We start from the raw sequence: 69545 nt of genomic DNA, 5'->3' as shown, positions 1-69545 counted from the left end.
TCCGCTGCCAAGAACTTTCAATTCCTCTCCAATGGACCTAAAAGGTAAATGCATCCTCCGGCATCAGCATCACTGGACAGTCTATCTATAGTACTCTCAGCTGAAGTATAAATAACAGGCCGAGGCAGGCTGATTAAGTCTTCCGGAGAATGGAAAAGTTTAGAATTAATCAGAAAGGCTAATTAGACGAAGCTTTCAGCCATGAAATGAGGCTGAAGACAATGTACAATCTGTGATTCAGTACATGCATGCATGCAAAACTGCTGTCGACATGTAATGAAGAGATTTCAGCGCAGAGGGTTCACTTCATATTGATGTTTGATCTAACCCTCTATAGTCTTCCATGAATTATTTCATCTCATTTAATTCAGGATTTATAAGAATCAGTGACACAAATATTGTAAAGAAATTTTGAAAAAAGTACTCTCACTTAAAACTCTCCAGATCAGATCGGAAGTGCATCAATGTCCAAGAATCAGAGAAAACAAATATAGAAGTGTGGAAAAAGATTAAAATGTGAGAAGCCAAAGATGGATGAAAAATCATTACTGAAGAACCTTGCGTTTTAATCTTTTGTTGTTAATTACTTCCTTCAATGAAAGACCTTTTTTTTTTTGTTTTTAATGAGGTTAATTTAAGGTTGCTTAATGCAATTTAATTGAAGCTTTGAAAAATTTAAACCTGAGGAACAGGTGATTAGATTCTGAGGCTTACCCGGAAGATTGTATTGAACCATGATTTGTCTGTTATTTAAAAAAAAAAAAACTCCCACTATGGCTCTGCCATGACAGAAAATTGCAGCCAGCCACTACGCCGCTGTAGTAGGATTCATAAATCTGGTGGGCAGGAGGACTGTATGCGCCCTCTAATTTACTGCGGCCCTTTGGCATTTAATCTGGCCTTCAAAAGGAAGACATGTGAGAGATAAATAGTCTCAGTGAAAAACAGAACTTGGAACGCCATCACTGCTTGACACAGACCAATGAGAAGCAATAATAATGAATAATAAGAATAAAAAAAGACAGAAAAAAGACAGAATCTCATCAATATCGTTGCCAACTGAGAACTTTCTGAATAAAGAAATGTTAGCACCACATCTTCTGAGAAACATTCTCTTTTAAACAACTTCCATCCATCTGCAGCCGCTTTTCCGCTTTGCGGGTCAAAGGTCTGCTGGAGAATATCCCAGCTTGGTACGGACAAGGGGCGGGGTACACCCCAAGAGTGTCGCCAGCGCATCGTGAGGCCACACAATGCAGACAATTTAGACTAAATTTTAGAGTAATCAATTCACCCAAATCGCATGGTTTTGGTGGTAGAAGGAAACCAGAGAAAACCCACGCAGACACGGGGAGAACATACAAACTCGACTCAGACCCTATACCAGGGGTGGGCAAACTTTTTGACTCTCGGGCCACAATGGGTTCTAAAATTAGCCAGAGGGGCCGGGCCAGGAACAGATGGATGGAGTATTTGTGTAAGCTAATATAAAAGATATTACATGCAAGGATTTGGCCTTTTACAGGTAGCATTACAGGGAAAAGGTCAAATATTGGGGTTTAATTATAATAAAACTTAATTTAATGATATAATTTGGACAAGTTCGGCGGGCCGGATTAAATAGCCCAACGGGCCGCATATGGCCCCCGGGCCTTAGTTTGCCCATGCCTGCCCTATACCTTATTGCTGTGAGGTGTCAGTTAACCGCTACGCCACCGCGTCGCCTCTTAAACAACTTTGAAAAATAAAAAATCATTAACAATGAAAGAGTTTAAAACAGTGTAAGAGTGCAGAATGTATATTTTCCCTAACTTGTTTTTCTTCAATCCTCATTGGGTGGTGTCTGGCAGACAGCAAGCCATATCTGGAGTTCTTCTAGCTGCCTGTGCCAAGGATCTGACAGATACCCTGAGTTGATTTTAGATTACACCCCCCAACTGCTATCAGTCACTTGCCAGTCCAAACCCCAGCATCCCTCTGCCTGGCATCCCTCCAAGGATGAATTTCTGAGTTTGCTTTAATAATGTCAATCGACTCCGAGTTGCCGGTTCCCGTCAGAGTCACGTGGAATCATCTCTGTGATTTTAAACCTTGTAAAGCTGACTATACATCATGTTCAAACAGCTGTGCGTGACATGAACTGGATTAGCAGGTAAGTAGGTGAGCATTAAATGACATTTGTGAGCTCTCATCCTCACAGAATGTGCATCTCCTTATTAACAACCCTCTCATGTATCCACACACACACACACACACACACCAATATGTAATTCAATTATCCTACTGCTATGGCAACGTGTAACATACACACTAATCATGCTCAACATGCCCAATTGTAGTAGGGCACTGTCTGTCCATTTGACCTTTCTGCAGGAATGTTTTTTTCTTTGATTTCATTGAAAAAAGTCTAATAGTTTTAAAATGTTTGACAGGTATTTTTATACTTTTAAAAAATATATATTTTTGGGTGGCTTGTAACATTTGTCCAGGGACAACAGATGAAAATGTACGGTTCTGATTTTTATTAATGTGCATTGTCCCTGTCAAATAAATGAATAAATAAAACTGATAAATACCACACCATTGCAGAGGCCATATTTGCCCTTTTCTCTTGAGGCAAGTAAAAGCAAATGAGAAAATCAGATGATGTCATTTGAATAATCAGTGACAGCTCTCAATGCCATTTACTGGATCTTTAGGGAATGCTTCTGTTTCCATTGACAGATGGGCAATTTGAAATTGAGGCCTATAGTAGCGCAGCATACTCCAGACATCATCGGCTTGAAAGTGCTCTCCTCCAGAGCGGGGAAAGTTTCTTCCTCCCTCAGGAACCTTTGGAAAATCAGTAGGAAGAAACCGAAACACATTTAAAGCCTTTAACATTTCCCACTTGGGTCAGACTCCATCGACCCATGATGGCCATACACAAGGGTTGGGCTCAATGCAGTAGATTTGCCTCCTGTGCTATTGGCCTAGGGTGACCATAAAACACAGATGACTTTCAATTATAACATAGTATTAATTGATCGGGATTACTGGCATAAACCTTCTATATTGAAGCAGTAACGATCAAATCTTCAGTCGTCATATTTAGCTGATCTGAACCTACTGGGTTTGCTCCATATTGTCTGTCCAATTCAAAACACTGGGAATGGAATGAAAATGACTTCCTCCCCGCTAACAGCAGGATAACATGGAGAAGTAAAGGTCAGGCTGAATGTCAGTAACCCTCCAGAGTACTCCGGTCCCATATTCCACACCGTCAACGAAGCGTATGGAACACAAGCAGTGAATTTTGCCTCAGATGGCACGTCAGTACCTCAAGAACGGACCGCTGGAGACATCTCTGCTCAACCCATCCCACGTAGCTAGATCCTGACAGGGGATCCCATGGAATCCAGGAAGAGCCACGCTCCCTACGAGAACAGTAGAAAACTAGATCGGCTCAGCTTTAGACATTTGAGACCTTATTTCAATCGTTTGTTCATGCTTTGCTGCCCTATGGCTTATTCATGACTACTTTCTGGACAGGTCATCCTCACAGTAAGGCCTCACGGAGAATCGATAAAAACCTCACAAGAAGATAACCTCTCTCCAGATTGGTTCTTCTCTCTACTTCGCGAGTGACTTATTCTTTGATGGCAGTTATCAGATTGTTTTGTTCTTCATCCCCCAACCTGTAAGAGATGCTTGGTTGGTTTTGTAAGAACTCATAATAAATTTCAACACAGCCAATAAAGCTGCGTACAGTACAGTGGCAGACGTGCGGCGTTAAGTGTAAAATGATCGAATTTGACATGTGGAACGACGAGCAGAAACCAACAGAATTGACAGAAAATAGAGAGCGACCTCGGCACCGCAAATATGGGGGGAGGTCATTTGAAACGCCAAGGGCTACAAAAGCCAGAGCTATCTCCATATTGTGTGAGGACACGCTGCCAGATAAGTTAAACCCATTTTATGCTTGCTTTGACCTTCTTAACAAAGGTTTGCAAGCTGCTCTGCCTCCAGAGGACTTTCCACTGCAACTATCCAGAGGGGCGGGGGGAAAAAACAGATGAAAGCAAACATGAGAAGCTGCCGGACCTGCTATCATTCCTGGCCACGGATGCAAACCATTCTCCAATCAACTTGTTAGACTTTCATTACATTAGTCATTTTAAATTGATCACTCACAAAAAATGGTGTTCCCAGCAAATCCATAGGCCACAGCCTCTTCACCATGTTATAATCTGAGACTCCAGAGGTGCTGTCAGACACTTCCCATACAAACCACCATGAAACTTATTCTTCATAAGTTACTCCAAAAAGTCTATGGTAGCTTCAGGCTAGTTCGCCACCAGAGCAACCACCAGCTACTGGACTGAGTAATATTTCCCGGTGCTATTTTTGGACGTAGTTATAGGGACTGTTAGCTCGGTTATCTGTAGAGCGATTGGCTCTGGAGTAAGCCTGGATTGATCTTACTGTTGCGTCTGGTATAAATAATCTTTCATGGTATCCCACATTTATTTATCCACCCAGTTGCACTCTTTGTGGAAACTTCACACTACGCAAACTGCATGGAAGCTGTATTTAATCCCAGCAGGGAGACTTTGTCAGAGTCCTCTATTTCCCAGCGCAGCACGACACCAGAGGAGGTTCTGTGAGGGTGTGTATGAACGCACCAACAATCGACAAGGGGGGGAAGGAATTAGTCACAAGTCCGGCATGCAAGCCGTTATTTTGAAGAAAAGGATGACACAGAGTAAAAGGTAAATTAGATTTAAATCTTTTCTTAACATAGCTTTGACAAAAACATCACAGTTTACTTCTGACCTCATATCACTTCGATAATGAGCGCTTCATCCGACACGCAAACATCTATGTTTGCTCAGTAAAACCACAAGGTCTTTTTTCTTTTGGACTTTTACCTTTCAATAACCTTCGATATTAAATAGTAGCGCCTTAAATGTTACTAAACTTTAACCACAGCACTCACATGGCAGGAAAAACACAGACAAAAATGATTTTGAAATCATTAAATGGGTTATTTTTGCCATTCCTTCACGTAATTTGGAAAACTTTTTTTCTTCAAGCAAGAAGTATCAGCAGTATACTGTGAGTAATGAAGATAAGGATAGATGCCCTTATCTACATTATAGAGTGGTCTGTGTGTGTGTGTGTGTGTGTGTGTGTGTGCATGGTTCTGTGTTGTCAAGCTGATCAACATCACCAGTTGATTTAAAAAAAAGATGAAATTGTAAAAAGCACTGTAACATTTAAACAAGAAGTGAATATATATTCTGGTCACGTTAAATTCCTCTCTCTCTCTCACACACACGCACACATTTCTACAACGGGCAACCCAGACTTCCCCAGGGCAAGGCGGAGTTGTCTCCTAGCAACTGATTCACCGCTAAAGCATTTGTTCAGGCCAGACAGCTTTTTTCCGCAAAAGGAGAACACTGGCACAGCACTGTGGTTGGTCTGATGTAGTGACACAAAGGCAGGAATGAAATCAACAAGCGTGAAGTCAATAATGCTATGAAGTGGGATAAAAGTGGGTTTGGGTTCTAGAAAAATAGACAACCTCAAAAAAAGGGTGTGCCCATTGTTTTGCTCGCACGCCACCTATTTATTATCCTTGGCACGGGTTGAAACGTTGCTGTCAACTTCGTCAGCCGCTCTGTGAAATTAACGCAGCTCGCAAAGCAAAGCTGAAGCACTTCATCATGCAAATTGCCTGGCTAGACAGATTTACATTGATTGAGGTTACTGAGATGAGCTGAACACAACTCTGCGTAATACCATTGAGTGCCACACTCAATCACAATATCAGGTAACCACATTATATGTGTTATATTGACTTATAATACCCTATAAACATGTTTAATATACAGTATATTTGCTGAGTGAAACCTTGTAACTTTGTTTTAAAAAAAGGTTTACAAAAAGTCTGTTTCTCAATAATATCCCAATAATGGTTGCTGAGATGAGTAGACGTGATAAGAGAACATAAATCATCTGCAGGGAAACACACATATTTGATTTCTGAAATGATACCATTCAGTGTACTAATACTGAAAAAACAGATGTACTTATCTCTTAGGGATATGTAGCGAGTGCAGATGTCGGTGCCAATGATGGGTTCCTGAAATGACTGATGAAACTGATACGGACTGTTATGATTCAAACTAACTCACACATTTGGCCATTGCAATTGAATCCATAATTCATCGTGCCATTGACGACAGTAAAGTAATTTGTGACAAATGACTAGTCAACCCCAGCCACTGGTGAAGGTGATTGAATATTAATTATGTTCATTGTTTTAGAATTGCACTTCATTTACACACCTGAATCACATTTTTCAGAGCGAATGTTGGATGTTTTGCAGTTTCCTCATGCAACTCTGCAACAAGAAAAGTGGTATTTCACAACTTGCAATCACAATGAAATCAAGACATGGAGCAATTAGTCGCATTATTAAACTTAAAAAGTTTATATATGTAAGGAAAAACAACTCGCTGTCTGAGTTTTTGCAGTATAAAAAAACAGGAATCAATCAATCAAACATGATACCAGTTCGAGGATCTTGCTGATGTCTTTATAAATATGCTCTCTTTGTGCATCTAGTTCTGTGCGGTGGCTGTTACGTCTACCTCTCCTTTTCCACAGAGGCTTCCCATCTTTAGCATTTCCTCAGCCTTTCCGGCCCAGTCTCAGCAGAGTGATCAGCCACCGCCACCACCAATGTCTGGACTCCTGGTATTTCATTTATGCACTTATATTTTCTTTTGTCTCTTCCAATTCCACCTGTAGCAATAACTTGGGGCTGGAAAACAGGTAACACACAACACATTAAAATCTGAATGAAAGAATGGCCAGCATTCAAGATAATTGCAAATTGCTGTTGTCTAGATTTCCAATCACTCGTGGTGTGTGTCTGTATTTATACCTGGTAAGAAAATTAAAGCACAAAGCCACAAAGAAGAGTGATCACAGCAGGAGGAGACATCCCCCCATGAGAGTACCGAGTCAGAAGAAGATGATGCATTGTTCTTCTTTCCGTATCTTTTCAAAACACGTTCTTGCATTTTTGCTTCTCGGACAGTGGGGTGGGTTTTATCAAGAAGAGCTACAAGTGCTTTTTTTGCAATTATGATGCTGGGAAGACCTCTAAATCTCAAAGACTTTGCCTAAATGCCAAAGAGCCCAGGGCAAACAGAAAGGTTCAAGATCAAACATTGTGGCTTATGTAACTTCAGACTGCCGTGTAAGCCACTTAATTAAAAAGCGCACTCTGTTGCCTTTACTTCTCAGTTGGTTTTATCTTTGTAGCATCACGTGTAATGGATGTCATCTACTTTAGTGCATGTACGTGCGCCAGAGTCCCAGGAACCACTAACGGGCTGCGAGGCAAGACCTGAATGCTGAAAGCGGCATCCAATACGGCATCAACTGTGACAATTCATATCACGCATGGACATTTTCTATGTATTTTTAACACTGGATTTTGATCAATGAAAGTAAATAATGTGATAGTGGTAGAAAAACACAAAAAAACAAGCAGTTTTACCTGAGTAATAATATCTGTGTTAGTATTTTTGTTCACCAAGGGGACTGTTGATAGCTGTTGACCAGTGAAAAGGAGACAAAATAAGTAATATTATTGCTGTCATCTGTTCATCTAACTCGAAGTCTGAGCTTCACAGTGTAGAATAATGCAGGTTTTCTCAGTCATTGCTGAAACTTCAACTTTCCTCTACATTCAATAATTCACATTTATTTGCCAAAAAAAAAAAAAGTGACTCACGACATCACGAAGTACTGAGTTCAACGAATGCCATGATGCAAATTCAAACAGGTTGCATTGCAATACATGTAAAGTGAACAAGAAAACAAATACAGTCACGGGTTTAGAAGTGTGCCATATTATCCTGCCGGTTTGTATAATCAATATCTGGAGGGGAATAGTGAGTTTGTCAAACTACATTATGACATGTTTGTAAAGTTAATTAAGCGACAGAAGAACAAGTTGTCAGTTTCAGGTGAAGAACTGGAACCTACAGTCACTGAGAAATGGACCGGACACAAAGAGAGAAAGGTGGAGAAAGGAAGCAGCCGGATGATGAGGCGGTGCATCTCCGGAGAGAGATCAACCTGCTGTCTGCGACTGCAATCGTCTTCGGCGGAGTGGTGGGCAGCGGGATCTTCATCGCACCTAAAGGAGTCCTAATGAACAGTGGCAGCGTGGGGCTCTCTCTGTTGGTGTGGGCACTGAGTGGGATCCTCTCCATGTTCGGTAAGACGCCTGATGGCATCACTGATCTCTTTAACTGAATTTTACATCAGATTATATTTTTGGTTATTGTGTATATAAATAAAATTGTTACATGTACATTTAACTACTCACCTTATTTTGTTTTGTTCTGAAACTTACCGCTGATAATTAATAATTAAACACAAGTACAAGAAACAAAAGAGTCGTTGGTGTTCCCAGTAAAAAATGACAAAGCTGGCGACCAGAGCAGGTCGAAGGCGACTAGAGCAGGTAGATGTAGCTCTGTAAATATGCAGTTTATGTCGGAACTTGCGGATCTTAAATCAGCTACGATTATCCTGTAAATAATTGTGACTCATCTAACTGTCAAGTAGGATCTGGGACAGTCTTTCACTCGCCATTACAAACCTTCAAAACTCACCTCAAGTAGTGGGTGAAAGCAACCCAGTCCTGTAACCATTGACTTTTAACTTCTTAATAATGTACTGTACAGTGATGTGTCTTTATTGTGACCTCTTGTTCTTTCTTATGTCTTGTGTCTTTTTGCTGACTCGGGACTGCGGCTGTAAATTGGCATTTTTGCTATAATCTGGCATTTTTATGTCTATTCGATGCAGGTGAACAGATGTTCATTAATGTGCACTGTCCCTATCAAATAAATAAATAAAAATAAGTAAACATGGACAAGTGGGTCATTCTCAAAATGAACTTTCAGCTGTGCTGAGATTTCCAGATTAATGCTCAACCATTTCACCACACTTTGCTAAAACACCTCACAATATTTTGTCTGTTTAACTGCACTGTTATAAAATGTGAAAATATAAATCTAAACCTTTGATCACAGAAGTTAAAATGTTAGTCAAGTAAAAAAAAAAAAAAAAAAGTAAATTCATCAACATGTGTTTCATTAGGGGCCCTGTGCTATGCTGAACTAGGGACCACTTTTACAAAGTCAGGAGGCCACTACACTTACCTACTGGAGACACTGGGGCCACTGCCGGCCTTCTTACGACTCTGGGCCGAATTCATATTTATCAGGTTGGTTAGTTTCATCTTGTGTATTTGATCTAATCAAAAGTCAAATCCCACCCCAGTTGTTCTGTTTCCAGGCCAGCCGTGACTTCCTACTTGTCTCTGGCTTTTGGTTGCTACGTGGTGGAGCCGTTCTTTGCACCATGCACCGCTCCCACGGTGCTGGTCAAACTTGTCAGTGTCTTTGCAGTGAGTAAGTGGTTTTATACATCCTCCTTCCATCCACAACATGTTTGCACTCAAACCTGTCTGTGCAGTACAAAGTATACTTCCATGAACCTCAGTTTTACCGGCTGTTTGTTTTTGACTGCTTGCAGCGTTGGTTGTGGCAGTCAACTGCTGGAGTGTGACCATGGCAACACGTACACAGGTCCTCCTGACCGTCATTAAGATGTTTGCTCTTGTCCTCATCATCATCCCTGGTGTCATTGCACTGGCTAAAGGTGGGAGAATGTACATTATTAAGAATTCATTTGTAGATAATGCTCAAATACTCTGAGTATGAATCTTCTCTCTTTTAGGAAAAACAGACAATTTCCAGAATGGTTTTGAGCTTGACTTAATAACATGGGATAAGTTGCCACTGGCCTTCTATAATGGCCTTTATGCTTATAGTGGATGGTAAGCAATCATTTATTTCATTGTGAACACTGTCTAGAATTCAAAAAGCATCACTTTCCTTTCCTTTTTCTTGTAGGTTTTACCTGAACAGTGTTACAGAAGAAGTTAAAAACCCCAATAGGTATCAAGCATCTGTCTGCTCTCCAGATAGTAATCAAATACATACTACATGCAGTAAATTTCCCTATGTGTATTCCATCATGTCAGAACCGTCCCACTGGCAATATTCAGCTCCATGGTGGCAGTGACAGTCTGTTATGTGCTTGTTAACACGGCCTATTACACCATGATGACGCCGGCTGAGCTGCTGCAGTCTGAAGCTGTGGCTCTGGTATTGTATTTCTCTTTATATAGTAATACCTCGACACTATGGAGGACAAAACTGCCACAATTAAAAATGAATATAAATGGGTGAATAAACTAAAATAAATACATAAATAAATGAAAAAAACTGTTAATATAAATACGAAAATTAATTAATTAATTAAATCATCTGGAGCATGAAAAATATAAATATAAGAGCCGAGAGTTTTTATTTATTTATTGATATTTTATTATATTTATTTTCTTATTTATTTCCAAATATATTTAAATTTTTGAATCTTCTTTTATATTTTTGTTTAGTTATTTTGTATATTTATATTATATTAACTGTTTTGTATTTATTTATGTATTTTCCCCATTTATATTTATTTTTAATTCTGGCAGTTTTGATCCTCCATAGACATACGAGTCTGCTAGCAATATTTTGCTTTGACACTCAAGCAGAAATTTTAGATATGAGCACGCTTCCTGATGCTAATGCTAGACGTCCTAGTGATGTTACTCCTTCAATATTTATTTCTGTATTCGTGAACATTCTTTATATGTGATGGGACCAAAGAAAGCGAGTGTTAAGGATGGTCATGAGAAGAAAAAACGCACGATGACGACGAAATTATCAATAAATGTGACCGTTGTCCGTGTTAGTAATTTTGCGCGGCAGTACAAATGTAGTACTTTGACGATATATACAATCCTCAAACAAAAGGATGCCTATTATGTCTACGTTTATGTAAGAGTACGTGTAAGGTACAATTATTGTATAAAGTGTCTACGTGCCGTCAAACTCTCTCTCCCTCCTTCCCCCTCACATATTATGTGATTGTGTGTGTGTGTGTGTGTGTGATTGGTATGAATATTTGATATTTTACGTACTTTTAAACGGTGACTGAAGAATACACATTAATTGTATTCCAATTTCATTACATGTTGTGTCTGCAGACATTTGCAAACCGCGCCCTTCATGGTATGGGGTCTGTGATTCCCTTTCTTGTGGCCTTGTCCTGCCTTGGAACACTTAACATTGGCATTTTTGGGGGAACCAGGTAATGTGGGAACAGGAATGTTATAATGTTCATTCTAATGCCTGAAAATAAGGATGTGGGTCTTACTGTTTGCATTACAGGATCATGTTTGTGGGAGCCAGAGAGGGCCACTTCCCTTCAATATTTTCTATGATTCACATCCGCAGAAGAACGCCTTTACCTGCTGTGCTGCTAACGGTAATTAGCCTGCACCCTACAATCTACGTGCAATCAGTCAAATATTAAAGCAATGTCAAAGAACAGACACAAGACAAGACAAAGCAGATATGTGTTTATTGTGTTCATACATAAGGGAATATTTGGATATTTGAAAACTATTTAAAACTAAAAACTAATGTCAGCTTCCAAATTCATATTTCAGTAACTAAAATTGTTCCAGAGGATAAGACGGCTTGAAGAAATGCTGCTTTCTGCTTTTTGGAGTTCGAAATATCAGACAATAATTTTTAAATGTTGGTGTTAAGAATAGTTTTGTACAAGATGCAAGACACAAGCACACCGACCTCAGTCATACAAAATAACTGCTTTCAATCTACCTGCAACACACAGTAGAATGTATTTGCCCAGAGAAAAGGTCACAAAAGAACTGATTACGTTTATTAATTTTGACATATTGAACTTTCCTTATTGATCTGGTATTTCCTTCGATTGGTGATTGTATAACAGTCTGTTCATTTTATAATACGAATGGTGATTGATGTGGACTTTTTGATGGCTGCTTGAGTCGTGAATGAAAAGAGAGATTAGAAATAAAATTAAACAGGCCCAATAGAAAAACATTAATGCAAATAAGAACATAAATAATCACAGGATCTCAAAATTGAATATAAATTAAATTGGACAGATACAAACACATGTTCAATGAATTAATTTATCTTTATAATATTGTTGTCTACATTTATGTGGTATTGTGCTGTTTTGTCTTGGTCTACTTCCAAACTAGTTATAGAAACACGCTGGCAGTTCATTTCTACCTGTTTTTCTGCAGCCTTTGTCGTCCTCTATTTAATTATGACTGTTCGTACAAGTTGTGAGTTTGAGCCCTTGTTTTCTGTAACTTCTACAGTGTTACACAACTTATGGCTATAATGTAACGGTGAAAGGAATCATGTTTTTTGTGCCAGAATGTATCTATGGGGATTCTGTAAGACATCTCACTGAACAGGTCATAGGATTAAAAACAGTCACCACTCCACACTAAAAAAACGATTGTGTGCCTAGGCTTAAGAATCTTCCTATACCCTCACTGGCGCTACAGGATGTGGAGGCCGGTGGCTCTTAGGGAGAAATGGTTACTCGAACTAACTGACACAAAAAGGCATACAGAGGCGTTGGCCACTGAGAGGGTGATGTTTCTGAAAGAGTAGAAGGGATGTCCCTCCCCAGGGAGACTCCTCTAATCAATGTTCACAGCTCAAATGTAATGTAATGAATTATGCAAATAAAGTAGTATGAATGTCGAATATGAATTCCTAATTTCGGTGTTTTCTGTTTCCAGTACCCCTTGACGGTGTTGTTCTTAACCATTGGAGACATTTACCAGCTCATCAATCTCGTCTCCTTTACTCGCTGGTTGTTCATTGCCTTGGCAACCACAGGGATGCTCATCCATCGATATCGCTTCCCTCTCCACCCAAGACCTTTCAAGGTTTGTTTTTTTGGTTTCCTTGTTAATCTGCATAGCATTCATCAATAGAAGTGAAGCCTAAACTGACTGAGAACTCTTTGATTTGCTCTTCTTTGATGACTTTTAGGCACCCGTGGTCATTGCAGTCACATTCACGTTGGTTTGCTTCTTCATCGTGGGGCTGTCTTTGTATTCAGACCCCTGGAACACAGGGTGGAGCTGTGCTCTCACACTGACCGGGGTCCCGTTGTACTATTTGACCGTTAAACACTTTTGTTTACCAGCTAGATGGAGACGTGCCTTCAGTAAGTCCTACCAAACCATTATGTTTGATAATTCAGGATATTTGTCTTTAAACCTAATGTCTGGTTGTTAAAGACGTTAAAGCATGAGAGTTAATAAATGTTATATTGGGCAAGAAAAGGAAAGTTTAATTGATGTCACCTGGTTTGTACAGGAGGGAAATTATTGTAACAACAAATTGTTAAATAATCTGTCCAATATAAAAACATATTTGTTCTTGAACTTAGAATTACAGTCAGCTGATGGCTTACTGTGCTCAACACTAGGGGTGCACCGATCAAAAATCGAGATTTCCTTAATATTGGGCAATCGGCCGATTCCTACATATGAAAGCGATTTTATCCACCAAGCGTATCTGCCTCCACAAAGGTCTGAAAGATCATCCACTGTCTCCTTTGGCTCTGCCATGAGATCACCAACAGGCCCGCCGACTTGCCGAGCCTAACTCTCCACCCCCTACACAAGCACTGAATGCGAGCACGGAGCACCTGTTTAGCTTTGCTGATGAGAAAAGGAGTGGTCTGTCTCGTGAAAAGGCAAAAATGCTTTTGTTCATAGAAAAATACCTGCCACTAATGTACAAGTGACTGCAATAAGTCTGTGAGAACAATTACCTGTGCCATGTTAATTCTTATTACCTGTTGACTTGTGAAAATGAAAACACATGCTGAACTATTTTTTGTAGAATATTCTGTCAGCTTAGTTTGAGTTTCAGAACACCTTATTGGTGCAGGTTGTTTTATTAGTGTGTCCTGCAGAAAGTAATTTTATTAACTGCCTCAAACCTTGTGATTTCCTTTTATTTGTAAAAGCAAAATACTGCTGTGCACGTCATTTTTGGTGAGAGGCTCTAAACAGATCTGCAGTTTAACCTGTTCCACAAGTTGTGTTTGTTTTAAAATAAGATTGGAACATTGACGGTGTATGCTGTCAGTTATTGAGAAAATTGGAATCAGCAGGTCGGACTTTTCAAAGATCAGGGATGGGCCAGAAATTTGCATTTGGTGCACCCCTACTTAACACCACTAATTTTATCCAAATTAGAAAGAACGCAAAGCCTTCTTAGCTTCTGCTCATTCTGATTCTTTGGTTTTATCAGACTCCTGCAGCAAGAAGCTCCAAATCCTTCTGGAGGTGGTCCAGCAGGAAATCAAGACGTACTGATGACCTCAAAGAGAGATCAGACTCTGGATACCGCCTTAAGAAGACCTCTTTAATCAACAGTACAGATGAAAGCCTTGTTTTGAGAGCAGTTTCTAATGAATTTTACTATAAGATTGGATGTAAAAGGCTGATGTCTCCCTTGAGCCGGTTCCAAGCCTGAATACACACAGAGGGTTGCAGCAGGAATGGCATCCGTCGTAGAACTTTGTCAAAACCTCATGGGACAAGCCTGGGTAGCCAGCCAGTTAACTTACTTATGAGCGTTTCTACTGCACCAGTGTCAACCTCAGTCAAAGCAACGTTTTTCTATTGTTTCAATTTTTCATGATCTCAAGTTCTGTTTATGTTTTCTTCTGAATGTCTTATTTTCTTATCTTATCAAGCTTTGCATGAATCAATAAATTCATTGAGTCGAAATGATTGAATAATATATATATACAATTGTGTGTGTAATTAATTACAAAATCACAAAATCTGTTCTGGTTTTCAGTCTTGATGTTAACATGCCTTGGATTTCACAGTGTGACAGTCAAGATGTCTGAGGACCTGATGATGACCAGAATGCATAGGATGGACGATTGTGAGATTAGGTCGCCATCTTCTGGAAATAAAACAAAGTGCCTCAATCTTTAACGAAATATATTCATCACTGAAACAAAAGATTTAACTCCCTCTGTTGGTCAAACAGAAAAATATTAGAGATGGATCATGTACATTGTAATGAAGACGATGAATCCATGTATGTCCATGTGTCTTCTCCTGGGTCGACCTCTAGCCCTGTTCACTGGCAGTTTCATCCTCAGCATCCTTCTACCGATATAGTCCCTGTCTCTCCTCTGGACATGTCCAAACCATCAATGTCTGGTCTCTCTGACCTTGTCTCCAACATCTAACCTACACTGTCCCTCTTATTGTCTCATTTCTAATCCTATCCAACCTGGTCACTCCCAAGGAGAACCTCAGCATCTTCATCTCCGCCACTTCTCGGCCCGCCTCCTGTCTTTTCCTCAGAGCCACTGTCTCTAAGCTGTCCATCATGGCTGGCCTCACCACTGTAGACCTTTCCCTTCATCTTCGCTGACACTCTCCAATCACATAGCACACCTGATACTTTCCTCCACGCGTTCCAGCCCACCTGTACATGATATACGATTCTCTTGAATACCTTTGTGTTTAGAGTTTATCAGCCTGTGCTGTAATTTGGTTTTAATTCATTCGTTCTATATTCTATTTTCAACGTTTGGTCTATAGTTCCAATAACAGAACTGCAACAGAGAAAAACTGCAATTTTGAAGCATTATTATCAATGAACAAATTTCTTTATGAAAGATGCAGTTTGATTTGATCAATAAATCTAAATAAGTCTTAAGTTAATATGTAAACTGTTTCCAAAAATATAAACTAAAACACTAAACTAGAAATAAGGCAGGAGATTCCAAAAGGACATCAAAGTAACGAATCCCAAAAACAGAAACCAAGAACTGTATCTAGAATAAGCACAAATGCAAACTACTGACGGTAGGCGTGGATGACTAGGAAATAAGACTGGGAAGCCACCGAGGGGACTGTTGATAGCTGTTTGGGGAGCCGTGTGGAGGATTCTGTTGCTACTTTGTGATTGACCAGCTATCAAAAGGAGAAAAAATAGGTAATATTATTGCTGTCATCTGTTCCTATAGCTAGAAGTCTCAGCCTCACAGAGTAGAATGATGTAGGTTTCTCTTCAGACATCGTCAGGTTTTCAGAGTCATTGCTGAACCTCAAAATTTTCTCTGCATTCAATCATTCACATTTATTTGCTTAGAATCATGAATCACAACGTGACTCCATAGTTAGTTCAACGAAAGCAATGAGGGGAAATTCAAACAGATTGAGTCACGATAAATGTGAAGTGAGCTAAAAAGCAAATAGAGTCACAGGTTAAGTATCCTGTTCGTATAATCAATGTCTGGAGGGGAATAACGAGTTTGTCAGACTAAATTATGACATTTATGTAAAGTTAAATAAACAACAGAACAAAATGTTGTCAGTTTCAGGTGAAGAACTGGAACCTACAGTCACTGAGAAATGGACCGGACACAAAGAGAGAAAGGTGGAGAAAAGAAGAAGACGGATGCTGATGAGGTGGTGCATCTCCGGAGAGAGATCAACCTGCTGTCTGCGATTACGTTTATCTTTGGCACAGTGGTGGGCAGCGGGATCTTCATCGCACCTAAAGGAGTCCTAATGAACAGTGGCAGCGTGGGGCTCTCTCTGTTGGTGTGGGCACTGAGTGGGATCCTCTCCATGTTCGGTAAGACGCCTGATGGCATGATTGATCTCTTTAACTGAATTCTACGTCAGCTTATTTTTGGTTATTGTGTATATCAAGCAAATTGTTGCATGTAGTGGTAAATGTATTTGTCGAATTAATTGTTGGATCAAGTTCATATTTGAGCCCGCAAATAAAATACAGAAGATACATATTAAATGTATTATGGAAGCTTGCTGGTTGATGGAGATGCGAAAACCTCTGAATCTGTAAGTGGGAAAATAAAGGGATTGGTGTAGTCTCGAACCCATGACCATTGTTTAACAAATTATCCACAGGCTCTTTGCTGAACCTCACAATTTGGGCCAAGCTGGTCAGAGTTCAGGGCCGTTTTTTTGTCCCAGTCCGCCCCTAGCGACTGGAGCAGGTAGATGTAGCTCTGTAAATATGGATTCTCCCAGAAATCAGCAAACTGCTGTTCTTGCTTCTGTAATTAATTGTTACTCATCAAATGGACGAGTGGCTCATCCTCAAAATGAACTTTCAGCTGCGCTGCCTTTGCCAGATTAATGTTTCACCACACTTTGATAAAACACCACAAAATATTTTGTCTGTTTAACTGTGCTGTTATAAAATGTGGAAATATAAAACTCTACCTTTGATCACAAAATAAATAAAATTGTGAGGGTCATGTGGCTGCACTGGCTGATTGGCCTACGACTCACACCTGTTTGCTGCCTCTCGTCCCAGACACACCTGAGGCTGATTACGACCGGCCTTCATAAGCCCTGCTCCGCCCGCTGTTCCCAGTCGGACTATTTTTCATGGATCGCGTCCCTGCGTACAGAACGTCTTTCTGCCGCTCCTCATCCCTGGGATCTGCCTTTGTCAGAGTTTTGTATTTTGAGCTTGCTTATTTGGTTTGTTCTTTTGGCTGTGTCTTTTTGTTTAACAGGATATTTTCGTTGGGCTCCAGCCACCCCGTAACCCGTGCGCAGCTCCGGGATAGTGACTCGGCTGATGAACATTCCAGTAAAGCTTATAGTCCCGTTTGTACTGTCTCCGTCCTCTGTTTCTTGGGGTCCTCTCGCACCAGTCCTTAACAGTAATAGTCCGACCACAGTAACATGGACCCCGCAGAGACGGAACGGGTACGTCAAGCCCTTTCTAGCCAGGGCCTCCTAGTCGGGCAGCACGATGCCTCCCTCAGGGGTCTCGCTGACGCCCTGGACCAGCTCAGCTCTACCGTAGCGCAAATGGACGGCCGAGTTGAACGCATTGCCGGGGCCACAGCGGGGATCCCTCCACCCACCTTCTCCCGCGAGCCGCATGTCCCCACGCCGGAGAGATACGCCGGGGAACCGGGGAGGTGCGCGCAGTTCCTGCTGCAGTGTTCCTTGATTTTTGATCACCAGCCGGCAACGTACAGCACCCAGAGCGCCAAGATCGCCTTCCTGATAAGTCTCCTCTCTGACCGGGCCGCCGCCTGGGCGCTCGCCGCCCATTCCAGCGGGGCGGCCTTCCTGGACTCGTACCCGCTATTCGTGGCCGAGATGCGGAAGGTATTCGACCACCGCGTCTGCAGCAGGGAAGCCGGCAGCCGCCTCCTTTCCCTTCGACAGGGCTCCGCCACCGTCACCCATTTTTCGGTAGACTTCCGTATCACAGCGGCGGAGAGCGGGTGGGGACAGACTGCACTCCAGTCAGTTTTTTTAAGGTGCCTAAACGACGATGTCAGACGAGTTGGCGGCACGGGACGAGGCCAGGTCACTGGAGGGGTATGGGCCTGAGGAGCGTTCGTGGGTTGCCCCGTCCTTGATTCTTGACCCCGACCTGTTGGTTGACTTTTATCGGGACTTCCCGGACAAGCCTGGTCGGCCGCCGGGTGGCGTCCGTTGAGGGGGGGGTACTGTGAGGGTCATGTGGCTGCACTGGCTGATTGGCCTACGACTCACACCTGTTTGCTGCCTCTCGTCCCAGACACACCTGAGGCTGATTACGACCGGCCTTCATAAGCCCTGCTCCGCCCGCTGTTCCCAGTCGGACTATTTTTCATGGATCGCGTCCCTGCGTACAGAATGTCTTTCTGCCGCTCCTCATCCCTGGGATCTGCCTTTGTTAGAGTTTTGTATTTTGAGCTTGCTTATTTGGTTTGTTCTTTTGGCTGTGTCTTTTTGTTTAACAAGATATTTTCGTTGGGCTCCAGCCACCCCGTAACCCGTGCGCAGCTCCGGGATAGTGACTCGGCTGATGAACATTCCAGTAAAGCTTATAGTCACGTTTGTACTGTCTCCGTCCTCTGTTTCCTGGGGTCCTCTCGCACCAGTCCTTAACAAAAATAAAACAAATTCCCACGTTAGTCAAGTCAAATCACTTTCCATGCCCTTTGTTTCATTAGGGGCCCTGTGCTATGCTGAACTAGGGACCACTTTTACAAAATCAGGGAGCCACTACACTTATACACTGGAGACACTGGGGCCACTGCCTGCCTTCTTACGACTCTGGGCTGAATTCATATTTATCAGGTTGGTTAGTTTCATCTTGTGTATTTGATCTAATCAAAAGTCAAATCCCACCCCAGTTGTTCTGTTTCCAGGCCAGCCGTGGCTTCCTACGTGTCCCTGGCTTTTGGTTGCTACGTGGTGGAGCCGTTCTTTGCACCATGCACCGCTCCCACGGTGCTGGTCAAACTTGTCAGTGTCCTCGCGATGAGTGAGTGGTTTATACTTCCTCCTCCTCTATCCACACAGTGACGTGCAGTTAAGGGAGACAGGCGAAAATGTAAAATACTTACGGTATATCTATCCAGTGATTTGTATTAAAACCTTATTTTCCCTTTAACTTTAACAGTTTTTGATTATTTTGTAATTTAAAATAGCAGAATTTTTATATGTTTCATTCAAATCCTGAGGAGAGCTGTGTGGTGAGGCAGCAGCCTGCTGAGCCTCACCATGGATGGCACAAACACCTGTCTGACTGTGCTGACCTGCTCTGCAGTGAGACGGTATAAGTGTCTCTCTTTAAGTCACTATTTACTATACTTTCTCTTCATCCCCACTGCATCGGCCTCCCCAACAGCAGCCACTCTCATGTCCTTCCTCACTATCATATCCAAAGGGGCTTCCTGTTTCACCTGCTCATTTATCCAAATAAAAAGGGGCCCAGAACTGATCCCTGGTGCAATTCCACCTCTACACTAGTTTCCCCTGTTACTCCCGCTGCACACCTCATTGCTGTTGTGCAACTGTCATACATGTCCAGAACCTCTCTGACATACTTCTAGGGTTCATAAGATTGTGATGAAGTCAGTGTCTCACCAACCATGAACCTCACCGTACGTCGCTGCATACACAACATTGTTACACCACTGAAACCAGTCTGTGCAGTACAACGTGTACTTCCATTAACCTCAGTTTTACCAGCTGTTTGTTTTTGACTGCTTGCAGCGTTGGTTGTGGCAGTCAACTGCTGGAGTGTAACCATGGCAACACGTACGCAGGTCCTCCTGACCGTCATTAAGATGTTTGCTCTTGTCCTCATCATCATTCCTGGTGTCATTGCACTGGCTAAAGGTGGGATAATGTACATTATTAAGAATTCATTTGTAGATAATGCTCAAATACTTTGAGTATGAATCTTATCTCTTTTAGGAAAAACAGACAATTTCCAGAATGGTTTTGAGCTTGACTTAATAACATGGGATAAGTTGCCACTGGCCTTCTTTAATGGCTTTTACGCTTATAGTGGATGGTAAGCAATCATTTATTTCATTATGAACACTGTCTAGAATTCAAAAAGCATCACTTCCCTTTCCTTTTTCTTGCAGGTATTCACTGAACAGCTTTACAGAAGAAGTTAAAAACCCCAATAGGTATCAAGCATCTGTCTACTCTCCAGATAGTAATCAAATACATACTACATGCAGTAAATTTCCCTATGTGTATCCCATCATGTCAGAACCATCCCACTGGCAATAATCAGCTCCATGGTGGCAGTGACAGTCTGTTATGTGCTTGTTAACATGGCCTATTACACCATGATGACGCCGGCTGAGCTGCTGCAGTCTGAAGCGGTGGCTGTGGTATTGTATTTCTCTTTATATAGTAATACTTCGACATACGAGCCAGCCTGCTAGCAATATTTTGCTTTGAGACAAGAGCAGAAATTTCAGATACGAGCACATTTCCAGACGCTTGATGCTGTGAGCGCGCTTCACTCGCTCAGTGATTTTTGTGAATATTCTTTGTAAGTGATGGGACCAAATGAGAGAAGAAAAAAACGCGCAGTTGAAAAGTGGCGGAAATGCTTCTGTGCATGTGTTGATGACCACAATGCAAGTGTAGATTAGATAACTTTCCCTTTCGCTGCTTAGTTTATCATTTCCCCCCCCCCGGTATTTTCAGAATCCCCGCTTTATTTTTAATTTCCAGAATACACCGTACTGCTCAAAAATACGGGGAAACTGTATTTGTTGACAGGTATGCATACTTTAAAAGGATGACTGAAGAATACACACTAATTGCATTACAATTTGATTACATGCTATGTCTGCAGACATTTGCAAACCGCGCCCTTCATGGTATGGCGTCTGATTCCCTTTCTTGTGGCCTTGTCCTGCCTTGGAACACTTAACGGTGGAATTTTTGGGGGCGCCAGGTAATGTGGGAACAGGAATGTTATAATGTTCATTCTAATGCCTGAAAATAAAGATGTGGGTCTTGCTGGTTGCGTTACAGGATCATGTTTGTAGGAGCAAGAGACGGCCACTTCCCTTCAATCTTTTCTATGATTCACATCCGCAGAAGAACGCCTTTACCTGCTGTGCTGCTAATGGTAATTAGCCCGCACCCTACAATCTATGTGCAATCAGTCAAATTTTAAAGCAATGTCAAAGAACAGACAAAAGACAAGACAAAGCAGATATGTGTTTATTGTGTTCATACAATATTAAATGTTCTTAATGTCAAATATGAATTTCTCATTTCGCTGTTTTCTGTTTCCAGTACCCCTTGACATTGTTGTTCTTAACCATTGGAGACATTTACCAGCTCATCAATTTTGTGGCCTTTTCTCGCTGGCTGTTCATTGCCTTGACAACCACAGGGATGCTCATCCATCGATATCGCTTCCCTCTCCACCCAAGACCTTTCAAGGTTTGTTTTTTTGGTTTCCTCGTTAATCTGCATAGCATTCATCAATAGAAGTGAACCCTAAACTGACTGAGAACTCTTTGATTTGCTCTTCTTTGATGATCTTTAGGCACCCGTGGTCATTGCAGTCACATTCACGTTGGTTTGCTTCTTCATCGTGGGGCTGTCTTTGTATTCAGACCCCTGGAACACAGGGTGGAGCTGTGCTCTCTCACTGACCGGGGTCCCGTTCTACTATTTGACCGTTAAACGCTTTTGTTTACCGGCTAGATGGAGACGTGCCTTCAGTAAGTCCAAACCAAACCAAAGTCTTTAAACCAAATGTCTTGTCAGGGACAAAGGTGTCCTTTTATGTTTATTTATTGATAATGTGGGTGTCTTCGTGCTTTTTGGCCAAGGTGTGTATTTAACAAATTTTGACAGGTCAGGCATAAATGCAATATTACGCTATTTCATGACTGTAAATGATGCATGGTGATGTAAAATGAAATGGATGGCTCAGTGGGTTGGGCCGTGGGTTGGGCCGTGGGTTGGGCCTTGGGACGGGAAGCAGAGAAGTCCACTGCTCAGGCGAAATGTGGGGTGCGGACTGGTGCCTGGAGAGAGGGGCCAGTCTACCTCCAGAGCACTGTCGAGGTGCCCTTGAGCAAGACACCGTCCCCGCCAACTGCTCCAGGTGCGCCGATCATGGCGGCACCTTCACCCTATGCCCTCTCCGCATGCTGTAGGGCCCCTATGTTGTTTCAAGGGGCCCATTGCACTAGGGTGTAAATGCGATTTCATTGTGTGCTTACAGTGTAAAATGGACTGCACTTATATAGCGCCTTTCCACCGCTTCGCGGCGCTCAAGGCGCTTTACATGAGGCCTCACATTCACCCAGTCACACACACATTCATACTCCAGTGGGCGACTGCTGCCATGCAAGGTGCGGCCAGACCCACTGGGAGCAATTTGGGGTTCAGTGCCTTGCCCAAGGACACTTCGACACGCAGACAGTCAGAGCTGGGATTCGAACCACCGACCTCCTGATCACTGGACGACCCACTCTACCAACTGAGCCACAGCCGCCCCCACAACACTGTAACAGTTGTTGACCCGGAACTTTCGAGGTCCGGATCACCTTGGTTGTTTTGATCGCACCAATTAGGTCAGGTTTCAAAATCTCCATTTATTGAGATCGTGCAGACTGCAGACAAATACACAGAGCTCTGGGGACCGGTTGGAACTTCGTCTTCAAGCGATGCCTCCGCAAAACGAGTCCGAACGATTCAAAATATACACGACTGATTGGCCAGAATATTGCAATCGGTGTATCCCCACTTACCACTAATGTTATGCAAATTAGATGAAAATGAAAAGCCTTCTCAGTTTCTGCTCATTCTAATTCTTTGGTTTTATCAGATTCCTGCAGCAAGAAGCTGCAAATCCTTCTGGAGGTGGTCCAGCAGGAAATCAAGACGTACTGACGCCCTCAAAGAGAGACCAGACTCTGGATACCACCCTAAGAAGACCTATTTAATCACTATTACAGATGAAAGCTTTGTTTTGGGATCATTTTCTAATGAATTTTACTATACAAAAAAATTTGGATTTCAAAGGTTGAACAGGTTAAAGCAGGAATGGTATCCGGATTAGAACTTCGCCAAAACTGAACATGCAGGTTGATTTGCTGTGGCGACCCCTCATGGGACGAGGTTGGGTAGCCAGCCAGTCAGTTAACTTACTTATGAGCGTTTCTACTGCACCAGTGTCAACTTGAGTCAAAGCAACATTTTTCTATCGTTTCATTTTTTCATGATCTCAAGTTCTGTTGAACATCTTCATGTTTTCTTCTGAAAGTCTTATTTTCACCAAGCTTTGCATGAATCAATAAATTGATTGAGACTAAATGATTCTGTTCTTTGCAAACCCAAGCAGTACACTGCAATCTTAAATTACCGATATTCAAAAGAAACACTGCAATCTTTTACTCTTTAAAAAGGAAACACTGTTAAAAGAAAGATCCCAAATAATATATCCCCCTAACCCAACTGAGCAGTATTTAGGGGAGTGACCGACACAAAAAAAACATACAAATCTTAAATTAGTTAATCCTTTACAGGTGTATGACGCCACTACCAAGACGGCGTAACACAAATAAGCAAAACACAAAACCACAACGACAGCAAGCGGCCACTGCAAGAACCAGTCAAATACAAAATTACAAAAATATTCCAAACTCATTTAAAAACCATTTTAAGACAATAATAAACCTCTGAAACATCTAAAAAAAAATACCTGTTTGTCATGAACGCCTCCTACACAGGTTTGCTCAAGCAACTACCACACCAGGATTCGACTGCAAGCGTCCACCACTCAAGCCTACCATTAAAATACATAATTAAACTGAGCATTTGCATATAATTAAAACATAGCAACTCACAAAACACTTACCGGTTACCACCAAACACAGCGTAGGCCCAGCCAACGCCCTGACATCCCATGAAAAATAGCACACTACCTGCGGGCACACCTGTTTCTATTTAACCATCTGTGGCTCATGGCCTGCAGCGACACCCCGAGATACAACCCATTACACATATATGATTGCTTAAATGTGTATTTTCAGTTAGAGAAACCAAACTTTTGTTGGTTTTATGTATGTTCATTTGGTGCACCTCTGAGGTTTCACCGCAAGGGGGAGTGTTTCGCAAGGCTTCACAATGAGTGCAGAGGCGCAAGGCAAAGGATGACCCGGGAGCGCAGTTCTCAAGCTGGCTCATTGATGCCCATCAGCTGATTCAACGCAGCTGCGGGAGGACCAGCTGTCTGTCAGGAGGCGGGGTCTGTCACCTGGCCAGAGATGCTGCTGAAGACAGAGTGATCACTCTCACTAAAAAAAAAAAAAAAAAGCACAGTTATTCCCCCCTGAAACGGGTGCCATTTTCTCTTTGCAATTTGTAAATTTTTCATGTAGAGCAAAATCCACAACATGAAAGACATTTTAATCCTCCAAGAAAACATGTTTTCCCACCTCAGGCATGAAATCATTATTTTTAATATCCTTTTTTTCCTTTTTTTAGACCATGTAGTCATTTTTGTCACAGACATTAAAGATCACATATCACACTCTTTTTTCCACAAGTTATCAAGTTCCCAGACACTTTAAAGGTTTTTGTCAAAATAGGAAACACTTCACTTCTGTCTCAAACAGCTCTGTCAGAAAAGCATCTGAACACTGAAACGAAAAAGAAGTACTTTCGAATAGTTTAAAAATGTCTCACAAAGTGGGATTTTCAGGATAGGAGTACAGTCGAGACTGGAGAGGTCTAGTGAGAAGCTGACATTTTCCAGATGTTAGTTGAACTCAATGAAAGGTTAATCCCCCGGGGGCTGCTGAAAAATGTGCCTGTATGATATCATTCAGAGCTCGTCTCATATTTCTAACTTCTACATGGCAAAAATGAGGAGAAGCTTTTGTGATTCTGATTGAATGAGCTGATATGATATTGTAGGATATCTTATATATATATACTATATATATATATATATATGACACTGAATTTTTGATCATTGTGCTGTACACGCCATACTATAGGCTCCAGGGTGACTGTTCTGTTATCGATTATATGTATATATAGATAATTAGTTCATAATAATAAAAGACGATATCAATTTAAATTGACTGACAAATAATTGGCAATTATTTGTCAGTCAATCTACCTATCAGGTAATCAACTTAAGTTGCACAAAATCAGCAACACAAAGTCAAACCCAAAGATGAAATAGCAATGGAATGTATAGAATTGTATTTAATTGTACATCTGCATCGAACCTGCAGGGCAACAGTCACTGAACTAAAACAAAGTGAAACACTTTGGAGGGGACATGCATGCACCCCTTGGAGTCTTTCCAGCTGCCACTACAGTGAACCGTTGCCCCAGTATCCAAAGGGCCTCTCTCAAGCTGGACTCACACGGAAGACTGCATGCACACAATACAATGCAAGAAAAAAAGGAGCCTTTAACCTGCATTAATTAGTGACTGAAGCTTGAGATTACAGGCGTTACGCTCAGCTCAGGCTGAAACAATGACTGAATTGCAGCCCTTGGCACAAATCACAGAGTCGGATGGAATACGATGACAAATACACACAAAAACATATTATCTCATCCAACATTTAACTTGACAACTTAAAGATGTTCTAACAACTGACTTGTATAAACGTTTATAATGCTTTTGTTAACCTTAAGGGGTATCAAACTGAAAAATACTTTTTTTTTTTTTTTTTATGTATTTCAAGCAAACTTGCATCTCATTGGAGGCTGTGTATCATGAGATCATTGATTAAAATGATCAGTATCCAGTTGTGTGCAAACGTTCTTTTGCAGCGTGGGAGGAAAACTTGCAGGACTAGTTAGGGGGGAGTATGTTGCCACGGTTTGTCCAGTGTTCTCTCACAGCACCACACTCCACTTTTGCAAATGAGTGTCCAGGAAGGGGGCTGCTGATAGATCTTTGGGGGGGAAGCTTCAGTTGCTGCTTCGGGATTGACCATCTTCAACAGGAGACAAAAGAGGTAATCTTATAATCTGTTCCTATATCTCGAAGTCTCAGCTTCACTGTGTAGAATGATGCACGTTTCGCTGCAGACGTCCGCAGGTTTTCTCTGTCTTTGCTGAAAGTACATTCCTAAGCGCTAATTAAAACGCATTAAGACGTACATTACAAAGCCGACTCACGACATATCGCTGAATAGGTTTGACAAAAAACTTTAGCAGTCTGGATGACGTTTTTTCCAACTTCACCTGCTTAATAAAGCCAAGTCAATTCGCAGGGACAAAACTCATCATCTAAACCCAGAATACAAGCTGCTTCCATCTGGTGTTCGACTGGCAACCCCCCAGTTACTAAAAACAGATACAAGTTCTCCTTTGTCCCGCTCTCCATCAGGGCCTTGAATGTCACAGAGAGGAGGCGACTGTGCACATTGTTCACTTTCTCTGCTGCTCACATCACATGTATATATATATGTATGTAAACATGTATATATTTTGTGACATAATTATATGTGTCTGCATATATACATGTGTGTATATAGATATACACATTTGTACATTATTATTTATAATATAGAACCTGTTTGCACTGCTTTTATATCCTGTGTGATGATGCTGCTCAACTCGTATGTCTTATGTGTCCCTTGAATGTGTCCAATGAATGTATGTATGACTGCTGCAAATGAAATTGCCCTCCGAGGGACAAGTCAAGTGCAATGAAGTGAAGTGAAGTCAAGTGAAATGTGACGTAGAGATTCCAAAACACGCCTTTTTTGTTTTGTCAGAGTAAAATGTGAGATGTGTGTAAACATTAAATGAGCAAAGAGAGAAAGAAGATGGATTTAAATCGTTAGTTCAACAAAAGCAATGAGGGGCAAATTCAAACAGATTGAGTCACAATAAATGTGAAGTGAACTAAAAAGCAAATAGTCACAGGTTAAGAAGCGTGTTTATATAATCGATGTCTGGAGGGGAATAGTGAGTTTGTCAGACTACATTATGACGTGTTTGTAAAGTTAAATAAACAACAGAACAAAATGTTGTCAGTTTCAGGTGAAGAACTGGAACCTACAGTCACTGAGAAATGGACCGGACACAAAGAGAGAAAGATGGAGAAAGGAAGCAGACGGATGCTGATGAGGTGGTGCATCTCCGGAGAGAGATCAACCTGCTGTCTGCGATCGCATTCATCTTTGGCGCAGTGGTGGGCAGCGGGATCTTCATCGCACCTAAAGGAGTCCTAATGAACAGTGGCAGCGTGGGGCTCTCTCTGTTGGTGTGGGCACTGAGTGGGATCCTCTCCATGTTCGGTAAGACGCCTGATTGATGTCTCAGCTCTTCGTTACCTTCTTGCCTTCTTCTGTTTTACATCTTCTGGGTTTTTTTTTATACAGTACGCAAAAAAAAGTCTCCTTGAGCTCCATGATTTTGTCCACACGGCATTTGGACATAGTAAATAAATTTTTCATTTATATGGGATTGACTTTTAGGTACTTTCTTGAACTTATAAAAACAACTATTCTAGAATATAAAAATATAATAATGACAATAATTTTGTCTGCATGAAAAATAGAATTAGAAAATACCTTAAACAATTGTCTTAGTGAAACATTTTAAGTAAGTAAGTGCCGGCCGTAATATTCATTTGCAATGTAAAACAATGTGGAAACATAAACATTTCCTTTTTGCACACAGTAATGAAGTAAGAAATGAAAAAGCATTTTCCCAGCCTGCATGCCCTTTGTTTCATTAGGGGCCCTGTGCTATGCTGAACTCGGGACCACTTTTACAAAATCAGGGAGCCACTACACTTATGCACTGGAGACACTGGGGCCACTGCCTGCCTTCTTACGACTCTGGGCTGAATTCATATTTATCAGGTTGGTTAGTTTCATCTTTTGTATTTGATCTAACCAAAAGTCAAATCCCACCCCAGTTGTTCTGTTTCCAGGCCAGCCGTGACTTCCTACTTGTCTCTGGCTTTTGGTTGCTACGTGGTGGAGCCGTTCTTTGCACCATGCACCGCTCCCACGGTGCTGGTCAAACTTGTCAGTGTCCTCGCAGTGAGCAAGTGGTTTTATACATCCTCCTTCCATCCACAACATTTTTGCACTCAAACCAGTCTGTGCAGTACAAATTGTACTTCCATGAACCTCAGTTTTACCGGCTGTGTGTTTCTGACTGCTTGCAGCATTGGTTGTGGCAGTCAACTGCTGGAGTGTGACCATGGCAACACGTACACAGGTCCTCCTCGCTTTCATTAAGATGTTTGCTCTTGTCCTCATCATCATTCCTGGTGTCATTGCACTGGCTAAAGGTGGGAGAATGTAAATTATTAAGAATTCATTTGTAGATAATGCTCAAATACTCTGAGTATGAATCTTCTCTCTTTTAGGAAAAACAGACAATTTCCAGAATGGTTTTGAGCTTGACTTAATAACATGGGATAAGTTGCCACTGGCCTTCTTTAATGGCCTTTATGCTTATAGTGGATGGTAAGCAATCATTTATTTCATTATGAACACTGTCTAGAATTCAAAAAGCATCACTTTCCTTTCCTTTTTCTTGCAGGTTTTACCTGAACAGCATTACAGAAGAGGTTAAAAACCCCAATAGGTATCAAGCATCTGTTTCCTGTCCTTTCTGTTTTTTTTAAATAGGCAACATGATGCATGCTGGTAAACTTCCCTATGTGTATTCCATCATGTCAGAACCTTCCCACTGGCAATAATCAGCTCCATGGTGGCAGTGACAGTCTGTTATGTGCTTGTTAACATGGCCTATGACACCATGATGACACCCGCTGAGCTGCTGCAGTCTGAAACTGTGGCTCTGGTGAGTGCTGCAGTCTATTAGCCACAGAAGGCTGCATCTGGTTTTATCAGAGGTGCCGTAAAAATTTTTTTATTAACAGCAAAATGCAATTCTGATGACAACTCCTACATCATTGAACTATTTTATTCATGCACTGTGCATGAAAAGGGTGTTGCACAAGACGGGTGGAGTGACAGAAGAAATGTTGTGAAACACTGTTGAAAATTCCAAAGACATGACTTGTATTACAATTTGATTTCATGCTGTGTCTGCAGACATTTGCAAACCGTGCCTTTCATGGTATGGCGTCTGTGATTCCCTTTCTTGTGGCCTTGTCCTGCCTTGGAGCACTTAACGGTGCCATTTTTGGGGGACCCAGGTAATATGGGGAAAAGGGAATGTTATAATATTCACGCCTGAAAATAAGGATGTGGGTCTTACTGTTTGCATTTACAGGATCATGTTTGTAGGAGCCAGAGAGGGCCACTTCCCCCCAATCTTTTCTATGATTCACATCCGCAGAAAAACACCTTTACCTGCTGTGCTGCTAACGGTAATGTAGCCTGCACCCTACACCCTACACGGCAATCAACTGGTAGACCTACTGATAAAGAAAATATTGAGTGTGAACTTGTCATTTCGCTGTTTTCTGTTTCCAGTACCCCTTGACATTGTTGTTCCTAACTATTGGAGACATTTACCAGCTCATCAATCTCGTCTCCTTTACTCGCTGGTTGTTCATTGCCTTGGCAACCACAGGGATGCTCATCCATCGATATCGCTTCCCTCTCCACCCAAGACCTTTCAAGGTTTGTTTTTTTGGTTTCCTCGTTAATCTGCATAGCATTCATCATTAGAAGTGAACCCTAAACTGACTGAGAACTCTTTAATTTGCTCTTCTTTGATGACTTTTAGGCACCCGTGGTCATTGCAGTCACATTCACGTTGGTTTGCTTCTTCATCGTGGGGCTGTCTTTGTATTCAGACCCCTGGAACACAGGGTGGAGCTGTGCTCTCACACTGACCGGGGTCCCGTTGTACTACTTGACCGTTAAACGCTTTTGTTTACCGGCTAGATGGAGACGTGCCTTCAGTAAGTCCTACCAGTCTGATTGATACATGAATATATACGGTATGTCTTTTAAAAATGTTAAGTTAGGCAAGAAATGTAACAGTTAAGAGGTTTGTACAGGAGACATTTGTGACAAAAAAAATATTATCTTCGATCCAAAACAAAGGGCAGATTGCTCCCCAAGTTACAATTGTATTCCACTTCAAACTGACCCAGTAGGCCGATCACTGATTTCATCCCAGCTCGAATGAATGAAAAGCCTTCTCAGCGTCTCCTGATTCTGACTCTTCCACATTCCTAGACTCCTGCAGCAAGAAGCTACAAATCCTTCTGGAGGTGGTCCAGCAGGAAATAAAGACGTACTGATGCCTTCAAAGACCGACCAGACTCTATGGGCACCACCTGAAGTCCATTCAGATATCAGGATTATGTTCCCACAAACACACAAAAACAAATCACATCACATTTCATGGAGTAGAGCCTGAATTGATCTAAGTAGGATTTAAAACTGATTATCTGGTTTAGTTCCCTACATTGAGCAGGTTTCTTGTACCAATATTGCATCACAACTTGAATAAGAGCATCAAGTTCTTCTCAAACTCTTATTTTTACCATTTTTTAAGAGTCAATAAATAAACTGAATCTCAATGGTTTCACATTTTCTTAAATTAAAGCAATAGTGCTATTCAATTTTTTAGGTACAATACACCATGTCTGTGTTGGTCATTGATAACATACGTAACTCTTTCTCCCCATTTTATTTACATAAAAACCCACAAATACCGGTATAAGCAATTTTTTATTGAAAATAATTTGTGAAAGACACCTGTTCCAGAATGCGTTGACACAAGTCACTGGAAGCAAAAAAAAAAAAGTCCTTGTCTGTTGGTGCAGACGGACAGATCAACAAATAATGTCAAGAAACAACATTGTCCTGTTAGTGCTACTTTTTATTTTTTTTACTTTACCGCCATTTATTGCTAACAATCCTGAATTACATTCTAAATGTCTAACAGTCCACTCCAGGAAGCGTCTGAACCAAGCAGCACAGAGGCAGCTCACCGGTTAACAACAATAAAAAAGGCAGTATATTGTCTTTCCATTTACAAATGTAAAAACTAATATATATTAAAATGTGCAAATCGACATATATATGTACAATAAATCAATTAAGGAGTGAGCTGCAGGTGGAAACTGTGTAAATGGGGCTGAGCAGCTGACTAATTCGACCTGGTCCCCCATCAATATAAAGCCTCTATTAAACTACTAGCATCATTTTCTATCTAAAAGTTTCGGTCAACTTTTCCTACATTTTGCCCCCCCCCCCTCCCACTCCCACCTACAGTGTAATGAAAAAAAGATTGCATGCAAATATAACGGTGTGGCGTTCAGAACCTCGGATCGAATCTGGCTACTTAAACTGAGGGATGAACTCAGACCAGCTGAGCTGTGCTATGCCCAAGTCCTCTTCATCCAGAGCCGAGAAGCTAATGTCCACCAGTATCTTGCTCAGGCTGTCGTTCATCGTGTCCAGCACGAGGCCCTCTGTGATCGAGTGGCTTGGGGTGCTCGCTCCTCCTGTGTGAAGGTCTCTGGAGCCGCCATCTTGTTGGAGCCATTGCACGGGAGAGTCTGCTGGGCCGGTCGTCCTGGAGGGGCCAGATGTGAGCTGCTCCCTCGGCGAGCCGAACAGATTCCATTCTTTAAAGGGAGTCATGTTGAAGCTGAAGGTGGTGTAATCGTGCCGCGGCGTGACTGCGGGGCCGCCTGGCGTGCGGATGGGGCTGAAGTCCAGGATGTCTTGGCCCCCTTTGCCGACGGGGGTCACTTTCCAGGTGTCGGGAAACACGTCAGAGGGGGCCTTGCTGGGTGTGGATGAGGTCAGGTGGCTGCTGCTTTTTATGGGCGTCTTAAAGGACAGATCCTGATCGGAGCCTTGCTGCTTGCTCTGATGCTCATCCAGCTCCATGTCGTGCACATCCTGGAAGGCCGAAGCGTCGGATGCCACGCCAGAGTCGAGGAAAGTATTATCGGGGTAAAGCAGGACGGGCTCCTCTTGCGGAGCGTGAACCAGGCACTGTTTACGGCGAGAACCGCTGGCTTGTGGCTTCGGAACAGCTTCGGGGTTCTCGCACTTGATCGGAACACAGACTGGCTCTTCGCTCACCTCCACCTTTATTAAGTCTTTGCCAATTTCCGGACACATGACTGGGGCAGGGACATCGCTCTGTGTCACCTGTCAAGACACAACACCGTGCATTTTAAAATTCTACCAGCAAATAGCTTCCATCATACCCGCATCCTGAAACATGATTTTGTCGTGGCAAAATGCAGCCAGAATACCGTAACGGAGCGTCAGTGTTACCTTCGGAGCGATCCGCACTCTCTTGGCTTCCCTTGAAGTGTTGCGTTTCTGCTGCGAGCGGGCGCAGGGAACCGGGCGTGCCGACGATGGCAGGTAGAGGGAGGAGGTGAGCGGAAGCTGGATAGGAACCAAGTAGGAATCGGTTCGCGGGAGGAGCGGTTTCATCTTTCTCTCTGCATGTTGGAAGAACCCAGATGGGAGGAAGATGGGGGAACAAAAAAGCAGCTACTGACAGTTCTGTGCAAAAGATCTGTCTTCCCCAACATCAATTTGTACACCACCAAAGTCAGGTCTGTTTTTAAAGGCCTTCGACGGAGCCTTCCTGACTGCAGTGTGTAGCAGGTAAATGTGTGTTGCTATTTTTATCTTAAATAAACTCATGGCGTACTTCTTAAGACTTGGTTTAAACAGATTTCTTTTCATTTTACCGTTTTAATAGAGCGTTTTTTATTTGTACCGGTATCTGCTGAATTATTTAAGGTTAATTTTTTTCAGTGTACTCTTTAATTTTGGTTTTATCCATTTATCTAACTATTTATTTGTTGGTCTATTTATATCATACAATATGTGTTGCTGCCTCTGGTGTTTCCTCACACAACGAGGAGAGGGGGGGGGGGGGGGTCCTTTTTTATTGTGTTGAGTGAAAAATGCTATAACAAATAAAGTTTAATTGATCTTTGAACTTACCAGAGGAAACTGGTGTCTTCCCCGGGTCAGGATACAGTCGCTTTAGTTGCTGTAAAAGAACAAAACAACACAACAATGCTTTATAAACCGCCTTAGTTACTTTTCTGTTGACTTTGCTGCCAACCTGTTTTCTCCCCTTTGTTTTAAGGGATTGGAAAACTAGGACAGACCTTTTCAAACTATGAACACATTTTTTTTTGTCTCATCATAGCAGACAACCCTGTTAGCGTGACTTCAGTCTCCCTGCTGCTCCTCCTGCAACCAAAAAACCTGTTTCCCCTACATTTTATACCTTCAGCTGTAGCTTTACTCTTTGGTTCAAAGGGTCTGGTGATTTCACAGAGAGGGGGAAAAAAAAGGTAAATGCATCTTACTTGTTGAGGATGTAACGGCACTGGTGAAGAAGCAGTCGCTGGGTGAAAACCAGGCTGTAGAGAAAGATGTGGAATGAGAGGGAAGACACACACACAACCCCCCCCCCCCCACTACATGACATTAAATTTACAAAACATGAGCGGCAAGATTGAAATTATACAACAGAAAGATCGGAAAAGCTTTAGCATGTATCTGCATTTGGGATTATTCCTATTGCATCTTAATGAAAAAGTCCATTAGAGATACAATTCCTGTTTTGAGACACAACACTGTGTAATATTAAATATACAAGATAATAATCAGAAATACTGGAAGCGTCATGGGTCCATCACTAGTTAAAAAAAAAAAGGTGGAAGGGGTGTGACAAAATGTTGAAAAGCGAGTCGTGCTCAGTCTCACCTTGTACACCTGCTCAAGAGTGAGGCACCGATTGGCCTCGGGTTGGATGGTCCAGTACGATACTTTAGCATCCAGCGAAGTCCCACGGATGAACATGTCATGCAGAGAAAGGTTGTGTCGGATAGAGTTCTGCAATAACAAAAGAGTGAGGGTACACAAAACTTAATTTGAGGCACGTTATAATGAGCGTAGACCATTTGGGCATGGTTCAGTTCTGAAGTACCTTCCATCCTGGTTTGGCCACCTTTCTGAAGTAAGGGAAGTTGTCCTCGATCCATGTGTAAATCTCTTTCAGCGTCATCCTCCTGTCCTTCTGGCTGTTGATGGCAAACTGAATCATGGCCATGTAGGAGTAGGGCGGTCTCTCTGAAATGGGCCGTACAGCAGCAGCAGCAGCGTCTGCGTCACTCGGTGCGGTTTGTGTCTGCGAAATTAAAAAAGAAACGGTGGCCATGGAATAATGTGTTAAACATCAAATAAACATCTTACATTGGCCATTTTTAAACTGTGAAAATACTGCATCAAAGTCATTATTTATAGTAACCAAATTAATATACCGGTAATCAAAGAAAAAAAAAAGAGCATTTTATTTGCCTAATTTACAACCGTGCTTTTAAAATGAAATCATTTCTTTAACCACGACTACGACATTCAATCGTGTTTTAAATCGTGCATCAACGTTTTCTGTTCAGTGGAGATTCATTGCAAATCTCACTGCCGTGACGTTTTACAAGCGAGACGAGCCAATCAGTGGCCGTTGTGTCAGTGTTCAGTGTTGACTCCTCACATACGTGTGCTTTGACACCGAACAAGCAACAATCAAGCAAAAACGAAGTGACAAGAGGCACCAGCTGACCTGAGAAGTCTGGGACGTTGAGGTTAAGTTTTCTTTGTTGTCCATCTGCGCTGAAAAATCTGGCTCCAAAGTCTTTGTGCTCGTTTTATGCTGCCACTCCGCCTTGTTGAGGCTGTCATCTAAAGGACCGCAATCTAGATCCCTGATCACTAAGGAAGGGAAAAAACACACACAGAATTTTGAAGTGGGATTAAAGATACATTTACAATATATACAGTATATCATTAGAACTCCACGATTTTTCTTTAAATGTCAACTTCGAAAGAAAACCTCATTTCCGTACATTTCTTGATTCCGGTGTGAGCTTTCACTTCGGGAGGGGGCATATCTTCCTTTTTCACTTGTCCACCGAATTCACTTCTCGTAGAGGCGCCGTCTCCTTCCGATTGAGAATGCGATCCATCGTCAGGACGGCCATTCGCACCAAGAAGGATGAACTTGTTTGGTCCACGGACACCCGACTCTTTTCCTTTGGCAGTAAGAGCCCCGATGATAGTATGAAGGTCTGCTGTTTTGGGGATGACAACCACCTGTGTGTCAGACAAGGAGGGGTGATCCAGAATGTGGACGCCATCGGGGAAGCACTGATTGGCTGCTGATCTTGAAGGTTGTTTGGTATCTGATAAACTTTGCGATTCGACTGCTGGTTCCGCCGAATCATTCAGCTGGAAAGGCAATTTTCTTTTTCCGAGGATCAGGGGTCGCCTTGGGCTCCGTCTCATGGTCAGATCACTGGAAATGGTCGTTGGTGTTCACGGATATTCTGTGAACAGAAACACACGGACATTCATGACTACTACCCAAATATTTCTGATGGTTTGTAAAAGTTTGGAACGTTTTTATCCACACAGCAACACACCGAGACAAACCGACCATACTAACGGTTTACCTGCCAAGTCGATGACAAACTACTTGTTAGTGACATTTAGGCTAAATAGCACCAAACGCTTAGACCCATAGACCTTATACAGTATTCACAAATCACTGGCGATTTGCGAATATAAGGTTTTCTGTAGTTGGGAGCAGTTTAGTAACGTTTATCACCAATACCAAGGTAAACAACCCATGTTTGCATACAGATCCGAATTATAGTCTCAATTAAATGATAATAATAACATATAATATAATTACGCAGCCTTCCACGCCAAAAACAACCCAAATAGATTCACTGTTGTCTTAATGTCCGCATTAGCTAACGTTAAACGTGACAAGGAATGGTTGGTTTTTTAGTACGCTAGGCGGCTGATCGTTACATGCTAGCTAGCTAGCTAGCTAGCCATTGTATTGTAGTGAGCAACAAAACTTTCCAGAGACAGACCTTCATATTACTGTCGCGTTTCTGGCAGCTTCACTTGTCTGGATTCCAAAATAGCAGTTTAAAGACTCCGATCATATTATATTAGATGAACGGATACGCGATATCAAAGATTTTCGCCGATTTTTCTGATAATCACAGCGCAGCTCCGGGCGACTCGGTCGATTTTTTGAATTTTTGGCGCTGTGGGTGCCGTTTCCGGCATTTTTTGCCACGTGATATCGAAGCGCACCAATAGCAGCTTGACGTAAGCTCCCCAGTGGGCGGTACTCGACGACGCTGGTACTAGTACTGAGAAGTTAAACGTAATAAAAAGCACATGGAACGCAAAATAAGTTTATACTAGACTGTACCTGTAATCGACTTATTTTACGAGGCATTATTATGCATCGCTTGTAGTGGTTTTCTTTTGTCCTCCGTAAGTGCAGCTTGAAGGTATGTATGATCCGCTCCGACATTGAACCGGAAACGAACTGGGCATTGGGAGCAGTTTATAAATGTTGATTTAGACATTTATAACGACTGAGTGTTACCTGTTTTCTAATTCAGGAATGACTTCTATTAATGCCCCGCAAAGCGACAAAGACAGCGAAGCCTCCATTGCTGTTTCTGGAGCCGCCATTGAGGGGCGCTAGATTCCAAGATGTTTCTGAGGTCAGAGCAGCGTTCAACCCCAAAGAATACGTGACAGAGAAAAGGGAGCACAATTCGGCTCATAATTCCTGGGTAAGATGTGAATCGATTTTTTATATGGTTGTAAAGCATGCGATTCAAATAGTAAGCAACTACGAATGCCTACCTGAGTGTATGAATATGTTGCAGCTAAGTCAGGTGAAACTTACTCTTTTTTTTGTTCACTTATTTCCCCAAAACTCTTCTTGTTATATGGGATGCAGGTTTTATCCAGCTGTGCGATGACTGTCTCTTTTTCGTCTTTTAGGTAAGCCCACAGTTTAACTGCTCGGTGGCTGCACCTCCAGAGAGACGAGGAAGGAAAAAGTGTCATTCTTCCACAAGCGCCTCTCAGAGCGACCTTCAGCCGCCAAAGAAAAACAGTGTGTGCAAATTTCCCTCCTTAACGTTTCAGGCAAGGGCAAGAGATGAGCCTTGTCGACAAAAGAGCACAAATGCACAGACGGTTACAGAGTGCACTGCTGCTGTGTCTGATGCAGGAAATCAACCAAAGGGACCACGGCAAATTGAAAGGGCAGGTTCTAGCACACGGCACAGAGACGCACCAGAGAGACAGACAACCTCGATCAGAAAAAGGAACACCAAGAGATGTCCTGCGAGTGCCGCGTGTTCCAGCAGTCATTTGGGCCGACAGGAAACTCAATCAGTCCCAACTGATGGTACCCCGATACGCGTCTCCAGTGCCGTCAGCTGTGTTGCTCCGCCACCTGATGTTCACACTCCAAAAGTATCGCAAGAAGGGAGCTGTTATCCCTCGTTCACTTCTCAACATGTGCTCCTTCCACAGTCAAGTACACCACCCGACATTTTGGTGACTGACACGCCGGAGAGGGATTATGGGGTGAAAGTGACATGGAGGAGAAGGAGGGAATTGATGCTGTTGCTAAAAGAGAGAGACCTCCTCTCTGATTCTGAAATATTAGTCCACACCTAATTTTAAAAGACTTTATTATCAAACAATGATATTAAGAGAGAAGAGATTTTTTATTTTTCCAGTAGGCCGTGTCTCTGACCAGAATCCTTCTATGAAGCATTTTATTTCACCGAGCCGACCTGTTGTTGACTATGGAATTGCAGTTTATTATTTACTTTTTAAAATTTGGATTCAATCTCTAGATGATACGATGACTGAATGAATAAATATTTTAATCAAGCATCAACATTCTTATAATTATTAGAAAAGTAGATAGTAATGTATACAATTATTAAGTAGCAAGCTTTTTAAGTTACTAAGAACGTGTTCTGTTTCTGTATTTTCTTGCTGCACAGATTATGTACTGGTAGCAATTTGATTGTTAAATTTAAATATACAGTAATTGTAACCTCAAGCAACACATGCATGTTCTTTGAAAGTCGAGCCAGATTTTTCTTTCAAATCTATCAAAACGTTTTTCATTTGACAATATGTTTATGGATGGAAGACACTGTCAGATTTAGGGTAATATGTATGCACTGGTAATGTAAATGGAACAAAAAATTAAGATTTTTTCATGCTCTTGCTCTGTTATCACTGTGCAAAACGCGTTCTATTCATGTTTTCTGTGACGCGATGTTTTCATTTCGTGGCTGTGAGGAATTTTCTGAATGGCTTTTTGTGGCTGACAACCCCCACCCTTCCCCAGAATATTAACCAATCAATAGCCACTTTGGTAATTGGCAGACCAATAGAAACGCCTGTTCTTACACCGTTCGGTAACTAAGGACCGAGCGACAGAGCTCTCCGCCGCGTCCACGAAGAGTGTACCGCTGGACGAGGATTTCCCTTGGCAACCGTGTATAAAAATGAGCTATTACAGCATAAGGTAATATAATTAGTGCATTTTGTACATGTTAGTTGCTCTTATTCTATTTGCCAGCCCGTGAAATGAGAAGCAATGCGGTGTAGCAGCCGTTTTCTATAACCCGAAAACTAGTACCCCCAACTTTTATTAAGACACCATTGCTGAGAGCGGAGGCTGGGCTGATGAAGCGTTAGCTGGCTGTAGCTCCTAATGGCATTGGTAAGCTAGCTGCAACATTTCACAGCCGAAAAAGACCCAATTTTGTTTAAGTTTCTCATTTTCAATGTTATATGTTGGCTGGTCAATGAATGGCGGTATTTCTAATCGAGCTAATGGTCTTTGTGTCACAGTACAAATTTGTCCAAACAACTTTAAAGCCGAGAAGCCGCTCGAGTGATGCTTATAGCTGTAAGGCTACCATTCGTGTCTAATGTGCTATTAGGGTTTGCTCAGCGGTGTATACTAACCTTCAATATATAAAACAAAATCCAACCGTGTTTAGTTTCCATACAGCAACGAAGTAACAGTGCGACGTATTTGTCATGTTTTGCATTTACATGCATTTAAGATTTAAGGTCAAATAATTGTGCTCTTCCTCCTTGGATGTCTAAGTTTTGAATGTTTCTTTGCTTAATGGCAGTTTATCGAGTGTTCTACGTCACAGACAACATTATTTACAGTCGTCCGATCTGATTGTAATTATCTCTGAATACAGTGAATCGAGAGGCGTGCAAAAAACAAAACACGCCTGCGTCGTGTTCGAGCATGCCTTTCTGCAGGGGCTCTGCTGTGTGGCAAGCTTTCCTGTTGTGTTGCACATTTTTTCACCACCCGAATGAATAACTGCAGACAAAGATACTAAGTGCAAAACATGATTATATTATTGCTTTTCGTAAGGGTTGAAAGGAGGGATCTGATGTAGGCACGCCGACTGATGGTCAGACTTCAGACTCAGAATTCACTTCTCGTAACGCATTGCTGTTGTATTGTTTTCTTTTGATGTCCACTCTGCAGGTCAGACAGGTGTTGGACAAAGGTGTGTGTTTGTGTGTGTGCATAATGGAATATACTACTGTAAACAGTTTCAGGCATTTTAGATCTGCTTTTATTTTGCAGGAAGATAAAATCAAAGCAGCTCCCACCCTTTCCTGTTACATTCCTATTCCATCTCTTTGATTTTTGCCTCTGTCAAAAAGAGTTGGAGGCAATTATGTAGTTCCCATGTTTATTTGCTTTGCATGCTTACTGGTTGGTTTGTTTCCCCACAAGATGTCTTGGAATCTCAGCCCGTAGAAGAGTTGATTAAAATTTTAGGCAGATTCTGGATTACTCTTTCTTTTTGTTGTTAGAGAGCGCATTTTAATTTTGACAGTTGGCCAATAGCATGGAGAATAATGCTAGAACAATAAAAAAAATATACTTAATGCAGCTGTGGATTATGATTTGCATTTGAGATGTTAAAATAAAGACATTTTCAATAAGTTTTAAACCTTCATATTGCACCACAAAGCATGCATCTTGTTTTATTCATTGTTGAACTAGATAAAGCAATGACCTGATTGGTGCTTGTCACTTGGTTCTGGCTTGAAGGAACCGACACACCGCTGCAACCCCCCTTAATCTGTTCTCCCAGATGCTTAATCGACTGCGAGTTTGCACGAGGTAGACTCTTGGCTTTGTAATGTGAGACACAGCAGCCTCATTCTTGCAGCATGCCAGCTGTGATGCACTCTGATCTGTGAAGTTAGCGTCCTCTGTGCGTGTCTAGGTTCATGACTGACTCAGCATTTATAATGATCCACCTCCAAAGACAGTCGAATAAGATGCCGTTTTGATGCTTCCCTGCCTTTTTGTTAATCTTTCATGAATGTGATGCACACTGGTAACTGATAAGTGTTTTTGTATTAGAGTAGATAAGTGTTTTTGTACTACAGTAGAGTTAAGCTTTGAATTTCAAGAGCTCAGTGCCTAGTGGGTCACTTTCATTGCCAAAGTCTGATTAGACAACAGCTGAGGTTTCTTAAAGCTGCCTTAAAAAAGTAAAGCATCGCTGTGGAGGAGTTGTGAGTTAAGTGTGTTCCTTGGGGACCCCAAGGGAAATATCAACTCTTGTACCTCATTTCCATAGTTTGTTTTGTGCTCAGTAATTACTCCCATTGGTGGGTGATTCCCCTGCTTATCATCAGCTGATGTTAAATTGCATTTTGCTACTGTCTTTGAGGACAAACACGCTCCTGGTTTTCTCAGTGCTTTTCCTCTCCCACCTTTGTAAATAGGCTCAGAAAATGATCGGTAGGCTCTGGTTTCCTAGCAACTAGATTATGATTTCCATAGCATGTCTGTTTTTAGAAAGGGCAATCCGTCGGTTTGTGTTTGTTGAGTTACTGTTTGATTTTCGAATATTTTTATGTGGATCACAGATTGGAATTCTTACTCGTATGATGTCGACTGTCATGAGTTTAATCCAGTAATTTTGATGAGACATTTATTTCTAGAAGGCGTGCGGGCTATAAAAAGCTCAATAAATTCCAATTACTGCAAAAAAACTTAGACGCGAATGACAAATGTGGAGTCTTGTCATGAGTCAGAGGAAATGAGCTCCAACCGATTGCTGAGTCTTTTAGAAACTTACTGGAAAGCAGCCGGACAGTCCAATAAAGGAAGCAGTAGCAGCGAGTCTAATTTCATTCAGCTTGAGTGCTGTTAGGGGTGACCTTTGTGGAATAATTATTTAGGCTCCTCACTTGCATATCGAGATTCCCTCAGTGAATCCCTGCGTCTTGCCTTAAGTGTGAAGTTATGGAAACGGCCCCGAGCCTTCCAGCCTCAGCAGATCTCAGCAGATCTCAGCACTGGTAGCTGTCGCTCCCCTGGGTGGGACATAGCAACTCTTTCTCAGTCATATAGCAGCAGATATTGGAACCTTCAGAGCACTCAGACTTGGACTCCGCAGCGACTCTGAGCTCCAGTAGAAGAATATTTTTGTGGTACCGTAGATGGGAGAGCCTTGGCTTTCCTGCAGCTGCATCCATGGACGCTGTAAAGAATGGAGGATTTCAGCCTGTCTACAGCCGATGGTCATACAGGTATAGCCACACAGAAATGACGGTGGTGTTACTATAGCTGCAGTTAACGTATTCATTCATGTGTGATTTTATTTATTTACTCCTGGAGCAGAACTAGATCTTGCAATGGCGCACACACGTTTGTTGTATTGAGAGCTGCTGAGCGGTCGGGGACAGAGATCAGTGCGTCTCTAATCTTTCCTCCAAACGCTGCTCCATCCCTCCAGCGAGCCGAGTAGCCGAGCTGCAGTACCTCTCGCTCATGTTCCTGGCTGTCACCATATCGTTACTTATTCAGAGCTTCAGGCTACGACTCTGCTGTAACCAGAGTTGGTCATTTGTGTGTGTGTGTGTGTGTGTGTGTGTCACTGCACATATACCAACACGTGTAGTTGTTAGGTTGAAAAGTCTGATTGTATGATGCATCCGTTTTTAAAAGAGATGTACATGTCGGTAAAAGTCGATCACAGATCTAGTGGGCGGCAGAGAACAGCAACAACAACAATCGTTTGCTGCTGCAGCTGCTTTTCCTTAAAAGTCAAACACGGTTAGGATTTTCTTTCGACATTGAGACAGCGAGGATGTAGGGTTGGTGTTGGTGGTATCACTTGCATATAGAGACCAAAGCCTCTGCTCGGCGATGCTTGATAAACAGAGTGTTATCACGCTAACGACATGCGGGTTCAGTAACGGTTGTGGCAGACAGTTGTTGCTTCAGTGAACTATAAGCCTGCGGAACACTCGGTCCTGCTGAGCTTCACGTGCCGGAGACTTTGTTTTGGTCTTTTATTCTTTCTAAAATGTGATTTGGGCTTATTATTTGCTCTGGTTGCCATTTTGTCACCCATTTCATTTTGTCAGTCCTCTTTTATGCTGTGTCCTATCTTAGCTTGAAGCTCTGTTGCCCGTGGCAGACATTGTTCTGCTCATTGAAATTCCTTTTTGAAGTTGCAATGTGGAATTATTTCACTTAAAATGAACAATAAGCCGAATCGGATGTCTTCTGATTATAAATTTAATGCCATGCGATTTCATAATGGGTTTGAAATCCTGTTCCACCTTGGATCAACACTGTTGATTCAACAGTGTTATTATAATTACATTATTTACAGCACTTAAAGCTAGCTTTATACCAGGCTCTTTCAAGTATTTAATAGCATATTAGACATTTCACATGTCTTCTGAATGAACAATCTCATTTTGATGTGCAGCTCCAGACTAATTACGGTACACATCTCGGCCGACTCTTCTGTTAGTCTTTACAGCGCAGCGCTAAGGCCTCCAATCACAGTGGAGCCCTGGCAGCGGGTTTTTAATCACTGGTGGAGGTGCACTTTTGATGGAGCTGACAGCATGAATGTTATTTGGGCTACTCTTCACACGCTGTTAAGGTGTCAAACCTCTTTGCGGTTATGGCACTGTTCTAGCGTTGTGCAATAACAAAACATTTGAATCTAATGAACATAATATTACCATGGAAACCTGCTTCAGACATGCAACGAAGGGACAACAGTGGCGTGCCCTTCTCTCGTCACCTAAGCTGTGACGGACTAATGAAACATTGATCACCCACAGCTGTCTGTTGTGTCTGTATCGTCCATGTTTTCCGAGAACACTTGTGGCATTCTCTGAAACCACAACAGACCGAAGCACTCGTGATAATGCTCTGAAAAAGTTTGTCTTCAATGTTGTTGCAACAGTTCTGCAGCTGTTATCATCAGTCTAAATAATGTCTAAAGATAAAGCCTCTGTCATAGATTGCAACAATTTGGGTTTTGTTCAGACCTCGGATGAATCTGTGAAACTACATGTTGCCGGATTGTTGTGATTTTGTTGCTGAAACTATTCTGCTCTTTTCCACGTGACCTGTGCTGCTCTTCCTTGATGCCAAACTGTCCATTTTATTTTAAGACCCTCCAGCTCTGCCAGCTTCTCTACTAACTCGACAGTGAGGTAAGCACTAAGCAGCAAGTACATCGACACACATTCTCACCAAATGCTTTTCCTTTCACAGTTTAAGACTTGAACTTTCAGACTATTCGGCTGGATCTAAAGTCTGCCATGATGCAATTTAAAACATCATTATTATTACATTGTATGTACAAGTCAATGCACAATGTACTTACCCTACTATCAACAAATATTAGTTTCACTACCGGTAATTGATATCCAGATAGCTTTTAACATTGACCTCTTATTCAGCGTCTTCAAAGAACTACATAAACACCTCGCCTTGATTGTGTAGTTATAATTAAACATGGCCAAAGGACTCAGAGTTTAGCTGCATTTATAAAGGGAAAGAGAGGATTTGATCCACCTTGAACGTGTTCTGGGTGAACTACAGAGAACTAAAGCAATATTGTGTTTGAGTTTGATGTTATCAGTGGTTGTCTAGTGTTTGTTTGTAGGATGCGTCAGCCGTTAATCAGACTGAGCTTTGTGGTGTAGGGAACATGATCAATGGGACTGACCATCAGTTATTGATGTGTTATTCCTGTTATTGACACAAGCAGTTTGACGTGGCACATCAGGCCACATTGATTTCTCCCAGGTCTCGCTGATGATTGGACCTGCAGTGTTTGCCTTTCTCTTTCCTCACCGTCCTCAAAGACAGTTCCTAACATGTAATTAACTACCATCATCCACTCTGTATCTCTCCACCTTGTCACCAGAGAATATACTCCAGTGACCTCCCAGGAGACATGTGTTTGCAAATTTCAACAGCCAGGGATAATTGGAGGAGGATTTGTGAGCGATAATGGGTGCGTTTACATGGACACGTTTAACCCGGTTAAAATCCTGATCGGAATAAAAATGCTTCATGGAATAACCGGAATAGTCTAACCCAATCCAGCCTGATCCGGTCACAATTCTATCCCGATCGAGAGGGCTGGTTTATACCGATTTGTAACCCGGTCAGGGCGCATGAAAACACTTATTCCGATGTATCGGTACAAGTCGTCCTTACTGCGCATGTCTGTGACGTCAGCTACACGCCCTACTGCTGTTGCCGGAAGCTAGTTGAAGCAGAGCGAGCGAAAAGCACGGCGGGCGGAAGACAGAACCGGTCAATATCTGAGACAAACATGTTTCCGGAGACATTAAAGGAGGAAACTAAAAGCGCAAACGGGGAAAAGGAGCGAAATAACGCTGACGTTTCAGGCAGGAAAGCGCGGAGCGATGATTTGTTCACAGCGGAAGTTGCTACGCTACGCTTCTTCTTCTACCATTTCCGGTGCTTTTGGTCAAACTGCGCATGTCAGAATATTCTGTTCCGATCAAAAGTGTGATGCATGAACGCGCAAATCCTAATCGGATCGGATTTTTAGGGTCCGTGAACACGGCGCATCGGATCACAGTTTTACTGTGAACTCTGATCGGAATAAAGACATTTTGTCCGTGTAAACGCACCTAGTGTGACACACCGGTACGAGGTGACTCATTTTGATGTCGGCAGGTAATGAGTTCAGCAAGGCCTCTCACTGTTGGGCTATTGATGAGAACTTATTAGAGAAATCGGGATGGATGAGTTTTCGGAGCTCCTCACCTTTTGGCGTTGAGTGACTATCCTTCAGAGATGTGAGGTGTTTAAGAGTCATGTGTCATTACCTTCACATAACAACTGAGAATCATGTTATAAAAGAAAATAAAAAGACAGCGAGATGCTAATAGTTTGGATGTAACTATCTCTGTTCGCTGACAGATAGCAGCAAGATGGAGTTGTGTTTGATGGAGAATTTGTAACTCCGATGGCACAGACTCTTGCTGTTGCCCTTCTCTTTCCTCCTGGTAGCTAAGCAACATACACCCTGTCCCCCCAGATAGGTGTCCATAGTCAATTCCCAGAGGATTTAGACAAGAGGCATTCTCCCCACTAGAACTCCGTTCTTTTCATTTTTCTCATTCTTTTTTCTCTGAATGAGGAATGTAGCATTTCTCCAACAGGTTCGGAAGGTTACCTTTTTGCTTACATATTGGTAATTTTTTTGGTTTCAGCTTCTACTCTATGTAGGCTCACGATTAGCCATTTTAGTTTAGGCAGATAGTTTTCATTTTTACAGTGTCATTAAACCCTTTTTTAAAGCCATAATTGGCTTATTTCTTAAGGGACCATATCAAGTCTTTATCTTGTATTAAAGTTGATGGGGAGACTGACATTCAGTGTAGATCCTGTGTAAGATCGTCGTTACCCTTCATTAGTAAGGTTTCTTCTTTTTTCCTAGTGGCTTTGAGGATGATGGTTCCAGTCTCATGCGGCAGAAACTGGAGAAGCAGGTAGGAACCCACAAATGAAGAACTCGCACACACCTTTTGACAATTAACACTTCTGCTGTTTGTTTCTTATTCGACCAAGACTTGGATGTCAGTACTGTCATGTTGTTGAAGAGCATTTGGACTGCATTCTGAGCCTTGGATTATAGTCTGTTATATTTTCACCTTAAACTTGACTTTTAGTTGACGTGTGCTGCCACTCCGATGTCGCCGAGTGCTGGCAGGAGTAGCTCCAGTGGTACTCCTTAGAGATTAATGTTGTATTTGATCGCCAAGTCATTTGGAATTCTCATGCCTACTTATTCCTGAATAGGAATTGGTTCCTTTCATCCACCCGTTTTGTGTGTGTGCGGGTGTGCGGGTGTGTGCGCCCGCCCCGTGGCCCCACTGGTGCTCAGTTGTGCAGCATACTTTTAGTTGAGTCCGGCCAGCCTTGCTTGAGAGTCTTACGTAACTCACGAGGACATGCCCGCTTATTCCCAGTAGGGCCGGCACGCGTCACACACAGGTTCTGGAAATACGTACGTAAATATTGAACGAGAAAAGCCAGTTCATCCTTTTACTGTCGCTTCGCATCATCCTACCCTACATTTACTTGTAAAACGATGCGAATTGAGACCGGGAGCTCTCGGAGAGCTAATGACTGCTGATTCAGTTGGCGCACACACACAGCATGTGTATAATTTGAATGAGATCCATTTTTATTTTCCTGTTTGGTCTGTAGAGGGCGCTGCTGGAGCAGAAGCAGCGGAGGAGGCGTCAGGAACCCCTGATGGTGCAGCCCAACACGGAGGCTCGGCCCCAGCGCTCCAGAACTCGCCGTGGCGAGGAGCAGGCCCCTCTGGTAGAGTCCCAGCTTGGTATCACCAACGACGTCATCATGGAGGGTGAGATGATCACATGTTAAAACTTAAAGGTCACGTAAAAGACAGGTGCTCTCAATTTTCAAGCATTTTGTGTGTGTAGGAAAGATAAGTAAAATAATTAAGGGTTTGTGAGGCAGTGTTATAATGTGGCACTGCTGCTGTGAAAATACGACTGTGAAAAATGATAGCGTTACAGAATGATCAGTTCAATGAAACACAATAATTTAGAAATTATATTAATTATGTTATCACTCGGATTTGTTTTTTTAAAGGCTAATGTTATATCAGAGCAAAATCAAAAAGGATGCTGAATTACATTGAGTTCAAATATGGCTTTGTATTATGTGATATCAGGTGCCGCCGGTTCTATATCATACCCTCAGCCGGAGAACTCTGCCGTCATCTGTCATCTTCTGCCGCAGGTATCGATGGCCCTGCAGCATTCTTGAGCTCGGAAGCCCCTGATTCAGGAATGAAAATACAAATCGTGTCAGTCAGCCAGCCCCAGTTGGAGTCCAAGCCCCCGTCTCGGACACAAACTCGGTCCCAGTCAACTGCTGCTGAGGAGCCTGAGAGGGACGGGGACACCGAGACGCTGCTCGAGCCGAAGACAGATATCCACGAGTTACTGCAGAAACAAGGTGGGTGCCTGCAGAGTTTGGGGATAAAGGCCTGGGATTTACAGACATTTTAATATCTTCTAAAAAGTGAACGGGAACGTGACTAGATGGCTCCATTTTCATTTTTGGGGTCAACTGTTCCTTTAACACTTCAGGGCTGAGGGGAAATGCAATTTCACCAGCTTACTGAGATATCTTTCCATACCAGTGGCGCAATGTCATTCTCTGACAGCGCATTAACACGGCCTGTAGCTGTAGCCAAGAGCTGCGTCCTGCCTGATAAATCCAATTATCCACAAAGAGACGGATGTCTCGAGCAGTCTGGACCGGCTACAGTCAGCCAGGGAGTCTTTTGTACCAAAGTTAAAGACACAAAAATTAAACGTTTGCTTTTTTTTTCCTCCTGTTAATGGAAATGTTCACAGACTCTATCGCATCTTTCCATCTTCTCCCTCACCAGGTCTGTCCGGCAGCATGAACTTCGACGAAGCCAGCGACCAGGAGGACAACGTTGAGGAGGACAGAACACGTCCTCTGTCCCCGAACGCAGACACCAACAGACCCGCCTCTGCTGCTAGCAGCAAGGACAATCCCGTAAGCAGCTGAACACGCGCATCCAACAACTGGCTTTTACCACAAACCATAAATCCCCAATCCACATCCTCTATTTATTGTACCCAGGATGTGTCGACTCCCGGATCGCCCACGGCAGACGGCGCACTCCTGGATGTGGCCAATCTAGAGGAGTTTGTCTTGCGTCCGGCTCCCCGTGGTGCCGCTGTTAAATGTCGAATCTCTCGGGACAAGAAGGGCATGGACCGCGGCCTCTACCCCACCTACTTCATGCACATGGAGAGAGAGGACGGCAAGAGAGTGAGTGTGGGATGGGATGCTTCAGATTATTAGTCTATTTATTGATTAACCTGCAAGTATTTTGATGATCAGATTTGTGGACTTTTTACTTTTCTTTTGTCAAATGTTTGTAGGTTTTTAAGGTTAGAAATATGCTTAAATTGTTATTGTTATTCCCTGGCAAACTCTTTCCAACATAATCTAAACTTTATTCAACACAATATCCCCTCGTACTGCAAACATTTGAAACGATAGTGATCAAAGCATTCAGAGCTTATATGAGCTGCTGAGAGAATAAACCAGGTGAATATACACGACACAAATGCATTTGTCTTGCTCTCTGACTCATTCCAGGCGTTCTTGCTGGCGGGAAGGAAGAGAAAAAAGAGCAAGACTTCTAACTACCTTATTTCAGTGGACGCCACTGACCTGTCACGAGAGGGAGAAAGCTTCATTGGCAAGCTGAGGTAAAGCCACAGTCCACCCTTTATGCCGTTATCACTGTGCTGAAATTGCTGCCTGGCAGTTGACAAATTATCAATTTGCAATCAATAAGGTCCAACCTCATGGGCACCAAATTCACCGTGTATGACAATGGCGGCAATCCCTGTAAAACCCCCGAAGCACTGCTAGAAGACAGCACGCGACAGGAACTGGCTGCCGTCTGCTATGTGAGTGAAGACGAAGACGAAGACGACACACAACACACAAGTGTGTCTCCAGTTCATCACAACACTGAAATCCTCACATTCTTTGTGCTGTTTGGCAGGAAACCAACGTGCTGGGATTCAAAGGGCCGCGCAAGATGACTGTAATCATACCGGGCATGAACATGACTTTTGAGAGAGTCCCTGTGAGGCCTCAGAATGTGAGTCTGGTGGTCCTGGAAGTCATGTGCCAACCTCTGGAGCAATATTTGAGCTGACTAAAGGGCATTGTGTAGGATATGATCGTGAAGTGTTTTGATATGTTCTGCTTAAAGGAGCAGGAGAGCCTCCTGAGCCGGTGCCAGAACCACTCGATGGACAACCTGATCGAGCTGCACAATAAGGCGCCTGTGTGGAACGAAGACACCCAGTCTTATGTGCTGAACTTCCACGGCCGCGTTACCCAAGCATCAGTCAAGAACTTTCAAATTGTGCACGACAATGACCGTAAGTATCCTCCTGTCCTTGCTCGTGTTATCTTTTACACTTTTTTTCATTGTGAAAATGATGATTTGTTGCCAGCCGGGTTCAGTCTTAGAGCAATGACTATGGGCGTTTGTTTCCCTGGACTCCAGCTGACTACATCGTCATGCAGTTCGGCAGAGTGGCTGAGGACATCTTCACTCTGGACTACAACTACCCCATGTGTGCCCTTCAAGCCTTTGCCATCGGCCTGTCTAGTTTCGACAGCAAGCTAGCCTGCGAATGAAGCGGCGGTTTTAGCTCAGAACCAGCACCTTTCCCACCCTCCCTAAAATCCCTTTTTTTAGCAGCACCATTTTGGAGCTGATGACCTCAGTGCTCGCATCATCAGGAATCAACTGATATGAGAAACAGCAAGGACGCTGATTGCGACGTTCAAGACCTGCTCTGATCCAACAACCCACTTTATTTCTAAGTGGCAGGTTTATATTGCCATTTTTAGATCAATACCAGTTTGATATGTTTTGAACAGTGTATAAGTACACTTATACAAATTTAAAGGGGAAAAAACAAAACGTACATTTGTGCTTGAGACAGGGACTCCTCCCAGACCTCGGTTGCATCAAGAACCACAAACCTTTCATAGAGATTATTAATGGTTTGTTTTGCTTCTATTCACTTTTGATTTGTATATTTTGTGGGTTTGTCTGTTTTTTTTTTCCACACGGGCTGTGGCTCTGGGATCTCTAAAACAAGCTTTTAAAAAAAAGTGGAATTGCATAAAAGCATGGACTTGCCTCTGGCGCCCCCCTCAGGCCAAATATTAGAGTTACTGTATTTGAAAATTATAAACTAAGAAATGCAAATGGAACAGAAATCCTGCCTTTGTGACATGGTCTTGTTTAGTTTTGAGATCATTCTTTTATAATGTTGTTGTGCCTTGTTTTATTGTCGTGATGAAGGTTCGTTATTCAGAAAAGGTCTGTCTTGTGTGAATTTGATTCTCTAACAGATTTTTCTTTTGGATTATAACACTAAGAAAACTAAGAGGGCAAACTGAGGCAGCTGACTGCCCACAACAGTCGGTATAATTTATAAAGTGAATGGAGGAGGGCTTCTTGAGTAGATGGTGCACAAGAAATATGCTGGTTCCAGTCGTCGGTAAGATGTAACTCCATGCACACACAATAACACATAACATTATAAACTATTATAATAAAGCATTTAATGCTAAATGTGATTTGAAATGGAATTTTAAGAATATTATGTTAGGCATTAAAACTAAATTTTCTGTTTACATAGACAACACAGTAAAGGAAGTTGTTCAAAACATAATTTATGAACTATGAGAAATAAAAGGGATTTTTTTTATTCCAGATTCAAGTTTTGTTGAGATGGAGCAAGCCTCAAACCATCAATATAACTACCTGGTTCGCTCACTTAGGAACAAATATGGCTTTACATGATCGAATATAATCACAAAAGAATGTTAGTACTTCAGTTGGATGTATGTATTTGAAGGACAAGACTTTTGTATATGCAGTATGTGTTTGTCACTGGTCACAGTTACCTTAGTTAGCTCTAATCTGGATCCTTTAATGATTCAGTGGGACGTCCCATTGAAGCTGCTTTTATTTTATTTTATCCTTGCTTTTCCTGCACATAAATCCTTAATGGGCAAATTCAGATATCAGTTAATCCCAAGTAAGTTTTACAAACTTTCTTAGCTTAGCGTGTCCAACAAAGCAATGAATTCCTTTATAAAATGTGTGCAATAAAAAAAGACTGAATTTTAAGAAACGTATGTTTTAATTACGAAACGCATGTAGAACACATTCCAGTCTGTAATTTAAAAAGGCATAAGGCAGATGGATGTATTTTAAATAGATGTAAATAAAACAAATGATCAAACATGTTTAATGTTGAAATGTAAGAGATGAATGTATTCAGTGAACAGTGTATTTTCATAAACATGACAAATGTCATTTCATTCAGAAAACAAACAAAAGCAAAAGTTAATATTTCCATCAATGTAAATTGCTTGAATAACCAAAATAAAGGCATTTAGAAAGCGAAAGCCTGAACTAGATCTTAACTGCCTGCCCATGTTTTCACTGTTGTCCTCTCTTTCTATCACAGTTCAGTCTCTTTGGGCAGGACTTTGTACTTCAAACACGCTGGGTTCTGTGAGTTGGTCCACGCACGTGTCGTAGCGAACGCACTGCCCTGCCTTGGATTTCAGAGGCGGTGGTAGAAGGGCTTTCCAAGGCTCGCATTCCCCACCAGGACTTTGGCGAGGAACATGTGGCAGACCTCATCCGGCCCTGCAATCCTGCAACCCTGCAACCCTGCCTTCTATTCACTTTTGATTTGTATATTTTGTGGGTTTGTCTGTTTTTTTTTTCCACACGGGCTGTGGCTCTGGGATCTCTAAAACAAGCTTTTAAAAAAAAGTGGAATTGCATAAAAGCATGGACTTGCCTCTGGCGCCCCCCTCAGGCCAAATATTAGAGTTACTGTATTTGAAAATTATAAACTATGAAATGCAAATGGAAACAGAAATCCTGCCTTTGTGACATGGTCTTGTTTAGTTTTGAGATCATTCTTTTATAATGTTGTTGTGCCTTGTTTTATTGTCGTGATGAAGGTTCGTTATTCAGAAAAGGTCTGTCTTGTGTGAATTTGATTCTATAACAGATTTTTCTTTTGGATTATAACACTAAGAAAACTAAGAAGGCAAACTGAGGCAGCTGACTGCCCACAACAGTCGGTATAATTGTACTGGCGTAGCCAGCCAGCCAGGCAGGGTTGCAGGATTGCAGAATTTGAGTGTCAAACTAAAATATATTTTTTTATTCTGCCTTGTGTTTTTATGCTAAAAGCTTTTTGTACCATATAAAAAAAAAATACTATTACCGGTAAAAGAAATCTGAAATAAACTCCAGGCTCCGTCAACACCTTAAGACACGGCCTGTAAGGGCAAAGCTTTCCTTTTAATTGTATATATTCTATCCTATGTGATTTTATTTTGTTACAATAATTGCTCTGTGTAGCTACTTATTTTATCTTCAATCATGTTCTGCCTTTTTGTGTATAAACCAGACATTTTGAAGCACTCTGAGACACTCGACATACGTTTGAAAATTGTTTTCTGTATTTGTTCTCTTTTCTTCTTCAGTGTACAAGTTAATGAATATATAATCATTTACGTTACTATTCATGACACCAAGGCGAGAAGACAGTCTAACTCACAGCCAAAGGAGCTATTCGGTATTGAATTTTGGACAGAAAGCTGATAGCTGCAACATTTTTATTTGTAAATTAACATTTTAAGAGCACAATTTTTCTGACAGTAACTGCACACAAAAGCATATTTACTGTTTGCCACGTATCCACAACATAAGAGTTTGACTTGCAAGTTCAAAGGCATTTGACAAACTTCAATCAAACTTCAATGATAATTATTTTTCTCAGGCATCATTTACACAAAAATCATTCCAAAAAAATATGTTAAGCCATTTAAGGTGCCATCTGAAAAAAACAATTAACAAATCTTCACTAGTTTTAAAGAAAAAAAAAAGATATATAAGTTATAGGAAAACTCCTAACTGAAATTTCACAAACTGAAATGCTCCCAAGTTGTTTTGCAGTGAGGAAAACTAAAAACGAAGTGCAAATGTACTTCTAACTCTATTCAACCGCTTTCACAGACAGCTCCAGCGGTTTGATCGTTAGGGGACACTGCTGACAGCCCACCCAGAAGTAAGGGAAGACTCTCTCGGTGATGGGGTGCTTGAAGGTGTAGATGTGCGTGTTCTCGTGCGGATCGTAGAAAGACACACTCCCTCTGTCGCAATCCAGCTGAACTCTGACCTTCTGTGGATTCTTCTTCATGCCGAGCCTGATTAGAGGAGAGGTGCTGGCAAAGTACATTTTGTGGTAAAAGTACACGCACAGGTAGCCATTCTTCTGCACCGAAGCCACTTTCTCTTTTCTCTTGACGGATGCTTTGGCCACGCCGACAACCCACGCCGTGTTCTCGCCCACCCAGACGTCCCAGGTGTGCTTGCCTGAAGTGAAGCCCTCGCAGCCCAGCACGCCAGCGTCGCGGTCGTACCTCTCGGGGTTGTCGGGCAGCTTCTGCCTCTCGTCACTGTCGCAGACGCTGGTGAGGTCGTCTGACAGGACGAGCCACGGGGCGGCGGTGTTGGGGTCCAGGGTGACTGGGGCTGAAAGGAGCGGCACCAATGCCAGCCGTCAGCAGCGGTCCATTCGGCATCACGACCTTTTTTTCTCCGCCTCGGGAATATATAAAAACGTAGGTGGAAGAAAGCACACACTCACTGTATGGGGCGATGTTGCGCATCTTCTCCCACACACGGAAGGCCAGAGAGCCCACATATTTGGAGACGTCGATGAGGGCTCCGGGAGCCATAACAGGGTCTTGGATTGTGCAGCTAGTGTCACTCAGTTTATGCTTCTGCTTTGAAAGAAGCAAAGAGATGAAAAGTTCAAGGAGGTGAAATACTTTCGCTTTTCTGTGGAAAACACCAAAAGAATCATGAAACAGGCCGTTTTTTACGAATGCGTCCGTCTTCAGACTCACATGAAGAACGGAGATGCCTTTCAGATCAAGCCCTTCCTCCAAAGCCCTGATGGATTCAGAGACAGATGTTAGATCCCTGCTAACGTCTTCAATCTCCCGCGCCATCGCGCAACGCCTTTGCTCCTCCTCCGTCTTCAGCGCCTCCATTTGGGCCTCCTCCTCAGCTCGCAGGAACGAATGAAGCTTCTCAAACTCCTCGTGGGTTCGCCTCTCCACAAATCGGGCCTGAATCTAGAATAAAAAAACTCGTTTGAGCGTGGCCTTGAGCTGAATTAACTTCTTTTTTTTTTGAGAAATACTACACCTGAAGATATTCCATTGCGTCCTCGTAGTCTATCTTCACTTTGTAAAAAGCAGCCTCCTTTTCTTGCAACGAGCTGAGAGCCGACTTCATTTTCTCCTGCGGAGATAATGACACAACATGGATTTCAAAGCCTGTGGAAAGAAACGGAGAAAGAAAAGGTGGACGCTGCATCCGAAAAGAAGAAACGTCGGCTTCCATCTCTCTACCTTCACATTAACGACAGCCTCGCTGGAAGGACAGCACTCGTGCTGTTTGTGCTTCCTGGAGGCGTGGCAAACCACACAGATTGGCTCATCGTCCACCAGGCAGAAAAGCTTGAGCTTCTCCCCGTGGAGGGAGCACATCTCCCCCGGATCGCAGTACAGCTCCCCAGCATTCCCCGCCGGCGCCGCCTCGCTTTCCTCCACCCATGACTCACACAGGTTCTTGAGGGTGAGGCTGGGCACGGGGTCATCCGAAAAACTTTGCCTGCACAGAGGACAGTCCCGGGAATGGGAGTGGGCCCAGTACTGCACCAGGCAGGGTCCACAGAAGCTGTGGCTGCACTTGAGGACTACCGGATCCTTGAATATCTCGCAGCATATGGGACAGGACAGGTCCACCTCTGGGAGGGACAGCCTGCCAGCCATTCTGAGGGCTACAAGAAGGCAGGACAAAAACAAAGGTGCAAAGCTCTGCACAGCGAGATGCTTTGTTTACACCGACGAGCACTGACCTCTGTTCACCTCTGCAAGCCAAGGAACACGAGCCACGTCACTCCCACGAGAAAAGGTCCCAGCCACACATCTGTCGCAAGCATACGGGGCCTAGGAGTGAGCACTTCCTGCTTCCTGCTATGAGTCACCCAAAGGAGGCGGGGTCTCAGAGCCAGAGCATTTTAACCCTTAACTTACCTCACATCTTGTTTGCAGTCTGAATGAACTGATTGGTTTACAGGAGGGCAGCTCCTGAGGCCTTATTAAGAACCCTTCTGCAGAGCTCTTAATAACCCCTCCAATAAACTGAAATGTCAGAAGTCACTGGTCTAAATTAGGGGATTAAGGGATTAAGTTACTAAACAGCTCTCAGCATCCCATGTTGCCATCTGGTGGCTTCCTTCTCGGTCATGAAGCAGTTCTCTGAATAGATCTGCCTCTTTATAGTTCTGAGTGCTATCAAGTGATCCCTGTTGCATTTCAATTTGTGCTCATATGTTTGATTCTGAATATAATATCACTGCGACTATAAATCTCTCTATATCAGCAATTGCAATTGTTTTGTTTTCATTGCCTTTTTTATAATACAGAAGCCTGTAATTGCCTGCTATTCTTTTGAATTGCTGCAGAGCCCTGCTCTTCTTGATAAATGCACAACTTTAGAGCTTCCGTGTGCCGGTTCCATTTAGCTAACTTGGGGCTTCGTCAGAACCACCCACATCCTCTACTTGGCCACTTTGATTGTAGCCAATTAACCAGACTTGACAAGTACTTCTTGCTTTTTGTTTAGCAAGTTGAGGTTGGATAAGTCTTTGCAGAGGCTATATTTGTGGTGTGAGTCATGATGCGTGAAGACAATGTAAAGGTTGGGCATGTAGGACTTAGGAGGACTTAGGTGGAATAAAAATATTCACAATTAACAGTGAGCAAAACGGCAGAAACCAATTTGCAAAGCTAATAATATAGTAAAACAAAAAGGATGTATCCTCATTTCAAGATGAACAACACAAGGTTGTTTCACTTGATGGATTAAATTATTTCCAGTTATTTTATATGGGATAAAATGCATTTGATATAAGAGTGATTTGAGTTATGAGCTTGGTCCAGGAACAAATTATACTCGCATGCCAAGGTACGCCTGCTTATATTCTGATTCTCAGAGGAGCTAATTTGGGATGAGGCAGATAGAAGTACCGGTAATGTGAGCAGCGTATGGCTGCTCTGAAAACAGCTGGCACTGAATGAGTTAATTACAGCTCATTATGATGAAGTTATCCAGTATTGAGCATTGGCAAACAACGACATCCAGCCATTGGTTCAGGTATGTGGGTGAAAATCAAGACCCCTGAGTTTCCCTCTTGAAATGACTCAGCGTTTTTAAGTCGCGCTTCTCTCCGCCTCAGCAGGCCCATATAGCTCTGTTCATGCTTTAACGTCTCACTTTCAGATGTCAAAGCATTTTTTAGATTCAAAGTGATTGATTTGTACCGATGCATCACGTTCATAGTGCTTCACGGCTACTAGTACTACTACTACTACTTATATCAGGTACATATTTGACAGAGTTGCTTACAGGACATTGTCTTTTGGCTTTGCTTCAACAACAGCCACCGACGATGGAACCCAGAACATGTCTAAATGGAGTTTCCTGATCGATTCAGCCACAAGTTTGCATCTCGCTTCATTGAAAAGCTTCAAATCACTCTCTTGACATCCTGGTGCTGTAATATTTGGCAACAACTTTGAATTTGTGTTTTGTTGTGGCTATTGAACACCACTTGAGGTCAGTATATGCCCATTTATGGAAAAGTCAGTGAAGGCATCGGAATTAAACTTCCTCTGCGAAATTCCTTCATGAGCTCAGATTAAGACAACATCACATGATAAGAAATAAACGGTCTTCTCCTTCCATGGCAGGTGCTTCTAAAATACCTGAGGATAAAGAAAACTCTCACACGCATTTAGATGTCTCTGTTTACAGATTATCTTTCCCCACCCCCCTGTAAATTGGTTGTCAGCCAGTGTCACCCAGGCTAATAGTGATTCATTAATGGTCGCACCTCGTGAGCTTTCGCAAAAGCTTCATCTGGGCTTAACGGAGAGAGAGAGAGGGGGGGGGGGGGGGGGTGGCAAAGCCTGTGCCAATCACTCACCATCTAATGAGGACAGGCATATTAACACACAGCAGGGACAGCACCGTGTCGGACCCGTCTCACCGGCTCTGACATCACTTTGACACAGCTGGACTGCTGATGAAAGAAGTTCCTCCCGCCCGGGATGAGGAACACCCTTAATGGTTGCAGCTGAGAATGTCCGTTAAAGTATATTATTGGTGAAGCGTAACAGCCACACAAGCCTATTTTCAAGTATTTGACAAAAATGGCAATAGTCCATTACTGTGGCGTTTCCACAAAGAAAGTAAGTAAGAGAAGAAAAGGAAGCCAGGTAGCAGCTGTGTGCAGCACGGAGAAGACTCTATGAGATGTATCTTTCATTTTGGTTATAATTGTAATTGTAACCGAGAGACAAGAAGCAGAGAGAGACAGGGATGGGGAAGCTGAATTAGATTTCCCACCATATCAATATTTGATCTTTTCAAATTCAAAACCAAATCACTTTCACGCTCTTGTGCCATCAAAGGGAAATACTATACGTCCTTTTTGTGAGGGGACACTTTAATTTGGTCTCTTCTTTCATACGTGAACTGGAGTGCTTCATTAAATTGGATAAAAATAATAATAATTCAACCGGGTTTGTTCAACACTCTCGTCACAGAGCGTCTTTTCCGCGGCAGCTATTTTTGCTTTATTTGAAAGTGTGTGGGAGGGATTGTCTAAAACAGCACACTTCCATTTTGCCCACGCACAAATGCACATTGTGGGGATACATCAAGGCCCAACTTATAAGCGCCAATGACATTTTTTCCAGAAACAGGAATCTGGAATGTATTGGAGCAAAATTCAAACTTAGTGGGGAAGCTGGAGAGTCTCGGGCATTGGGCTCCTGGAAGGTCGCCAGGTCATCCAGATTCACGGGAAAACCACAGTCCATGTGTATTTCCCTTTCTGTCTCATTCGCTTTGATGCAGGCACACACACACACACACGCACACACACACAACTGCACACAGAACACTAACCCGCCGGAGTTTAAAGGAGTGGCATCAATTCAATAAGGCCAGGCTGACGGGGACAGCGCAATATACAACAACACAGCTGCTCGCTCCATCTCTTTGCTAACCCATTCCCCCTCCTGACTTCCTTGCTTTCCTTTAAGCTCCAGCTCGGCAAAGCAAAGTGATGACAATTTTGTTTTTGCCACTTTTCCACCAAAAATAGGGTAGAAAGCATGTGAGTAAATGTGAGGAAGGGTAATGAAAGTGTTTTTTTTTTTTTCCTTAGCGTATCAGTTGAAAAAGGAATATTAATGGGAGTCCGACAATCTATCAGATCTAAATCAGAATTGGTGACTCCACAGAGCTGTTGAACGCCCTTCCAATGACCATCTCTGTGCAGGGGTATGTGTCTCCATCCAGTGTCATCATCTATGTGTCAAATCAAAACGGCTGCAGGCTGAAACAAGAGATCTCACTCATCCAGGGTCAAAGAGACATCATCGAGCTAGGAAGCCCACACAACGCCATTAAGTCCCATCATCTCCTGCATCAGGGATCCTAACTAGTGCATCAAAATCCACTTAAAGGGCCAGAGCAAAAACAAGCATGTATGTGGTTTTGTTCTGCAGAAACAAATTGGCCGGAGTGTCCCTGCAATTCATCTACAGAGGGGAGGCATGGGTCTCTTTAGGGCTCAGATGGATGTGCTTGCTCTGCCAGTATGACACCCAGAGGGGCCCCTGTCACGTGACGGCACACATTAAGAGCTGATCTGGGAGACAAATACCTTGTCCTGGATGGCTATAAGTTTGGGCGAAAGCATGATATAGATCGATGGATGGAGCTGCACAATCCCCCACTGACCACTACGAGTCCTCTGTTAGTGTGTATATATATATATATATGTGTGTGTGTTTAATCATTTACTGAGTTTAAATAAATGCTTCAATAAATGCTTCAACTGAGTTTAAATAAATGCTTCAATAAATGCTTCAACTGAGTTTAAATAAATGCTTCAATAAATGCTTCAACACTGACAAGCATTAAATAGCATTTTTAATGTCGCTCTTTGCATAATGTTTTACACGGTAATATAAATGCAGAAGTCTAGGTATGAAAGTACACTGAATATCTACACAAATGTGTACTGTTTATATTTTAGTGTAAGCATATGACTGAGACTGGATTCAACCCTTCTTGCTAAGAGGCTGCAGCGGTAGCTGCCACACCAATGATTCTAAACAACACAGATGCAAGAAGCCATCCAGCAATAGCAAGGTTGCATCATCATGCTACGTTTGCCTGCGGTGAATGTCAGAGGTGGATTCGGACATATTCGCTGGTCAGGACCCACGGAAATGAGTTTTGTAAATGTGCTAGTCCCCGACCAGCTTCTTGTTTGCTTTGGCCACTGGGAAGAAATGAGCAGACATGTATTGCAGGAAGCCGTCTGTCCCCATCCTACTCGCTTATGTAAAGGCTAGAAGAAGAGACGCGTTGCTGGGATACGGAGGGCTGAATGCAATGATTGCATCTTATGCTTAAAGATTTGCAATGAAATGGATTACTGTGACTGTTTGTATCTTATTAGGCTGACATTTCTGCAAGAGGAGAGGCATGCCCCTGGTTGGCTTTGGGAATCGGTTGCATTTAAATGTCAAAGTACAAGGCCTCATGATTTTTTTTGTCTTGACACATTTTATTATGCTCACAAGAGGAGAAGGGGGAGGGGGACTTTAGATTCTGGGATGAGCGGAGAAGTTGATAAGAGACTTTCTTTTCATCACTGCAGTACCTTTCAAGAAGAGGAGACATGGCAAACTCTTCAAGTGAAGCCCCATCTCGGTGCATTAGATGATAGCAACTGCATAATGAGAATATCCTTAAGCTGGGGAAGAAAAATAAAATCACAGGTTTAGTGTGGGCAAGTCAGAGCAATGTTTGAAGTCGTTGTTGTGTTCCTTCCTTTATTTTGAAATATTAATACCTCTCTGATGGCCTGAATCTAATGACTGTCACATCCAGCCGGAGGAAGCCTGTTGTGTTTATCTCTTCCTCGCTGACGACAGAAAAAACTTCATCACGTATTTCTTCGACATCTTTGCAGACATTAAATCCAGAACTAAGACAACCATCTGTAGTTGCTCACAGGACTGGACTTACAATAAAGGGTGCTTAAACATCTGCTGGAGCTATGATCAGCGATTGATCCACGGACATGGGGGGTCGGTGGCCGTGCACAGTCAGGCATTTTCCATTGATATATATATATATATATATATTAAAAAAAAGATGTATTGTGCCTGAGCAGGAGGGGGAACAAGCTGAGATAATTGTTTCGCTGGTGTTCCCTCTCAGACGACATCGTGCCCTCACTAGAAGGTCATGCCTTATTGAACCCTCAAAGCAGCTCTTGTGACCATGACCATCACCAATCATGGAGGAGGGCTTAATCTATGTGGTGGTTTTAAATGTTACCTTTAACTTTAACTTTAACATTTTCCCCAATTTATTTTATTTATTTAGCATTTTGTATTTAATTGAGTTTGTATTTGTGTACATTTTGATTGTGTTTCACAATGTACTTTATTTGCAATTGGGATTTATTTTTAATTTTTTTACAATCCAGCATCGCATCAAATTTTTGCTATTATTATCATGCTTAAGATAATATTCTCTCTTTTCTTACATGTTGCTTTAACACAATTTTTATTTAAGTGAGTCTGTTTTCTTCATTCTAAACACTTCGAGACGTAGTGAAAGGTGCAATAACGTTTATTACTAATACAATCCAAATCCTTCTATACCGTCTTCTTCTTACTTTTCTTACTTTAATGCATTTGCGTTTGTGTACAGCTGCCAGTATCTCTTCAGAATCGACAGGTTAAGGTTTAGGTTGCTAAATAAATGCACAAAGAGGTCAAAAATACATTCAGATGTAAGAATAAAATCCATATAGTTCTGCTACTGGCTGAGAAACATTTATATTGAGTGGATTACGAAAAGGATTCTCTCTTCCTTTCATTCTTTCTTTCCCAGCTCTATATACCCATTGGTGTACGTAAGCGTATAGACTTGATTTAAGTATTTGTATTGGAGCGTTTAGACAGAAGCTACATAGAGATTAACTGCAAGCTTATGTCCCTGCTGTGCTGACAAAGTGAATCCTCTCTCCACTAAGTGATGCAAGCGATCCAGCCAGCGATCTCAGTCGGTTGTTCTCAACATGCCACGCTCTCGTGACTGATGATGGCTGTGGGGTGTTAAAGGTCAATGCAGTCTGGCGTTTACCTGCCTGGATTAGAGATATTCTCAACCTCATTAAGTGGAAATCACAGAGCTCCTCTCGGACAAGGCCCGGTCTCATCTGGATGCTGGGAGAGGCGAACGCAGACGTCGATGTGGCTGCCGCTTTTGCGCCGTCTGCTTGACTGAAATTGACCTGAATAAAAGGCAAATGAAACAGGTATTGCTGCGGCCGCTTCGCCTGGGTGATTTTTCCAGATCGACCCAGCAGGTGAAAAGGTAACTTGTGAATGGCAAAAGTTCAAAATATGTTTAATGTTTTTTTTTTTTTATCCAATATTCATGAAGCCTGATTGAATAATAATTAAAAAAGATTATCTGGAAATAAAACTTTTGATGGCATTTAAAAGCATCTGAAATCTAACCTTTGCAGTTAAATTTGCAAATCCACTTGTCTAATTACAATAATGGAAACCGTTGGGGGAGGCTGCATTGTAATGTGCTGCATTAAAAGTTCACTCACGAGAACACAGCACGAGCACTTCCTTAGTGATGGATGAAAACTCATCAGCGAGGCGCTGCGATGCCGATCCGGTGACGTGGCACAGTGGTTGAGAGGGTAGTCCTGTGATCGAGAGGTTAGAGGTTAGATCCCCGGCTCAGGCACGCGTGTACGCTGTCGTTGTGTCCTTGGGCAAGACACTTCACCCACGTTGCCCAGGCACATGTGCCTGGGCAACGTGCAACCAGCAGCAGACTACAGTTGAAGTGTAACTGCTGTGAACCAATTCTACCTTCGGGTACAAATAAAGTAACCTTACCTTAATCCTTTGGGTTTAACTCTGAAAGGGTGTCCGCTGCCATGCATTAAAAATTGATGTTAATTAAAAGGAACCAACAGGATTGAGACAAAAGTAAAGTCCCTCTTTAAGTCGCATCTTGTCTGTAATCTGAGCTAGATGCCGATGTTTCGGTCCAGCTGCTGCTTCCCCACAACGCCTTCTTGCACGGTCATGAATTTGTCTCTTATTTACCGACACGAGAGACAAGTTAATCAAGAAGGCGGATTTTTTGTCTTTTCTTTTTTTTTAAGGCCAAATAAAATGAATTGACTTCAAATCAAATTCTTGCAGTAATGCTGGTGAAGATCCTCTGTTTAATTAAAAGAGCGATGGCAGGCTACAATCCCCTGCTAATTTTGTTTTCGATAATGTGCTCCAATGTGATGATTATGAATCCCAAGCTACATGGGCAGAGCCCAAAGACCTGCGGTCTGCACAGGACCGATTGCAGATGGTCCGAGCTGTGTTGGGGTTTTGGTTTACTTTACAGTGAGCACCTGCAAAGGGCCGGACCGGCGGCCGCTAAGCTGATGTGCTAATCAAAACACTTTACTTTGTCTTGCTATATCTCTTCAGACTGGGCCAGGTTGAATTGCAGCTGTGGGCTCAACCTCGCTCCTCAGTCTTGCGGTGAGGCTGCCAGCGGTGATTTCTGTTCTCATTGATTGGGATCACAGGATGAGCCGAGCAGCGATGCTTCTATCTTCTTAAGGCATGCCGAGGGGAGGAGGTTAGTTTGAGCATCGCATGGAAACAGAGGCTTACATCTGTGTCCAGGGAAGTAACCCCCATCCTCAGACAAGAGTCACAAAAAGGAGGCATTGGGAGTACAATACATATCTTCACGCCAATACCTAGTTTCCTACAGCACCCCCCCCCCCCCCCCAACTTGGTCACAGACCTATTTCCCTTCCATCGTTCTCTCAATCAGGAGATAAAAGGGCTGAACAGTACCAAACAAACAGCCTCCAACCCACTGGCGGCCGACTAGATGACAGAGTACAAGTCAAGTAGAAAGACAAATGCTCCCTTGGGGGGGTTCATGCTTCATCAGTGATAGCAGCGATCTCAGGCAGTTTTTATCCTCCCCCTCACTTGCCTTTTTTTTTTTGTCGCTCAGCTTGGCACTAATCCTGTTGTTAAAGGTGACTGCTGGGATCACAGAGATGCTCCGAGCACACGTACAGAGCTCTGGTTGTTGTTTTGATGATGACACAAAGTTACTCTCACGGAGTCGGGTAGATATGCTTTTATCTTCAACCCAGGACCTTCTTCCTGTGCTGACTTGTCTTTGAGATTGAGATTGTCTTTGTATTTTAAGAGTAGTTACAGTCCAACTACTGATATTGATCGAAATGTTCTTCAAGGCAGACACTGGACAATCCCTTTTGATATTTCACCGTCTCATATTGCAGCTTTGAATCCAGTCGTTTACCACGAGAGGCCAAAATGAAAATGAAACCATTTGACGTGACAGACGTTTTTGTGTTCCTCCTCCACCAATTCATATTTGTTATATTTATGAATAAAAAAAAAAATTATGAATAAAAAAAAAAAATGACAGTACTCACCATCCCCCCAAAAATACCCTATCTTCCAAGTGGTGGTGGTGGCTAATGACTCCGCTGAGACTGATGAGAGCGAAGAGGCTGAGGAAATGGATTGAAGGTGCCGTTTGGAAAAAGAAGGTCACGCATAACAGCCGCATGGATGGACTGGAGACATTAAAGCAATCCTATGGCAACAAGATAGACGATGAGAGCAGCTGATAGGAGGTGAACCGACGGCCCAAAACAATACACACAGGAAATGCCCGGCGTGTGAGCGACAGAACAGAGTTAGAAGTAAAGCACGGCTCAAGTTTGCAACGGAATAATCGGCCTGATTGAGCGCCGCTCCGCTTCAGCCAGTGCCTTTCAGTGTCTTTCCCAAGTTAATCGTTTTTGTTTGAACTATGACTTACTGGAAACTTCCAGACATTTTCACGTCCTGTCATCATCTCCCTTACCAGATCTCAATCTTGATTATATGCAGCGCTCGCCATCAAATAAGTACAAGGAGGACCACGTACATTTTATATTTCTTTTCCATTTATATAGTTCATAATCTTGCTTCTGCTCCATACAACAAGATTGCAAAATCCATTAATAAGAACATACACCGGCCATATGCAAAACACAGCATTAAGTCAGTAGAGATTAATGGGTTTTCTGGGGGGGGGGGGGGGGGCAGATAAATGCTGGGTGACAGGGTCAGACTGTTGCGAGTAGACGAATAGGGCGAGAGCTGTTTTTTTACCCAGCGCCGTCATGCCCCACTGACCACCATGCTGGAGTGTGTCGGCTCCTTCAGATTAATTGTCAGTCATAATTTAAGTTGTGCCGTGTTCAAACAGGACGAGCACGACAGGGGCTTTCGCCGATCGGGATATACACGAGTGCCGCTGAAGTGCATTAAAATTCAGCCGAACAGTCCTAAAGCATCGTGCACAGCGAGACGAAGCCTGCACTGCATCAGATTTTCATTTTGTATGACTGTCGGTAGCTCAGTCCAAGAGGAACTGAAAATTCGAGATCCCAGGAGATCCCAGGATTCCAGTGAGAGGGAACCACATGACAAAAAAAAGTCAGATTATCTTCCTAATCAATAAACTTTCTCCATTACTCTGCTGACGCAAGAGTTTCATGATGACTAATTAGCAACAAAATAGATTTTAAATGGAGATTCATTACGGTATTAAGGCCTGAATATCAAATGCATCTCGAGTCCCAGAAGCAATCGGGGTAAACCTTCATATTTTTGCACCATTTTTGCACCATTTAGCACCAAATAAAAAAAAATCTTTACTTTTACTAGATAAACATTCATATTCAAACAAGGTCTTATGCTCTATTAGTGAAACTAAACTTCATGTGACATTAAATGAGCATAATGAGATGCCGATCATTGTCTCATGCTGAACAGATAAAAACCGACAGGAAACCATTTGTTCCCTCACCTTCAGATTGGGATTGGGATTCTTTTAGCTCATTGTTTTGGCTTTCAATCCAACAACTTTTTTTTATTCAACCTTTATTTAACCAGGAAAATAACCCGTTGAGGTTAAGAAGGGGGGGGGGGGGGGGTCCTGGCCATTATTTTAATTTGGGGATAATCCGGAAGAGAGGTGCTTTTCGAGTATTATTGTTCTTCCAAACAAACATAGATGGTGATAAATGAAGTAAAAACGGATTATATTGACTGCCTTAAATGCAGAGGAATAGACACACAAGTCAAGCATGTCTGCCTTGGTTGTGTTGTCTTGGTGCTTAAATTGACTGGTTTATTTTTGTGAATTCCTGTCTTTTTCTTTCATTGTCGTGTGCCAAACGAGACACACCTGATCCCCATCCCCATCATCACCTCTCAAATCAGCCCGTCTATAAATGCTCTGCTCAACCTGGCCGACCTTTGACAGATGATGCTTTCGCCTCTGTGCTTTTTTACCTCCACTAAGGTGGTCGTGTTTTCACCATAACTAAAACAGTTACAGCTGGATTTTGAGGAAATGTTGGGATTGTTACTGAGAACGGATTCAGATTTTGTTGATGATCCAGAAGAGCTTCTGGATTCTTATTGTTACATTTCAGTCAATGGAGCTTCAGAATTTCTTCCTCAATATCTGTTGATTATTGACCAATGTTTCAGGAATTTCACACGTAGAGTGGGGACCTCTATCTCACCATCACATTTAATCTGGATTACATCTAGGCTTAAATCAGGGAAAGACAATCTTACATTTTAACATTGAAAACCTCATCTACGGATGAAAAAATCAGTTACAACTCCGATTCACTTTTACTTTTCGTTGTTGGTGTATCAAGAAACCAAGAATAATTTATAACCTTCTGGTGATGATTCAGGACAGATCCTGGATTCTGAGTAACTTGGATGACATTTTTGTTCACATTGCAGTCAATGCAGCTTCAGAATTTGTTCCTCTATCTCAGGTGATTATTGACCGATGTTTATGGAATGTGACAGTCATGTAGGGTGTTGTATATCCACTATGCAATGACAATAAAGGCTTTCTATCATAAACAGGATTGTCAACTTGACTGTCATTCAGTGTCCTGTTGACAGCTGGGCACAGTGTTTACCTGAGCACAGATTTAAATGGAGGTCAGGGCCCCACAGATGGTGTGTGTGCATGTATGTGCGTGTGTGTGTGTTTCAGCATACTGTATTCCCTGATTCACACAGTGAACTTTTTGTCCTTGTGATTTGTATTTATGGGGTTTAAGTGCTGTGTAACATTATCTTACATCTTAACTGTGTGTGTGATTTGTGAGGATTTCTGTTCCCTTCTGTAAAGCCTTAAATTTAATCTCCATTTGGTCTTAGACATGTTACACAAATTGAATACTACTGGAGCCCCTTGGGGGGGAGACATGAGGAGAAAAAAGAAATGAGGAGGAGGAAAAACAAAATTAAAAATCCAGAGAAATTTACTCGAAATCCTGACCTAGTTTGTCGGGATCTCAAAATCTCAATTGTCACCCTGAAGTAAACAAATAGTTAACACAGAATAATTGCTAACAACAACAAAAATCACCAATTTAACTCGGGATCCCGACTTAGAAAGTCGGAATTCTGAAAAAGTATTACGGGGTCCCGACAAACTAGGTCAGGATTCCGAGTAAGTTTCTCTGGATTTAAATGTATTATTTTGTGTCCCCTAAGGGGCTCCGTAGAATACTGGCTTTTGATAAAAGGTGCAGCAAAATGACTCCTGTCTTCCTCATCTGTGGGGATACGTTGAGGCGTCTCTCGTAGGGGAACGATGGTTTGGAGAGGCGGAGCTGCTGGAGCTGTGGTTTCAAAAAAAAAAAAGATGCTATGGCCGTCTTGACAGGCTAATTTCGTTCGGTTTCATCAGACTTTCGCTGCAGACAGGCCCAGTCACCGCTGTCTTCTTATTGGGCTGCCGGTGGACATGCTCTGCAGGGTTAGTGGGGCTTAACGGGACCCCCCCCCACACACACGCACATACACCCCACAAGCTCTGCTGTTGCTCAGAGTGACAGCAGGCGGTAAGGCATGGGCAAAAAAATAATGAGAATTTTGAGTTAATGTAAAGCTCGTGTTTCACTCAAACCCCTTAATCAGTTTGACTGAGTTTTGTGATTTCTGCACAAGAGAAAAACCAATCTTGGAGCACCAGGGATCATTTCACATCATCATTCCATCGTTTGTCATATCTGATTCAATCAAATGTGGGAAACGATACGAATTGGAAAAACTCTTTGTGAATGCCTCTAAAGCAGATCAAACGCATGCACGCACACACACACGCATACACAAGGAGAGAGCTGAAGGGGTGGAAATGGATGAAATGTATTATTAATGATTGGAATATGAGACAGCAGTGAAACGGTATATTGTGATCAACACAAGGTATATGAGTCACACTAATTACTAGACATCGATGGAGCTGAAGCTGAAATCCCCAAAAGTGCAACATGATGCCTAACAACATGTTGTGCTCGGGTTTGTCGCAGGCGCAGCTCGAGCTCAACAGCCGTGGGTTGAGTGATGAATGAACTGAATGCTGGGGCTGCAGGGAAGGGTAATTAGAAGAAGGCAAACACAACGCAGTAATGTACACTGTGATTGGAAAAATGGACACTAACAAGACTTTTGTCTACTATTTGGAGAGGCTTGCTTTTTGATGCCGTTTCTCCATGAAACACGGCTTAAAGGCTCCTGATTAATGCATCCATTATCCTTGGTATTTGTCTGAGAATTTAAAAAACAAGTATTCATTCAAGGGGATTTTCAATGTTAAAAGATCAAGTTAAGTTTCAGAAGTTTTAATACCTGCGATGGAGCAAGGGCAATCGTGAAAATCAGTTTTAGACTTTCATCGGAAAATCTGGGCATTGGCCTGAACCGCCGCGAGACGCCCCTCAAGACTTGTGGTCAAAGTAGAAATATTAAAGACTCCAATATTGTTAAGATGAAACCAAGAAAGAATAAATAAAAAATAATAACACAAAAAATTCAGAAAAATGCGAGAGACGGTCCTCGCACATCTTGAATATTTAACTCGCGCATTGACGCTTTGGTTGGTAGTATTTCTTAAAACATTCCGATCCAACTGGGACAAACTCAGGAATGAAGAAAGCTTCACTAATTCAACGGTCATTTTTTATGTCTGTTAATGTCTTTGCAACAATAGGTAGCCATTGCTTTGTTGGGTTTTCATCAGCAGCACCAGTACTTCCCTCGCCAGTGTTGTGAGCGCTGGACAGAAACTCGACTTCAAACCCGTGTGGAGGCTACAGCAGCGGAAACCCCAAGACACATACTTTAGATTTTACGAATAAAACTTTGCCATGCTTGAGTTGAGACTTGTAATACACAAACTTTTGACACGTTGGCAATGCGATATCTCATCTGCTCCAAGGTGGGCCGGGGGGTCTGACTAGACTCTGGAGAAGGTCCAGTGTTGCAGGCTGATGCTAACAGCTCCACAACGCTTACTAAATTCACTTTTATGGAAATAATATTTCATTAACTTTTAATTCAGCTTTTGAAATTGACAAATTGAATTCTGTGCAAAGACTTGAGTTGAGACTCGACTTTTCTCGCTGGAAAAACAGTTATGTAAGAAGCGATTGTTGAATATCGACCATACGGCATCATTGATGCTAATATGCCTGTCTCTGAATTCATATTTGTTGAATGGCACCTCAGACACAGGCGTTGACAACAAAGAAGAGTGATTTTATAATGAGCCAAAAAAAACCTGCTCTTTTGGCACTGTTGGATATCTTTTTATTCTAGGACAGAGTGAATATGTGTCAGGCGCCCAATCAATAACCCAAGCCGGGGACGACAACTATCCAAGTTGAAATATAAGGCAATTCCCCTGTGTGAACACTACAGACAGAGATTACAAAAGCAGGCGGGATATCAGAGTTGCCCACACAGCTTCGAGGACAGAACTAATGGCACTCTTTATTGATCATGTGCGTTGTAATCTGTCAATCCTGACCTGTCCAGCTGCAGCAGAGTTCCGGGCCGCTCCATCGGGTCACCTCCAGCCATCTGCTCTTCCAAACACCCTGAGAGCATCCAGCGGTTATTACCGCACACCTCCTAAAATCATATCTGGCCAGCAAACAAGGAGCAGATTACCTGGCACATAGGCGCACTATTAAGTCTCCGGTTTAATTATCTAAATTAAAATGTGACAATTAAAAAAAGCCTA

At 42.4% G+C, this 69545-nt stretch overlaps 7 protein-coding genes across 7 annotated transcripts; 5 read left to right on the top strand and 2 right to left on the bottom strand.

Annotated features, from left to right (window-relative positions):
• The first annotated feature begins 8064 nt into the window (after positions 1–8064).
• On the top strand, positions 8065–14736 carry LOC137914087 (cystine/glutamate transporter-like). Its single transcript, XM_068757707.1, has 12 exons — positions 8065–8287; positions 9178–9304; positions 9376–9491; positions 9616–9741; positions 9820–9919; positions 9996–10040; positions 10127–10250; positions 11183–11286; positions 11367–11463; positions 12785–12934; positions 13041–13218; positions 14316–14736. Exons 1-12 carry the CDS (start codon positions 8065–8067, stop codon positions 14378–14380), a joined length of 1455 nt encoding a protein of 484 aa, XP_068613808.1. The 3' UTR covers positions 14381–14736.
• A 1711-nt stretch (positions 14737–16447) lies between these two features.
• LOC137914090 (cystine/glutamate transporter-like) lies at positions 16448–23269 on the top strand. The gene is given in 13 exon segments (XM_068757709.1): positions 16448–16673; positions 19030–19156; positions 19228–19343; positions 20078–20203; positions 20282–20381; positions 20458–20502; positions 20589–20712; positions 21186–21220; positions 21222–21287; positions 21368–21464; positions 21635–21784; positions 21891–22068; positions 23184–23269. Coding segments are annotated over 13 exon segments (1455 nt in total). The 3' UTR covers positions 23249–23269.
• Positions 23270–27404: 4135 nt separating this feature from the next.
• LOC137914089 (cystine/glutamate transporter-like) lies at positions 27405–30779 on the top strand. The gene is made up of 12 exons (XM_068757708.1): positions 27405–27630; positions 28074–28200; positions 28272–28387; positions 28512–28637; positions 28716–28815; positions 28892–28936; positions 29032–29155; positions 29410–29513; positions 29591–29687; positions 29794–29943; positions 30050–30227; positions 30508–30779. Exons 1-12 carry the CDS (start codon positions 27405–27407, stop codon positions 30570–30572), a joined length of 1458 nt encoding a protein of 485 aa, XP_068613809.1. The 3' UTR covers positions 30573–30779.
• An 838-nt stretch (positions 30780–31617) lies between these two features.
• LOC137914093 (forkhead box protein M1-like) lies at positions 31618–35610 on the bottom strand. The gene is made up of 8 exons (XM_068757713.1): positions 35172–35610; positions 34889–35037; positions 34256–34456; positions 34033–34161; positions 33633–33686; positions 33259–33307; positions 32572–32744; positions 31618–32442 (listed from the first exon to the last, which is right to left on the bottom strand). Exons 1-8 carry the CDS (start codon positions 35608–35610, stop codon positions 31618–31620), a joined length of 2019 nt encoding a protein of 672 aa, XP_068613814.1.
• Positions 35611–36767: 1157 nt separating this feature from the next.
• Positions 36768–37830, top strand: LOC137914098 (RAD9, HUS1, RAD1-interacting nuclear orphan protein 1-like). Its single transcript, XM_068757718.1, has 2 exons — positions 36768–36929; positions 37144–37830. Exons 1-2 carry the CDS (start codon positions 36768–36770, stop codon positions 37828–37830), a joined length of 849 nt encoding a protein of 282 aa, XP_068613819.1.
• Positions 37831–41707: 3877 nt separating this feature from the next.
• Positions 41708–49768, top strand: LOC137914094 (tubby-related protein 3-like). The gene is made up of 12 exons (XM_068757714.1): positions 41708–41763; positions 43654–43695; positions 45966–46017; positions 46739–46901; positions 47303–47521; positions 47961–48094; positions 48182–48373; positions 48707–48819; positions 48909–49023; positions 49122–49220; positions 49335–49506; positions 49635–49768. Exons 1-12 carry the CDS (start codon positions 41708–41710, stop codon positions 49766–49768), a joined length of 1491 nt encoding a protein of 496 aa, XP_068613815.1.
• Positions 49769–52670: 2902 nt separating this feature from the next.
• Positions 52671–55166, bottom strand: LOC137914086 (E3 ubiquitin-protein ligase TRIM35-like). The gene is made up of 6 exons (XM_068757706.1): positions 55108–55166; positions 54599–55029; positions 54393–54488; positions 54089–54319; positions 53827–53962; positions 52671–53711 (listed from the first exon to the last, which is right to left on the bottom strand). Exons 2-6 carry the CDS (start codon positions 55019–55021, stop codon positions 53173–53175), a joined length of 1425 nt encoding a protein of 474 aa, XP_068613807.1. The 5' UTR covers positions 55022–55029; positions 55108–55166; the 3' UTR covers positions 52671–53172.
• Between the last annotated feature and the right edge of the window lie 14379 nt (positions 55167–69545).

This window comes from Brachionichthys hirsutus, unplaced genomic scaffold (assembly GCF_040956055.1).
Source record: "Brachionichthys hirsutus isolate HB-005 unplaced genomic scaffold, CSIRO-AGI_Bhir_v1 contig_886, whole genome shotgun sequence".
NCBI lineage: Eukaryota > Metazoa > Chordata > Actinopteri > Lophiiformes > Brachionichthyidae > Brachionichthys > Brachionichthys hirsutus.
Note: the sequence above shows the minus strand (reverse complement) of the source record. Positions and strands in the feature narration are given on the sequence as shown.

What these genes read in the sequence shown, in the direction of transcription:
- LOC137914089 (XM_068757708.1), top strand. Translation starts at nt 27,405, where the DNA reads ATGGACCGGACACAAAGAGAGAAAGATGGAGAAAGGAAGCAGACGGAT. An exon ending in TGTCATTGCACTGGCTAAAG is followed by an intron (nt 28,638 to 28,715) that starts GTGGGAGAATGT and finishes TCTCTCTTTTAG; the next exon opens with GAAAAACAGACAATTTCCAG. An exon ending in CTTTATGCTTATAGTGGATG is followed by an intron (nt 28,816 to 28,891) that starts GTAAGCAATCAT and finishes TTTTTCTTGCAG; the next exon opens with GTTTTACCTGAACAGCATTA.
- LOC137914094 (XM_068757714.1), top strand. Translation starts at nt 41,708, where the DNA reads ATGGACGCTGTAAAGAATGGAGGATTTCAGCCTGTCTACAGCCGATGG. An exon ending in CAACGACGTCATCATGGAGG is followed by an intron (nt 46,902 to 47,302) that starts GTGAGATGATCA and finishes CTTCTGCCGCAG; the next exon opens with GTATCGATGGCCCTGCAGCA. An exon ending in AGCTTCATTGGCAAGCTGAG is followed by an intron (nt 48,820 to 48,908) that starts GTAAAGCCACAG and finishes GCAATCAATAAG; the next exon opens with GTCCAACCTCATGGGCACCA.
- LOC137914087 (XM_068757707.1), top strand. Translation starts at nt 8,065, where the DNA reads ATGGACCGGACACAAAGAGAGAAAGGTGGAGAAAGGAAGCAGCCGGAT. An exon ending in TGTCATTGCACTGGCTAAAG is followed by an intron (nt 9,742 to 9,819) that starts GTGGGAGAATGT and finishes TCTCTCTTTTAG; the next exon opens with GAAAAACAGACAATTTCCAG. An exon ending in TACCTGCTGTGCTGCTAACG is followed by an intron (nt 11,464 to 12,784) that starts GTAATTAGCCTG and finishes TTCTGTTTCCAG; the next exon opens with TACCCCTTGACGGTGTTGTT.
- LOC137914086 (XM_068757706.1), bottom strand. Translation starts at nt 55,021, where the DNA reads ATGGCTGGCAGGCTGTCCCTCCCAGAGGTGGACCTGTCCTGTCCCATA. An exon ending in ACGCAATGGAATATCTTCAG is followed by an intron (nt 54,320 to 54,392) that starts GTGTAGTATTTC and finishes TTTTTATTCTAG; the next exon opens with ATTCAGGCCCGATTTGTGGA. An exon ending in GCGCAACATCGCCCCATACA is followed by an intron (nt 53,712 to 53,826) that starts GTGAGTGTGTGC and finishes CGCTCCTTTCAG; the next exon opens with CCCCAGTCACCCTGGACCCC.
- LOC137914098 (XM_068757718.1), top strand. Translation starts at nt 36,768, where the DNA reads ATGCCCCGCAAAGCGACAAAGACAGCGAAGCCTCCATTGCTGTTTCTG. An exon ending in ATTCGGCTCATAATTCCTGG is followed by an intron (nt 36,930 to 37,143) that starts GTAAGATGTGAA and finishes TTCGTCTTTTAG; the next exon opens with GTAAGCCCACAGTTTAACTG.
- LOC137914093 (XM_068757713.1), bottom strand. Translation starts at nt 35,610, where the DNA reads ATGAGACGGAGCCCAAGGCGACCCCTGATCCTCGGAAAAAGAAAATTG. An exon ending in CAACGTCCCAGACTTCTCAG is followed by an intron (nt 34,457 to 34,888) that starts GTCAGCTGGTGC and finishes TTAATTTCGCAG; the next exon opens with ACACAAACCGCACCGAGTGA. An exon ending in CTCTTGAGCAGGTGTACAAG is followed by an intron (nt 33,687 to 34,032) that starts GTGAGACTGAGC and finishes CTTTCTCTACAG; the next exon opens with CCTGGTTTTCACCCAGCGAC.